The 59,181-nt window shown below is 42.7% G+C and overlaps 2 protein-coding genes and 1 non-coding gene across 3 annotated transcripts; 1 reads left to right on the forward strand and 2 right to left on the reverse strand.

Annotated features, from left to right (window-relative positions):
* Positions 1-5,016: 5,016 nt before the first annotated feature.
* On the reverse strand, positions 5,017-11,697 carry LOC130493059 (GTPase NRas). Its single transcript, XM_056866836.1, has 4 exons — positions 11,572-11,697; positions 6,692-6,870; positions 6,213-6,372; positions 5,017-5,143 (listed from the first exon to the last, which is right to left on the reverse strand). The coding sequence occupies exons 1-4, from the start codon at positions 11,680-11,682 to the stop codon at positions 5,024-5,026; spliced, it is 570 nt and encodes a 189-aa protein (XP_056722814.1). The 5' UTR covers positions 11,683-11,697; the 3' UTR covers positions 5,017-5,023.
* Positions 11,698-12,145: 448 nt separating this feature from the next.
* On the forward strand, positions 12,146-12,217 carry TRNAT-GGU (transfer RNA threonine (anticodon GGU)). Its single transcript has one exon. It is a non-coding gene; the product is annotated as a tRNA-Thr (tRNA).
* Positions 12,218-18,319: 6,102 nt separating this feature from the next.
* Positions 18,320-54,704, reverse strand: LOC130493060 (cold shock domain-containing protein E1). The gene is made up of 22 exons (XM_056866837.1): positions 54,572-54,704; positions 49,624-50,009; positions 48,852-49,011; positions 46,684-46,833; positions 44,592-44,790; positions 43,617-43,726; positions 43,160-43,252; positions 42,646-42,743; positions 41,274-41,355; positions 40,639-40,767; positions 40,382-40,507; positions 39,902-40,114; positions 38,135-38,275; positions 37,889-38,047; positions 36,310-36,417; positions 35,783-35,958; positions 33,773-33,885; positions 29,740-29,859; positions 29,301-29,479; positions 26,784-26,947; positions 22,655-22,787; positions 18,320-19,593 (listed from the first exon to the last, which is right to left on the reverse strand). The coding sequence occupies exons 3-22, from the start codon at positions 48,975-48,977 to the stop codon at positions 19,546-19,548; spliced, it is 2,667 nt and encodes an 888-aa protein (XP_056722815.1). The 5' UTR covers positions 48,978-49,011; positions 49,624-50,009; positions 54,572-54,704; the 3' UTR covers positions 18,320-19,545.
* Positions 54,705-59,181: the final 4,477 nt, after the last annotated feature.

The following is a 59,181-nucleotide window of genomic DNA, read 5'->3' on the forward strand; positions in this document are numbered from 1 at the left end:
AGTCTTAACCAACTGCCTTATATTAGCTGTGGTGTTTTTCAGGGCCTGGAAATCAGTCCACTCCATAACAAGAGCATAACCACAGCAACACTGGGGATGGGGAAAGGGAGAAAAAGAGGAGTGCTAGAATGATATTGAGGTTAGTTGCTGCTTTCCTAACTGAAGGAAACACAGAGACTAGGATCCCCGTAACTCCGGCATGCTGCCTTCTATTAGCTGTCACAGAATTAGACGTCATCATCATCTCAGCCTGGCTGATTTGGAACCAGAAACACAATCTTGCAATTTGCATGTACACACATAAGTTTCACTTCTTGACCAGTGGGCAGAAGAACAGAATGGCAGTGGTTAGTTTCTGCAACATATACATTCAGATGGGTCTAAAAAGACGAGCAGTGCAATGGGGCTTTCCCATGCACAAACAACAACAACACATGCTTAAAATTACATTTAAACATCTCATTATACATTTAAACATTCATTAGCCACTCTCAATACATATGCTGGAGCTTCCCCCTCCCCCCACTGAAGCATTCAACCTCATATGCAACCACTGACCTAGGCCTGGGGGAATGCAATTATCAGTAGCTTGCTTCACACTCGATATGGTTTAACAAACAAGAGCACCATATTGTTGTCTTCTGGTCAGCTAAGCCTCTTGTGGCAGAGCAGACAATATGTTAAGAGTAGTCAGTACACAAGGCACTTGCAACCGTATTACTGGTACAGTCTTACTAGTAGTATCAACTCAGAAATCGCCCCAAATGAAGGCAAAGAGGAAAAATTCATGTATCTGATCACAGCTTCAGCTAAAGGTTTTCTATACGCAGGCCTTGTTAAACCCAATTATGAAAGTAAGAAAGAAGTCAGCAGTTTCCCTAAGGCCATGGTGCCCACTGATGCCTTTTCTGGTGCCCGGCAGCAGGCAGGGCTATGTGGAGCTTTGCCCGGCAGGGCTTCTGAGTGGCCACAGGAGATCTGACTGGCTGCTCAGGTTTTTTAAAACTTGCTTCAGCAGCAGCTGCCCTTACAGCACAAGGATCTTCACTGTATCACTGAAGGTAAGTTGTGTGTATGCAAGAAAATATGTTTAAGGAAGAAGTTCATATTAAAAGACAGAGCAGTTAAAGCAGAGCTTCTGCCTGAAATATTGAAGACTTACTATTAGAGCTATGTAGCCTCGCTCCCTGACATTTTGTGGTTGACTCTGCCTTCTGTGGCACCCATGCTGGGGCTGTGCCCACCACCCCATGTCAGAATGCCAAAGGTGCCCAGAGGCTTGAAAAGGTTGGGGACACCTGTCCTAAGCGACTTCAATATGGGACATCTACAGAATTTTTCAGGGCTGCCTTTGGCATCCAGAACTAGTCCCAAAGACTGTGCTTTAGTATGTTATAGTGCAAGGGTCCTGAGAGAGTACATGGGTTACTGATGGATTGTTTCTTAAGTACAAAAGAGGCATCCTTTGGCTATTATGCTCAAGCACATATTGGCCTGCCAGGACAGCCATTCTAGCACCCTCCACACCCAACTAAATGCCACGATTCTAGAAGCAAAAATATATATATATCAACAAGATTTCTCCTCCTGTGTTCTCCAGACTCCACAAGGCCCAGCATGGATATGCAAATCCATAGTCAAGCCTTCTGAGATCATGTTTACTATGCTGCAGCACATAGGGGCTTTGAAGACTTGGTTTCATCTGTACAACAGTTATGCAGAGGAAAAGAAGCATCTTCTGTTTAAGACAAACCCTAGATGTCACACCGGCTAATATTTTAATGTGGGCTTCTCAAATGTGTTAGCACTTGCTAACATGCAGAAACCACAGCCAAATATGAGATTTAATCTTCAGGCTCCTGAAGTCACCGCCTTTGAAAACAGCAAGTGCAAGCTAGGGGAGAAGATGTCCTATGCCTGCAGGTGTCTTTTAAATCCGGCGTTTTAATGTGGTGCCACCAGAATTCCCCAGCAGAACTCCTGTGCCTTGAATAGCTGCATGGGAGCCTGAACGTTATCACACCTTTCCTCATTAAGGCATCTGCTGGATTAGCCTGCCATGTTGCTGTTCTAGACACAACAGCCCTGACCCAGGGAGGTGTGGGGAGCAATGAAACACTACTGTCCTTTCTCACGCAGGCTGGGAAAAATTCATGAGCAGGAGCTTTAGCCAATTCATGCAATTTAGCTGCTCAGAAACAGCCACCTCTCAATAAAAACCCCAAACCCTGTGCGGGGCCTTAAGCCTGAATTGTAATGGTTTAAGGCATAATTATAATGGTTTAAGCCACATGTAAGGCATGTACATAAACTGCCATAAAACTACATTTTTTCACATAATGCAGTTTGGAAGCGGACGTTCAGGCACAGATTTGTTAGAAATGATGTATCACTGCCACATTAGACACCAGCAAAGCTATTTTTAGAAAACACTTGTCCAACATCATTCGAGGTTTATGATTACACAGTTGCTTGCTCCTACGTCTTCACTCTTATGCAGTAAAATGACCATGTAACAGAATCAGCAGGGAAAGGTTTACTATCTGGAACTTGTTTCCACTGCAGTACAACCCCAGACTTTGTGCATATCTATTGGAGCCACCCGAAACAACTTGCATGCAGGAAACAGCCATCACAGGTTCATGCTCCACAGAGCTGTCATGGTACCTCTCATCATCACAATACAGTATTTTTCAACACCCTACTTTAAGTTCAGCGATGAGAGAGTGGCGTCCAGACATGAGAAATTCACATTCTCAAATCTTACATATTTCAGACAAATAGGGGTTATCTATTCAGTCTGCAGTGCAGGAAGAAAAGGCTACAGTTCTTGCACAGTTCTTGGCCTGCTGGCACACAGGCTAGTAAAGCATCCAGCTCCTAGTTTTGAATGTGCAACAAACAGCAAGTTAACTTCTTGCTCCAAGCAACATTAAGGGGACCAGTGACCATTAAATCCATTTTATTCCCTGCTCTGCCCAAGCTCTTTTGAGTTACTGCACAGCAGTGACCTAGAAATGGCTCTCAAAAGCATATTAACATTAACCAAATGTTCCCCAGATACATTAACAAGTGAGGTATTAGAGAGGCCATTCTGGACAAAGTGTCAACTAATGAGGAAAAACCTAATTAAAACTAGAAGTGCACACACAGCTAGGGCACCTCACTCCTCGATACATGGTCCACATGATTGGCACTGAAGTAGGTCCAAGCTGTAGTAGCATCCACAGCTGTTAGTTGCCCTTGGTGGGAAGCACCAATGGCTTCAAACACAGTAGAAAAGCTAATTGGAATGTAGTTAACACCAGAGAAGGGCAGCCAGCTCTGCTAGACACTCCCACTGGTTCTTTCAGATCAAAGTGCCTTTGTTAATGGTGCAGAGAAGTCCTACAGCATGACTTATGACTGGGTAGATAGAGGCCATAGTGCATACAGAAAGAGTCCACCTTTCACCCTCCACTAGTCCAGTTAAAAAGACCTCAGTGCCGCTGGGAAGAGGACCTCGGCCGAGCCCCTAGAGAGAGACTGTTAATCACAGCAGATAGATGACCACTTGCCTCTGGGTAAGCAGCTTCTATGTTCGGGATGGTCCAGCCAAAAACCAACACTGCAACCTGTCAAGGTAAGATCCAGCTCTGACCTGCCTTTCCAAATAGGCACTTGGTTAGCAAAGATCTCTCACTATTTTTTTAATTACATAAAAGCAAAAGACTGAAGAGGCCAGACTAGGTGCAATAAGTAGATGTGGTGTAGAAACATTTATGTAACTCAACGTTGAGCAAGTTGCAAGTACTTCCCTCTTTGAAAATGGTGCATAGGAAGGAGAAGAGTTACATGCAGCATTGCCAACAATACCATGTTAAGTAATGGCTTTTCAGAACACAGCCTGATAAGTCTCTCTGGAAGGAAAGAAAACCGGAGAGAAAGATTATTTTTCATAGTATTTTGTCTCTACTATTTCACACATAACCAGTTGCTCCAGTTGAACCTACCCGAGAAAAAGAGAGGGGGAAAATCCCACAATCTTAACAGAGGAGCCTTTCTTTTCTTGCTCAGCTGAGCAAAGAGGTAGATGGTCAGAGACATTCTCTTCAGGTGATAACAGAAACATTTAACCCTGGGCAACGGGCACCAGGATACTGGCTGAATGTCATCACAGAATGCAACATAGTGGAATGAAAAGTTCAACCTCCAGAGCTGTGTTTTTGCCAGACAGCTGAAATAAATAGACATATGTTAGTTTTCCTTCTTATGCAATGCTGAGTACTTCATTACCCCACCTTTTTCCTCAATGGAGACCCAATTCAGTATCAACTCCCAGTGCCATAGAATCTGAACAGACTATAGGGCTCACTGTGGATCAATCAGCCAGGAAACAGGGAATTCTAGGAGCCCAACAAGCTGAAGGCATTTTATAATATCCCTATAAGCCTAGGCTAGCCCAATCACGCCAGATCTTGGAACATAAGCAAGGTGTGCCTTGGTTAATACTTGGATGGGACACCACCAAGGAAGTCTAGGGTTGCTATGCAGAGGCAGGCAATGGCAAACCACCTCTGTTTGTCTCTTGCCTTGAAAGCCCTGTGGGATCACCATAGGAAAAGGCTAGAGAGCTGGTATCCATTTCACAGTGTTCAGTTAAGTTATGAAACAACATGCATCACCCACTATGGCAGAGGTCCTCATAAACTGTTGCCAAGCTCTTTCAAGTATTTACCTCTGACTTTGCAGGTGAATTCCCACAATAACAAGGCACTCTCCCCATGCAGACAATCTACTGAAACCCCCCACCTTCCTTTTCTGTACTGCAGCATCCTACCACTCTTATCTTGGCCAGATTCAGCATTTGCTCCAGACTGTCTAGAGCTTCCAGACCACTCACGGCTTCTTATACCTATTTTGCAAGACTCATTCTCTCAGGAACTAAGAACCAGCCCTCAGAGAATGCTGCCTTCAAAAAAGAGATTTTAAAAGGCACTGGCCAAACAAAGGTTAGCAATGAAATGAGTCCTGTCCCACCTGATCACATCACAAGGCACGATAGCCCCATGCAGCCTTGACTCCCATCTTCGCTGCTGCTCAACCTTTTCATCCGATACTGGCGAATTTCCCTAACCAGCGTGTAAAAGGCATCTTCTACACCCTAGATAAGGAGGATACTGAGGTCAGAGGAATGCTCTCTTGGATTCTTCACACATCCTTCTTATCTAATATTATGAAGTGCTTTACTTTCCCCCACCACATAGAAAAATGATTAATGAGAAATAGAGACATGGGGGTTGGACTTGATGGCCCTGGTGGTCCCTTCCAACTCTGATTCTGTGATTCTAAGTATCCTCATTGCAGTGGAAAAGACAACCCAGCAGCTGTGAGGCAAAGCCTTGCAACTCAGGCTTTTGCCCAGTTGGCAAAATTGCCATCACGCTCCATAACAAAGTAAAAAAGGGCTTAAACTATTTTCTTCAATAGCGTATTACCTCGCTTCCAAATCCAACCACTGCCGTTTGCAACTAACACAACTGTGAACTCAGGAGTAGGCACTGATAAATCCCTCTAGCAGTACCGTAGACTTTCCCAAGCAAACAAGCAAGAGATTTCAGCATTACCTAGAGGAATCCCCAAGAAGAAAAATATTTCCTTTCACCCTCCTTAAAAAGAGGAAATTTTCCTGCCCCCCCCCCCCAGTTTCCACACACAAGGAAGTGTTTGAGCAATTTTCTGGTGCTGGCATGGAACCCTGGCAGTGTGAGAGAAGAGTGCAGGTGCAAGCCTTTGCCCTGTGGCTATTGAATTTAAACACAGGACTGGGAAATTCTCCTGAACTGCCTCAAGAGAGGCACATAAATCCCATAGGCACACAAAGCCCAAGTGGAGATTGCCAAGTAGGAAGCCTTCACAAGCCTACTTGGGGCTCAGTGCAGGGTGAGGGAGCTTCAGGAGAGGAAACGGCTGATTTAGCAATCCATATTGCAGGGGAACAAGCAACACTGGAAGCCCACAGTCCCTCCTCACGTTGCAAGAAATCTGCTTGATCTTGCTTGATAGCATGTGAGCTTGCCGAAAGTAATTTAAGCAATAGTCCACAGGTCTTATCAGCAGGTTCCAACAACTGTCCACATGGTGATGACTTTTTGATCAATTTGTCAATGTTCTTGAGTTATGCCAGCAGTTCCCCTGAGAAAGTGCAGAACAGTAGTACAGAGATCTTTTACCTGTCTTGTTTTGGCAGATGTCTCAATGAAGGGAATTCCGTAGCTCTTGGCTATTTCTTGAGCTTGTTTGGTATCTACCGTCCGTGTTGGTAAGTCGCATTTGTTTCCCACTAATACCATTGGTACATCTTCTGAATCTTTCACTCTCTTAATCTGCTCTCTGGAGGAAGAGATCATTGAGAGTAAAAAAAAAAAAAAATTCCTTCATGCTTCAATCTGGCATGGTACTATACAAACCCGACATGCAGAGTACAAAGTTTCAACAAGTAAGTCCCTCTCCAATCCTTGCCTTGGTATCTACTACTACAGCATTCTTCCTACTTCTATAGCTCCCTTCTGCAGATTTTGATTGTGTGTTTACACATAAATTAATCTTGAATAAAACAATCTAAAAGTCTGAGGGCCATGGCAAATGGTACGTGGCACTTATACGTGACTGTGTCTTTCCCACTATGTTGTCTCCTCTGAGCAGAGATTACCTGTAAAGATTGATGTCTGCAAATGATTTGCTGTTGTTAATTGCAAAAACACAAAGAAAGCCTTCACCAGTTCTCATATACTGGTCCCTCATGGCACTATATTCTTCCTGCCCAGCTGTGTCCAGGATGTCCAGCAAAAAGGTCTCCCCATCGATAACTACCTGCTTCCGATAGGAGTCCTATAGGAAACACAAGGGTAATTTCAAAACTAAGCAGAATCCCGCTCACAAAACATTTCACTGACACCCTGAGTGTATGCACTATTTCAAGAACTGGCAGCATCTCAAATCCATATTGTATTTTCTAGTGTTCTCTGAACAATGAATATTTCCTGGCAGCAGATCCCACATACTTTCCTACAGCCTGCCCAGATATCAGTCCATCAACTGGAAGAACTGCGTAACATCTTGCCAAACAAGGAAGGAGATTCAGTACAAATCATCCACTGTAGGAACAAATAAGGCTTGCACTGCAAGTATTTGGGGGTTGGCAATGTGTCATAGAATCATAGAGTTGGAAGGGACCACCAGGGCCATCAAGTCCAACACCCTGCACAATGCAGGAAATTCACAACTACCTCCCCCCTCCACACCCCTAGTGACCAGAAGATGGCCAAGATGCCCTCCCTCTCATCATCTGCCTAAGGTCACAGAATCAGCATTGCTGACAGATGGCCATCTAGCCTCTTCTTGAAAACCTCCAGGGAAGGAGAGCTTACCACCTCCCTAGGAAGCCTGTTCCACTGAGGAACCGCTCTGTTAGAAAATTCTTCCTAATGTCTTGATGGAAACTCTTTTGATTTAATTTCAACCCGTTGGTTCTGGTCCGACCTTCTTGAGCAACAGAAAACAACTCGGCACCCTCCTCTATATGACAGCCCTTCAAGTACTTGAACATGGTTATCAAATCCCCTCTCAGTCTTCTCCTCTTCAGGCTAAACATACCCAGCTCCTTCAACCTTTCCTCATAGGACTTGGTCACCATCTTTGTTGCCCTTCTCTGGACACGTTCCAGCTTGTCTACATCTTTCTTAAATTGTGGTGCCCAAAACTGAACACAGTACTCTAGTTGAGGTCTAACCAGAGCGGAGTAAAGCGTGATCTGGTACTATACTTCTGTTGATGCAGCCCAAGACTGCATTTGCTTTTTTAGTTACAGCATCACACTGCTGACTCATGTTCAGTGTTTTGTCTACTAAGACCCCAAGATCCTTTTCACACACACTACTGCTCAAACAAATCTCACCCATCCTATAATTATGCATTTGATTTTTCCTACCTAAATGCAGAACTTTACATTTGTCTTTGTTGAAGTGCATTTTATTAGTTCTAGCCCACTTCTCCTGCCTGTCAAGATCATCCTGCATCTTGGCTCTGTCTTCTACCGTATTTGCTACCCCTCCCAATTTAGTATCATCTGCAAATTTAATAAGCATCCCCTCTATTCCTTCATCCAAATCATTTATAAAGATGTTGAACAACACAGGGCCCAGCACAGATCCCTGAAGAACTCGTCACTTCTCTCCAAGTGGACGAGGAACCACTAACTAGCACTCTTTGGGTACGATCTGTCAACCAGTTGCAGATCCATCTAACAATAATAGGATCTAAACCACATTTTCCCAATTTGTCAACTAGAATACTATGTGGAACCTTATCAAAAGCCTTACTGAAATCTAGATAAACTATGTCTACAGCATTCCCCTGATCCAGCAAGGTAGTAACTTTCTCAAAAAAGGAGATAAGATTAGTCTGACATGACTTATTCTTGAGAAACCCATGCTGGCTCTTAGTGATCAGATCCATCCTTTCTAAATGCTCAAGGACGGACTGTTTGATGATTTGTTCGAACACTTTTCCTGGTATAGAAGTCAAGCTGATGGGTCGGTAGTTACCTGGATCCTCCTTTTTCACCTTCTTGAAGATGGGGACAACATTTGCCTGCCTCCAATCTTCTGGCACCTCACCTGTTTGCCAAGACTTTTCAAAAATAATGGACAGAGGTTCCGAAATTACATCTGCAAGTTCTTTGAGTACCCTTGGGTGCAATTCATCTGGCCCAGAGGATTTTGTTTCATTTAAAGAAGCCAGATGTTTGTGCACTACCCCAATGCCAATTCTAGGCTACAAATCCCTTCCCTCATCACATGTTCTGTCCTAATCTGTTCTATGAAGCACAACAGACAGGTAGGCTGATACATAATGCAAGAAGCATATGATTCTGGGTAATCATAAATGTACTGGAACAGATATATAGCTCTTGCAACAAAACTTTCACTCTAAGTACCTTTTCCTAGTTCCTTTGGTTACAGAAAAAAGTTTGAAAACAGAAGTGTTTGATACGATTTCAAAAACTAAAAGTAGAATTAAAGTAAAGTATCAAGTGTTCCAGCTTTGCAAGCTCCATATCCCTCATCCATTTTTCCTACAGCATCCTCTGCCCTAGGCCTCCCCCCTCCAAAGAAGTTTTCAATCCAAGCATTATAAAAATACATCAACAAACATATTTGTCTGCCAGGTGTGAAACCTTAACACATACACGACCCTGCCTTCATTCTAGATTTGCTACTTAGCTACCCTTAATGATGCTACATGCTAGCATTTCAGAGAAGTGGAAGCCATACAATCAAGATCAGAGGTTGCTTTAACAGCAGACAGCAACCAGGGCAACACTAAGGACAAATTCCATCAGCGGATCAAGGGGTAAAGCTGTTCCTGGACAACATTGCTTCATGGTGTAGGTGTACACTGCTGCTACATGTGTGAATGAATGGTCCCAGGGCTGCAGAAAACCACCACCCTGGCACACTGTGAAGTCAGTCTAATCTGAACCAGCTTCCTGCACCAGCTAATTACTCAAATGCAGAGAGGTCTTCAACCTATGTAGAACATTAAACCTGATCTGGAATAGCCCAGGCTAGCCCGACCTCATTAGATCCCGGAAGCTAAGCAGGGTCAGTTCTGGTCAGTATTTGGATGGGAGACCACCAAGGAATACCATGGTTGCTATGCAGAGGAAGGCAATGGCAAACCACCTCTGAATGTCTCTTGCTTTGAAAACCCTACAAGGTCACCACAAGCTGGATGCAACTTGATGGCCAAAAAAGAAAAGAAAAAGAAAAGAAAGGACAAGAAAAGGAAAGGGAAAGAGAAAGGGTAAAAAAAGAACAGTAAAACCAGCAATCCTCAATGCTATCTGCAGCAGTATAACCCTCAAATGCTTCGCCACATACCGTATATACCCATGTATAAGCCGACCCGCGTATAAGCCGAGGTGCCTAATTTCTCCCCAAAAATGGGGAAAAATTAGGCACCCGCGTATAAGCCGAGGGTCGGCTTATAACCCCTCCCCCCCCGCAGGCTTACCTGACAGGGCTCCCGGCGAAGGCGGTGGTGGTGGCGGCGGGCCCCCCACAGGAGGCTTCCAGGGCGGGGGGAGGCAGGAGCGCCCGGCTGCCGGCTTCCCCTGGCCCTTCCAGGGCGGGGGGAGGCAGGAGCGCCCGGCTGCCGGCTTCCCCTGGCCCTTCCAGGGCGGGGGGAGGCAGGAGCGCCCGGCTGCCGGCTTCCCCTGGCCCTTCCAGGGCGGGGGGAGGCAGGAGCGCCCGGCTGCCGGCTTCCCCTGGCCCTTCCAGGGCGGGGGGAGGCAGGAGCGCCCGGCTGCCGGCTTCCCCTGGCCCTTCCAGGGCGGGGGGAGGCAGGAGCGCCCAGCTGCTGGCTTTCCCTGGCCCTTCCAGGGCGGGGGGAGGCAGGCGCGCTCGGCTGCTGGCTTCCCTGGCCCTTCAAGGGCGGGGGGAGGCAGGAGCGCCCGGCAGCCGGCTTCCCCTGGCCCTTCAAGGGCGGGGGGAGGCAGGAGCGCCCGGCTGCCGGCTTCCCCTGGCCCTTCCAGGGCGGGGGGAGGCAGGAGCGCCCGGCTGCCGGCTTCCCCTGGCCCTTCCAGGGCGGGGGGAGGCAGGAGCGCCCGGCTGCCGGCTTCCCCTGGCCCTCCCAGGGCGGGGGGAGGCAGGAGCGCCCGGCTGCCGGCTTCCCCTGGCCCTTCCAGGGCGGGGGGAGGCAGGAGCGCCCGGCTGCTGGCTTCCCCTGGCCCTTCCAGGGCGGAGGGAGCCAGGCGCGCCCGGCAGCCGGCTTCCCCTGGCCCTTCCAGGGCGGGGGGAGGCAGGAGCGCCCGGCAGCCGGCTTCCCCTGGCCCTTCCAGGGCGGGGGGAGGCAGGAGCGCCCGGCAGCCGGCTTCCCCTGGCCCTTCCAGGGCGGGGGGAGGCAGGAGCGCCCGGCTGCCGGCTTCCCCTGGCCCTTCCAGGGCGGGGGGAGGCAGGAGCGCCCGGCAGCCGGCTTCCCCTGGCCCTTCCAGGGCGGGGGGAGGCAGGTGCGCCTGGCGGCGGCGGCCGCAGGAGGCCCTCACAGGGCGCTCCTGGCCGGGGGAAGCCGCATGGGCCCGGCAGCGATGGCGGCGGCGGTAAGTTGCCCCCTCCCTCCTCCCCTCCCCTACCGTATTGACCCGGTATAAGCCGAGGCCGGCTTTTTCAGCCCTTTTTTTGGGGCTGAAAAACTCTGCTTATACGCGAGTATATACGGTAAATGTATAAGCTACCCCACTGTTTTCTTACTCCTTTTAACAAATGCATAAGGCTCAAGCCATTGTGGCATTGGAAAAATCAGGTAAAAGGTTAAAACTCTCTGAAGAAGATCCTTCTGATGCTACAAAGATCCATGGATTTGCCAGTTTTTGGACCACTTCTCTAACCTTTATTTGTGAAATCTAGAACTACAGCAACTTCATAACATGCTCTATCTAGCTGACAGCAGCAAAACAAACACAAAAGAAATGCTTCACACACACACATACTCAATGCGTCACTGAGGAGGAAAGTGTCTGCAGGTGCTCACCTCAATGGTTGGATCATATTCATCCACAAAGTGATTTTGGATAAGCTGGATGGTCAGGGCACTTTTTCCAACGCCACCAGCTCCCACCACCACCAGCTTGTACTCGGTCATTGCCCTCCTCAGGGACCTGATGGAAACACAGATTGGCAGAAGCAAGAGCTACAAAACTACCTTAAACACACAAAAAGCTTCAAACCATGACTAGAGAAAAAACATCATTGCTAACAACAATACATAAAAGCCCTGTTCACATGTTACAGTGAACACATGCACAGACTGCCTGTATGTGTGTACATCTGTTAGTAAGAAAGAGCCAATATGAGTTCATTTTACAAATGAAACCAGGGACCATAATCGTGCACAAACACAATTTGTATCATATGTTCAGCTGTACATACACTGAGAGTAACAGAGAATTACTCAACACTTACATAGGGAACAACAGTGCACAGAGATTGTATACATTCACTGAAAGTTGTGAACAGGGCTCCATCTGTGACATCAGGAGGGAAAGAAAACATCTCAATAACCTCATCATAGGCTAAATAGAAAGCTACATATTAAGTAAAGGGGAGGGGCTGTGGCTCAGTGGTAGAGCATCTGCTTGGTATGCAGAGGGTCCCAGGTTCAATCCCTGGTATCTCCAGTTCAAGGGACTAGGCAAGAAGGTGATGCGAAAGACCTCTGCCTGAGACCCTGGAGAGCCGCTGCCAGTCAGAGTAGACAGTACTGACTTTGATGGACCAAGAGGCTAATTCTGTATAAATCAGCTTCAGTGGCTCAGTGGTAGAGCATCTGCTTGGCATGCACAAGGTCCCAAGTTCAATCCTCGGTATCTCCAGTTAAAGGGACTAGGCAAGTAGGTGACATGAAAGACCTCTGCCTGAGACCCTGGAGAGCCGCTGCCAGTCTGAGTAGACAGTACTTATTTTATTCCCAGGTTCAATCCCCAGCATCTCCAGTTCAAGGGACTAGGCAAGTAGGTGATGTGAAAGACCCCTGCTTGAGACCCTGGAGAGCTGCTGCCGGTCTGAGTAGACAAAACTGACTTTGATGGACCTAGGGTCTGGTTCAGAATAAGGCAGGTCAACCAGCAGATTCATGGACGGTCAAGAATCTGGGCTCTGTTCTCTCCAGTAGCTGCTCAACAATGCAGAGTATGTTTTGACTTGAGGAGACTCAGGTTCAAATCCCTGCCATTAAACTTACCAGGTGGTCTTGGCAAGTCACTTCCCGGCGCCTAAATGAGTTCATAGGAATGGTGTGAGAATAATATGAAACAGTCTCACTTAAACTAACTGCAACTCTTATAAAGATAATAGACATTGTAGCTCAGCATTAATATAACATTTGCCTTCAAAATACTGATGCTACAAGAAGAACTGGTTGGGCAAGTCTGGCGAGAACCCAGTACTTATCTACTGTGCAGCTTTACTGTGTGTGTAAAGTGCCGTCAAGTTGCAGCCGACTTATGGCGACCCCTTATGGGGTTATCAAGGCAAGAGACTAACAGAGGTGGTTTGCCAGTGCCTTCCTCTGTATAGCAACCCTGGACTTCCTTGGTGGTCTCCCATCCAAATACTAACCAGGGCCGACCTTGCTTAGCTTCTGAGATCTGACGAGATCAGGCTAGCCTAGGCCACCCAGGTCAGGGCGCAGCTTTACCAGGAAAAGTAAAAAAAAAAAAAAAAAAAAGGCATTTTTAAACGACCTCACAACCAAGGCAGATTCAAAAGATTCAAGGCAGACAACAAAAATAGGCAAACAACAAGCAAGATAACGGCCTGGACAAGTGATACAAGTTTTTATAACGAGGGAGCACGCCTACAGGGGATCAAAGGCACGTACCTGGGCACCGGCACCACAGGAAGCCCTCACGCCGCCAACCTGAAAGGAAGAGATCTCCTGCGGGTTGGTAGGAAGCAGCTGCCCCAGGGCCGCGGGGAGCACCCCGTAGGGAAACGGAGGCTGCCCGGAAGAGAGCGGGCGGGGCCGACCACCTCACGGCCGCGGCCCCAGTGACTCCATCGCCCATTGCTAGACGATGGCAAGACCGGAGGAGGAGGAGGAGGAGGAGGAGCGCCGCGACCCCAGCGCGCCACGAAAGGAGCACCGCGGCTGGACCCCAGCCCTCCCTGCTCTCCGCACCCCGCACGCTAACCAGGAAGGGTCTCTCACCTCCACGGCCGCCGCTCCCGAAAGCGGCCCTTCCGGCCCGCAGTGCTACTGACGTCAACTCCCGGCGCCGGAAGTGGCCGAGCGGCGGCTAGGCGGGTGGCGTTGTCGCAAGCCCGGGCTGGTGCAGTCTTCTGCTGTTGCGTGCTCTCCCCCGGCCCCGTAAAAAATCTCCCCAATCCTTGGTACTCAACTTTGTGATTTTTGCCTCGGGAGTGTAGGAGCAATAAGCGTTCCTGTCACTTATATTGTGCAGTGGGTAGCCGTGTTCGTCTGTCTGCGGTAGTAGAAAAGGGCAAGAGTCCAGTAGCACCTTAAAGACTGACAAAAATATTTTCTGGCAGGGTAGGAGCTTAAATGTTTATGGGAGATAATGTTAAATGCAGTAGTAGAAAAGGGCAAGAGTCCAGGAGCACCTTAAAGACTAACAAAATATTTTCTGTAATCAAGTTGTAGAAAAGGGCAAGAGTCCAGTAGCACCTTAAAGACTAACAAAATATTTTCTGGCAGGGTAGGAGCTTTCTGAAGAAGTGAGCTGCGGCTCACTTCTCAAAACAGTAGTAGAAAAGGGCAAGAGTCCAGTAGCCCCTTAAAGACTTAACAAAAATATTTTCTGGTAGGGTAGGAGCTTTCGTGAGCCACAGCTCACTTCTTTAGATACAGCTAGAATGTGTCACCAATGTCAGCCGTACTATCTCAGGTTCATACTCCTGCTCATCTTCTAATGTGATTTATGCCATCACATACCAGCAATGCCCTTCCACCCTCTACATTGGACAAACAGGTCAGTCTCTTAGACAAAGATTAAATGGACATAAAGATTAAATGGACATAAATCTGACATCAGAAACCCCAATATTCAAAAACCAGTGGGAGAACATTTCAACCTTCCAGGACGTTCTGTTGCAGATTTAAGAGTAGCAGTTCTCTTACAAAGGAATTTCAAAGGGAGATTGGAAAGAGAAACTGCTGAATTACAGTTGATATTCAAACTAAAGTCAATGCATTTACCTGGGCTGAATAAAGACCTTGCATTCATGGCTCATTACCAACGCTGATTTCTCCACACCCATCTCTCCCCTGGACATCACAGACTCTTCTGCATACCACACCTAATCCCATCACGCCTGCTATTCACATTTACATACTGTTAACATTTACATACTAATGCTTGTCTGGATTCACATTCTAGCTGTCTCTGAAGAAGTGAGCTGTGGCTCATGAAAGCTCATACCCTACCAGAAAATATTTTTGTTAGTCTTTAAGGTGCTACTGGACTCTTGCCCTTTTCTACTACTTATATTGTGGTAGACTTTACTTAACTATCTACACAGAAGGCCTCTTAGGAGATAGGTTTCATTGATTATACATCATTGGGTCCATCTTGCCCTCTACTGTCCACTCCCTTTGGATCGGCTGGCTCCAACTCTCTTTAAGATGCTTATTTTCGAGGATCTTGGGCATTTTCCCCTGAAGCCCCGCTGCTGAACTCGGTTTTTAAGATGGGAAATACTGGAGGATAGAAACAGTGAACTGTATGTAGGGTTGTCAGTCTTCAGATGGTGGCTGGAGATCTCCCGCTATTACAACTGACCTCCAGCTGACACAGATCAGTTCACCTGGAGAAAACAGCCACTTGGAGGACTATATGGTATTATACCCTATTGAACCCCCTCCCCTCTTCAAACCCTCCCCTCCTCAGGCTCTACACTCAAAATCGCCAGGTATTTCCCAACCTGGAGCTGCCCACCCTATCTGGATGTCAGGCACATCATTTACACTATGGAAACTTTACAGCTACTTTAGATGGATTGACTCTACAAATGAAGCCACAGTCCCAAGTTTGCAAGACTTGTGGAAGGCTATTAACAATAGGACATTTTGGAAGACACTGATTCATAGGATCGCCACGAGTTGGAAGCAACTTGACAGCACACAAACACAATCTGGAGACAACTTTATTAGCCCAGTAGGGCAATTAATAAGGCTGTCAACTTCCAGGTACTAGCTGGAGATCTCCTATTACAACTGAGAGAAATCAGTTCACTGGGAGGTCAAGTGTAGATGAGAGGGGAAGGCAATGGCAAATCACCCTGTAAACATAGTCTGCCTAGTAAACATGATGTGACATCACCCTTTGGGTCAGTAATAACCTGGCGCTTGCATAGGGGACTACCTTTACCTAGAGGACATTATGCTTATGCAATAGCCTTTCCACAAAGCTTTGCTGTTTAAATTGGGGTGCTTATTGAGTATAAATCCAATAGCCTGTAGGTAGGGCATTTTTGAGTAAAGTCTCATATTTTGCAATGGCCTTTGCTTTTAGTAAATACATTAATAGGATGAGAACTCTGCCCTAGTAAAAACAAAGGTAAGCCCAACCCAAGGATCTTTCACAATAGTCTTCCTAAGCTGTTCCCCTGCTGTTAGCTAGCAGAACAGAACTGTTTAATGGCTTCTTGAAACATTGTGTAAAGGTCTGAATGTAAATCAGCTGGGCTGGGAGACAGAAGCAGAGCTGCTGGCAGGGTGAGGTGAGTGCTGATTTTTGCCTATCCTAAAGCTGCTGGGGAGCCTTAACTGAGGTTCCTGTGAGAGGAGTGTTTGAGGGACAGTGGGTGCTTGTAGCCTAATTGGAGCCTGATTGTAGCTTTCTAAAGAGGGTTTTTTTTATTGGTGCTTGGTGGAGCGTGTACGTGAGAGGCGGGGGCTGTGAGCATTTAAATTGCAAATATTCCTCTTTGCCAGAGCTGAAGGGCAAGGGCACAAGGGCTCTTGCCCTGTGGCTCTTAGTCTGGGGACCCCATAGGGTTGGGAAAGAATCCTGTTAATGGGGCAGAGTAGATCTGTGTGCCCTCCAGGAGTACTAAGCAAGTTAAACATCGGTGTGAATTAGCAGCAGGGCAAGGAAGCCAGGGCACTAGGTCCTTTCAGTACAGGAAGGGCACAGGGTATATAGTGCAGGACACTTTCATTTCCAGGGTTAAAACACCAAAAATAAATAATTAAAATACCAGTTATGAAGTTAGAAAGCCAGCAGGGGTCTGGGTGCTCTCCAGTGTGCTGCATGGAGTGTCACATGTATGACTATCTGCCTGCTGAACAGAAGTCATGGGTGTGTGCTCGGTGCTGGGAGCTCCTGGCTCACAAGTAGCGAGTTCTCTTCCTTGAGACCAAGGTAGCTCAACTAGAGGAGCTGAGACAGGCAGTTCTTGTTATGTGACTTATGGTACTGTAACCTTATATTCCAAATAAGACAGATCATACATTGAAGCAAGTTAACATATACAAGAGAATCACTGACAATTTTTTTAAAAATTCCTCATATCAAATCAGGGCACACATAGCCATAACTAGAAAAGTTGGTTTTTATATGCTGACTTTTTCTACCTTTTAAGGAGAATCAAACTGGCTTACAATCACCTTCCCTTCCTCTCCCAACAGACACCTTGTGAGGTAGGTGGAGCTGAGAGAGTTCGGAGAGAACTGTGACTAGCCCAAGGTCACCCAGCTAGCTGCATGTGGAGGAGTGTGGAAACCAACCCAGTTCACCAGATTAGAGTCCACCGCTCATAACCACTATATAACTAAGACGTTATAGACTTATTTACTATTATTTAGTTTTTGCTATAGGTGAGGAATAAGTCCCCTGCTCTGTCACCTGTCCAGGGCTCTTTTCAAGAGCTGCCCTTCTGTACTGTTTACATCTTTCCAAGTAGGTTAACAAAGCTACAATCTAGAAAGTTATATACACATGCACATGGGACAACTCTACTTCCAACAAGCAGTTTTGAAAGTTTCTAATGCTACTTGAATGGTTGGGAAATGGTCTGCTTATTTAAATATGCAAGCGTTTTCAGAAAAGCCTTCAAAAATATTGTCTGGGTGTACAGAGAGGCCTGTATCCAACTCTGCCATTCCAAAGACTTAAGGGCATTTCTTTTTTGAAGATTTTTGCCGATTTCCTCCTCCCAGTGCAGATCCCCGTTTTACTCCCTATGCAACTTTGACGGTCTCCAGAGCACATTTCAGTGGGCAACACTGTGGCAAGTCATATAGGAACAAGTGCACTTGAGTCTCTGGAACTGGTTGGATACAGGCCAGTATTACTGTAGTCCAACTCTTTAAGGACCATCAACTAGCAGCTCTGATCAGACCCTCACATCTTACCTGTTCCCAATGACCCAACCAAATTTAAATGAAGGTTTGGTATAAACGCATAGTTACATTTTTTAAAAAGGAAATGATTCTAATTGCATCCCTTTAAATATTGCCTTTCTTTCCAAGGAGCACCACTGCTATTTTACTTCTTGGGTAGAGAACAGATTTTTCCTCAGCACTCACCCCCAACTTTGAACTTCACACCATTTAAGACATGTGCTCCCTTTACTGCTACTGATTACTTTATTAAATTTATTTGAGGCTGATTACCTTAAGAGTGTGGTGAATTCTAGCCCTGAGATCAGTGCCTGGAGAATAGAGTAGTTTCTGAGAATAATGAAATTGGCTAGCCCTATGAAGCTATTTTTTGACTAGGAATTGCTTAATAAAGACTTACAAAAAATCAAGGCAATTTTTCAAAATCAGTAAAACTTTATTCTATTTCCATTCTTTGCCATTAACAGAAAAATTGGAGAAAGCAATGTTTGTTTTACAAAGATAATGCATCTCCCAGAGAAGAAAAACCCTAAATTGAGAATAGAGGTAACATGGGGGAGAAAAAAAAAACACAGTACTGCCCTCTATTCAAAGAAAATAACTCCTGATCTTTTTGGTTAAAGTAATACTTAGACCAATCATTCAGTTTGCTTGCTTGATAAAGTGTGGCGGGGGGGGGGGGGAGAAAGGGCCTGGAGGGAGAAAAAAAAAAGCACACAGACATCAACTATTTCACCTTGATGAAAGTCTCAATACAGCTATGGAAAGCCTAAGTATTCTTTTACAGTACACTGGGTGCTGGCTGCAAAAAAAAAAAAAAGTATTCACTTCAGGCACAACTTTTTAATTCTTTTAATCAGTAAAATAAACTGGGTTTAGAAGCTGCAGTGTTCTAAGCAGCAGCAAATTTGTGCATTGTTTTAAATATTAAGTTACCACACTGATGGCACACCTCATCCTTATGAAATTCTGCACTATATATACTAATTGCAGATAACAAAAACTATGTCTACTCTGGAAGATACTTTCAGTGAGATCTAGAAGAAATTTGCTTGCTATATGGACTCAAGTTTAAATGAGACATAAAAAAACATTTTAACATTTGGCCATCAACTTAAGGAACTTGTTTGAGTGCTCATACAGGATTTTATATAAAGAGTTACTATATTCATCCTCATATGGTCCTCAAAACTGGAGAAGAATGAACAGGAAATTATCCTCCCCTATCTTGGAGAAGGTAAAGCAACTGAGACCTAAGGCATAAGACCTTGGCAGAAGTAAATTAAGGAAAAAACATAATATCTTTTCAGTGCAGAATTTCATAAGGTCTACCAGAGTAGAACTTTCAATAATGTTTACTTAAAGAGGCAAAGTAGAGTTGCAGTTACCAGTTGCGTTAAATGCACCATTCAAAAAGCTTCTAAAATGTGATACTATAAGGCGCCACCTTAGGTTCTCCAGGATGCAACTGTGCATATTTTAAAACTGTTTCATAAATTTATTTTTAAACATAACATGAGGAAGGTGTTAAAACTGGTGTAATAGCTCCTTCCTATTTGGAAGGGATGAATACAGGGATATTCAATACCCTTCACCAGACCCCACCACTTGCTCATATGTAGTTATTTGCTCTGTAACCAGTTAGTCGATAACACCAGCTTGACGAATCTTTCTCTCTGCAACAAATCCCTGTAAACAGGAAACAATTTTGTAAGTGTAAATTGGAACCAAAAATTACAAATAAGACTTCATAGTGGAGATATGGATGCAAAACCACAATATTATCTTGCTACGGAGTACATTTTATGAGAAACAAAAAAAGCTTTAGCAAATTTAACTATTTTGAACTTGAACACTCAACTGTATTGTTGAATGCTGCCACATGCAACCTGATCCCATTCCCTTCAAATACAGACTCCCCTGCTATCTGTATCCTACTCGTGGCTCCTTCCTTATTGTGCATAAACAGGACATTATCTCCCCTATTCTACAAAATCCCTTGCCTTTACCAATTTTTAGCAAAATTTTGGCAAGTCACTTTCCCCCTCCAAACTCCTAAAGCACACCATTCACTCCCATCATACCAATTGTATCTCCCAACTCCTTGATGTGGAGTAACAGTGCATCTTCCACCCACGTTTCACTGAAACTGCCCTCAATAAAAATCACATATTTCACTGCCAAATCTAAAGTCTCACCTGTGTGTTCACTTCCTTGAGCATCCTACTGCTCTTAAGACAGGCAGTTGACTATCATCTCTCTAATCCAATGGTACCCACTCAGCAGTTTGCAAAGAGCCACATTCACAGAAAAAAGCCACATTTATTTATTTCCTGGCATTAGGTCTGCAGCTCAGAATGGCTTGTGGCTTACCCGTTCCTACAATACTCACTGTTTGAAGATGGGAACCAGCCGCCAACCACAAACCCCACCAGGCAAGTATCTTGCCCACTTTCCTGAATATGAGGCAAATGCCACATTGGGGAACAGAGCTCAGACGAACCAGACGGGGCGTCCCAGCCACTGAGTAGCACTGCTAATCCAACATTTGGGGGGGGGGGCTTCTCAGCTAGGTTCCCCCATCAGAATCTGGTTCTTGACTGTTTTCTTTTCACTCACTCATAGGATTACATAAAATCACATGGTTTACAGTACCACGTGCTGACACCAAGCTATACCTATATTCCATGTCTCTCCCCACCTCATATCTTCACTTGCCTCTCCAATACATCCATTTTTGTCATACTGCAATCTCAAACTCACTAATCTTTTCTTTCAGTCTTTCCTCAATTGAATTAGTCTCTATATCAGTCAAGATCACCCAATATTTATCCTGTTAACTGGGGATGCTGTCTTGGCCTTCTCCTTTGCTCCCAGCATTCAAGCCTGCTGTCAAATTGTGCTGCTTCTCAATGCAGTTTCTAAAAACCCACCATTTCCTTCTGATAAAGCACTGCCCTAGTAATCAACTACTGTAATCTCCTGCCATCTGTCCTTCCTCTTTCATACCTTCTCCCATAAATCTATTTACATGACACCCCTCCATCAACCCCTTCAACTGGCTCCCCATTGCCTTCTGCACCCAGCACAGACTCCTTGCCCTTAAGGCTATGGATTTATTCTGACTTATCTTTCTGTTTTTGATTCTCATTTATATCCATTCCTATGACTTTACTCGTTACTCTATCATGTTCAGCTGCCTCAAGGTCTTTTTTTCTTAAACACAATTCTGCCTAACCTTTTACTGACCTCTATGTATGAAACTCCCTGCTTTGAACCCATACTGTGCAAACTGTCTTTCAAAACCCTTAACTTCTTAATCCCCATTTTGGTCTATAACTAGGTTTGTTTATGGGTATTGGTTTACATTAATCTCTTCCTATTTTTGTTTCACCTTTTTCCTTATGAGCTTTGCTATTATTGTATTTACTCAAAGATGACTTCTTTTACCTTTTTGGACTTCCTCAAAAGGGAGGTGGTCATCTTCTACTTGTGTACAGATCCAGTGATGTGAAAGGTGTTTCACTCCGCATGTGGGGAGAACTTTGGACAAAGTGTGCCAACTCATGAACTAGCAGAGAAATGTAGCAGCGAACATGATGCTGGGTCCACAAAGGGATTCACTGGCAAGTTTAAGAAACCACAGCTCCTTGCCTGGCACATGGTAAGAAGCAGTAGGAACCGTGGGGATTAATTTGCACTGCTAGGATCCATGTTTCTGTCTCAGAATAGTACTCCACTCCAGCTTTTGCGTCTTCCCGTGTTTCAGACCAGAGCTGCCTAGTAATTCAACTTTTTTCCCCAGGAGAAACTCAAAAAGCTGACTGGTTTACAGCAATTTAATGCATTAGCTATGGTTGTTATGAGCTTGTGGACATTTTAGACAGGGAAGTATAAGGCAAGTAGCTAATTTTAAACGGCCTACTGGATTGGAGATATAACATTGAGAAATGGGGGCAGAGACAGAGACCAGTGCATTCTTAAAGAGAGTTACACCCTTCTAAATTCATTTATTTTAATGGATTTAGAAGTGTTAATTTTAGTTACAATTGAATGGCAGGTAATCTTATCTGAGCCTTTAACTAGCAGATCAACCGGGGTTGTTTTTTTTTTAAGCCAGTCTCTTGCCTTTTTATATTTGAAACAGCACAATCCAATTCACCTTGTGAACAGTGAAAGGAATTATTTTCTTCTGTAGCCTATGTTATAGGGATTACTATATAATTAAAAGCTTCTTTTTTTTACAAGGGGGTCATTTTAAATTCAGTGCCATCCATGTTTACATGTAACCTCCTTTTTTTTTCTAGGGGGCCATCTTGCATTCAGCATTGTCTTTCTTTGGAGTAAATACAGTATACATTTTAGATTTCAAATCCCTAGTTTATAGCAAAGCCTATAAAAATCCCGTATAGAAGGTAATAGTGCTATACAAATAACTATGTCTTCCATCTTGCTTCCAGCTTATCTTTTGGCACATTTTATCTTTTAGAATCTATGCACATTCATGTCCAGTTCACAACTACACTTATCTTCAAGAAGGCAACTGCCTCTGGGGAAATACAAGTTTCTACAGTTCTTTGGGATCTTTCTCTCAGATCCCATTTCTGAAGGCCAGTTGGCTAACATTCACTAGAGTTCTCAGGAAGCAGCAGGCTTCTGATTAAGTGTGCCACAGAAGCTAAACTCAGTGTTTAATAAACATGTCACTCAAATGACATGCCACAAACTGGGCACAGCTCTTGTAACATACCTTTGAATTATCCGGTCCCCTTGGCTGACGAAGAACAGTTAGACGAGGAGCACTGGCATCATCCAAATTAATGCTCTTTAAACGATTAACAAGTCTATCAGGACGTGGAGCTGCTACAGCCTTAGCGCCTTCGCTGTTAACAAAAAATGATCAGATTATTGGGAGAACCAGTAAACACACATAACTCAAAATAACATTTAAATGTGAGATAACTACCTATGATAGAAAAAATCGTGGTGGCATTTTAACACGCTCCACCAGAACCCACATGAGTAAATTTGACTTTTAATGTACCAGAGCACAGGATATATTGAAATCCTACTACGATAAGGGTACTAAAAAGTCAAACAAGCACAGAATGAGTTATGTGCAGATTACAAAGTTACTATGTAGTTGAGAAAGTGGTATTTTAACTCTTAACATCTATCCTATTTACTTCAAAATACTGTTCATCCCCCATCACTGAGTTCAGTGACACCTGCTTCCTAGTAAGTACATCAGATTTCAGTTTAAATGCATTTCTGCTGGTAACTGTGCTGGTTTCACAAAAAGAAAAGGTGTAACAAGTGACTGCAACTATTAAAATGCTGCAAGCAAAGTTTTTAATAACAAGCTCTATAACTTCAAAGAGTAGAAAATACTTAATTCTAAATTTCTTTCCAAAATATAGTAAACACTTGCCATTCAGCAAGACTATTCAGACAATTTATTTTTCTTTTTTTGTATCGTGCATGAGGATGTAGAGTTCCAAAATGGGCTGGGGGGGGGGCAATCTTCCCACCCCAAGTATGCAAGGAAGTGCTGGCTTTAAAAAGAACTGAAGAGTTCCACATCTTCCCATAACATACAACAGGCTGTTCAAGGAAAGTAACCATGGGCAATGCTCAAAGAGAAGGAATCTAGCCGGTAAGGAAAGGCATAGTACATCAAACAGAATGCAAGCAATTTTCTGTGATATATTTAAATGTATATTCAAAATGAGTATTATGTTACTTGAAATTTTGCTGAAATCTCTGAGTTAGGAAAGAACTGGTATAGAATGGCTTAAATGGGCAAGCCTGCAACCAGCCCCCTTTTAGAATTTAGGGGAAGGTAACTGTTTAAAAAGTGACAGCTGAAAAACAGCAGCTTGGGATATGACAGCAGTACACTGGCTAAAACTCAGGACTACAGAGTGGTTTAATCTAGGGAATTAGAGAAAGCTTGTACTAGTGTTGGACGAGAGAAGTTAAGGATATGTTAGAGGTCCGAGACAGGATACAATTAATCTAAATGGTTGTGATGTATGTATGAAGCAGCATCAGGGTAGTCTGAATCAATGCACTCATTCAGAATACTACAACAATTTAGAATACTCAAAACAGTATCATTCTTAAACAATTAATAAACATTTCTGGTCAATAATAAAAGAGAAGGAAGGAAGATATGTCTTGAGAAAACCAAGAGCATACATGACTCCATTTCGTATGTCTGAAATGGTAGTAAAAAAAAGTAAAGCTAAAGGTCCCCTGTGCAAGCACCGGGTCATTCCTGACGTCGCATCCCGACGTTTCCTAGGCAGACTTTGTTTGCGGGGTGGTTTGCCAGTGCCTTCCCCAGTCATCTTCCCTTTACCCCCATCAAGCTGGGTACTCATTTTACCAAGCTCGGAAGGATGGAAGGCTGAGTCAACCTTGAGCCGGCTATCTGAAACCGACTTCCGTCAGGATCGAACTCAGGTCATAAGCAGAGCTTGGACTGCAGTACTGCAGCTTACCACTCTGCGCCATGGGGCTCCTCTGAAATGGTAGTAGTGAGAAGTAAAAGGATGCAAAATGATATATTGTTCAATGTGGTGAAAGATTCCTCCTGGTTTTTTTATAAAAGCATACAGTACAGCTAGGAAAAGTTGAGGGCAGCAGGAAAAGAGGAAGACCCAACAAGAGATGGATTGACTCAATAAAGGAAGCCACGGCCTCCAATTTGCAGGATCTGAGCAGGGCTGTCAAAGATAGGACATTTTGGAGAACTTTCATTCATAGGGTCGCCATGAGTCAGAAGCAACTTGACGGCACTTAACACACACACACACACACACACACACAGTACAGCTAAAAAATACAATGCAACCTATTCAGTGTTGAAAATGACTGAGAACGCTGCACTTGAAAAACCAGTACACTGAAATATGCTTCATTAGAATCAACTGAACTTTTTTCAAAGTAATTGTGCTTAGGTTGCCAGTATAAACATTTAAATTAAGTTATGGGAAAGTTGCAAAAATGTTTTTAAAAGGTTTAGGCACAAATGTCGGCAGAAAATGGGATGGAGTAGGAATACTATTATTGGTACAGCACAATCCTGACAAATGATCTGCTTTAAAGTCGAAAATACACTGTTTCACAAGACATAAGATTGTAGATTGGATTGAAAGATCCTTCAACCATTTAGAAATAGTTCCACTTGCTAAATGTGGATGTCACAATCTCCCTGTCCCTTGCCATACCACTAATTCCCTAACAGAGGGTACAAAATCCTGTAACTCAGGTGCAGGCAGTGTTTCTACTTGCAAAAACAGATCTTTGAATCCAAGCCAATATTTGCCAAGGCTGATGTTTGAATGAAGAATTAATTTACGCACAACATCCAAGCTACCTCCTTAAGCAGGCTATTGTCTTCAGCAATCCAAAATACTGGACCTACTCTTCATTTTCTACCACAACATTTGGAGAACACACACAAAAACCATTGCTATTCCACTTTTATATCACAGCAGTACGTACCAGTGTCAATTTCAGGTGTGGCACGCAGACAATTATTACAGTACTAAAGGTGATCTATATTAGTAATTTAAAGAATTCAATGCTTTCTTATGTCCTACATGTGTAATACTTAACTGGAACACACAGAAATTTCCATCTTAGTTCCAGAGAAAAAGCTACACTGTAAGAGTATACAAAGTGTCAGGGATGGCCAAGACTGCCATCCTCATCTTATTCCACTCTTTGGCAAACAGCATGTGAAATGTCTTGTTTTTGGCCAGCCATGTTTGCACAGCCCTCTGCCTACATGAACACAGCCCAAGGCACACTAACTTCCAACTCCTCCCCAGAACAAGATTCACTGAAAACATACAAAATTTGGCAGGCCAGATGTTGTTGCTGTATAGACTTCCACGTTTACACAGAACTCAAGTCATTCAATGTAACATGACACATTTTACTGCCCCTGTATAAACATATATTCAACCGTAATCTCATAATCACAGAACAAAGCTGCAACATATGCCATTTAATCCTAAATGTGCATGAAGTAGGTGAGGTTTATTTTTGAGTAAGCATACAAGGACTGGGCTGTAAATCAGATCTGCAGCAACCATTCTCTCGCAACAGAATCTTCCCTGCATTAGAAGTCACATTTGTATACCAACTAAGAGTGTGCAATGCGATACTGCTGAATGATAAGATGCCCAATATTTCGCGATCAACCACATTCAATATTGTGAAATGCACTCCCAATATTTCCCAATTCTGATATTTCACCCCCAATAAATATAAAAATATCTCTAATTGGGAAGGGGGCCTTTAAACCTTAAAGGGCCACTGTTTGAATGGGTGACAGGAAAGTTTAAATGCCCCACGTAACACAGACCAGTTGGGGTGTACTACTTCCTCCTTCCCTGCTGCTGCTTGCTGCCTGCAAGCTCTTTAAAAATCATTTAATCTAATTTCGTAATCCTGGAAAGGGCAACATTCAGGTTTTCTCCCCTCTACATACAACTTTCCAATTCAATATCAGTACTCCCCATATTTAATGAAAACAATAATCATGCCCTTCCTAGCATGGAATAAAAACAATTTTTGAAGTGGACACCCCTACCACCAATCCCCTTACAGCCATTATACCCTTATCAATCAGTGCCATAACCAAAGAGCAGCATACAAAAAAAAAAAAAGGTTTCCATGAAGGAGTGCCCAGTTCAGAAAATAGCTGAACTAGTTTTGACAGATTTTCAAGACTGTTGTCTCTTTCCCAATAATGGGTACAAAGACCTTGTGTCAGATTTCAGTTATGGCTGCTCAAAGTAACCCTGCAAGTTGCTCCATAGGAGAATAAAAGCAAACAATTAAAAGTAATACCAATTTCTTACCTAACACGCCACACGTTACAGGCACTGCATTTTCCTGTGCGTTGATTGAGGATGACTGAAAACTCAACTTCATCACCAGCCTGCAGTTCCACACCATCCTGAACTTCTTTCACATGAAAAAAGAGCTTTTTGCTGTCGCCTACTTCATAGTTTATGAAACCAAACTGCAAGAACAATGGGAAATGCCTTATCAAATTAAGATGTACAATTTAAGGCACTAAAGGTTTCCATACGTAGGGCCGAAAGGAACTGTTTATAGCACACAATTTCTTATCAGTAGAACACAGTTTGTAGCCTTCATGATTTTAAAAACACATTAGTTCTTTGTCGTACTGCAACTCAAAGAAATTTGGAACAGGATTCTAGGAGCCTGTGATTGTTTCATTCTTCCACATGCAAGAACTTCAACACCTTTACACCCCAAAGGTACAAGTTCTGTGGACCCCTAAATAAACACAAACTCACACCATACATAATGTTCTATGGATACATAGCTAATGCCCTTATATCTACAAACATATAAATTGTGGAATGACAACATTCAGCCTTACTGGAAGTTAATTTTCTTCCTTAAGAGGTCAGGTACATGGAATGAAACCAAGCTAGGCTTCTACCTGTACAGAAGCACCTTAATACCAATGCTGTGTGTGTTATATGCCATCAAGTTGCTTCTGACTTACAGTGACCCTATGAATTAGTGTCCTTCAAAATGTCCTATCCTTTACAGCCTTGCTCAGGTCTTGCAGAATGAGGGCTGCGGCTTCCTCTATTGAGTCAATCCACCTCCTGTTGGGTCATCCTCTTTTCCTACTGCCTTCAACTTTTCCTAGCATTATTGTCTTTGTCTTCTCATTATGTGACCAAAGTACAATAGCCTCAGTTTAGCCATTTAGCTTCTAGGTACAATTCAAGCTTGATTTGATCTAGAACCCACTTAGTTGTCTTTTTGGTGGTCTATGGTATCCATATCCTGACCTGGATAGCCCAGGCTAGCCCAATCTCATCAGATCTCGGATACTAAGCAGGGTTGGCCTTGGTCAGGATTTGGATGGAACCACCAAGGAATACCAGGATTGCTATGCAGAGGCAGGCAATGGCAAACCACCTCTAAACATCTCCTGCTTTGAAAACCCTACAGTGTTGCCATAAGTCAGCTGCAACTTGATGACTAAAAAAAAAAAAGACCTGTAAAACTTTCTTCTAAGGCCATATTTCAAATTAACCATTTTTATTCTTGCCAGCTTCCTTCATTGTACAGCTTTTACATCTGTACATAGTAATGGGGAATACCACAGTACGAATTATCTTGATCTTGGTCTTTCAGCAATACATCCTTACACTTAAGGATCTTTTCTAGTTCCTTCATGGCTGCCCTTCTAAGTCTCATTCTCCTTCTGATTTCTTGGTTGCAGTCTCCCTTTTGGTTGATGACTGAGCCAGAGAACAGAAAATCTATAACAATTTCTTCACTGTCAACCTTAAAATGGCGTAATTCCTCAGTAGTCACTAGTAGTACCAATACTACATAATGTTATATTTAATTTATGGCACTTCCTGTTACACAATACCAGGTACCAGACACTGGGAGAAAAGCTGTTGCCAGCCAGAGTTTGCAATGCTAAAGCTAGATGGTATGACTATATTAGCTTAATGTCTACACTGAAGGTAGCCTTAAGGCAGAAACAGTGAAGCCCATAACCATAAAGACATATCTAAAACAAATCAATACAGAAAGAAAGTGAAAGGCATGGAAGTATTAGGATTTCCCCATAATTACAAGGCAAGCAATATACGAAGATTATTTTCCTTGCCCAAGAGACACAGCGTTAGAGACTTTAGGGAGATTTAGTACAGCGACATTAACTGAAACTACACTGAAGGACAGAATTACTTGCAGTCCAGCTAAATTACCTGTTTACCATTATTTTCCATCTCTCCATGAACTTTTACAGTGTTGATCAGAAAATACAAATTAGTGGTGTTGGACAAAGTAAAATAGCTTTTCATAGTTCATTATGTTTGTTCCTTACATATCTTAGGCTCGTAACACATCAGAATTGTTTCCATGCTACTTGCCCCCACAATGTTATCCTGCTAACATTTTAAAAATTTTTGCATACAATACCTGCTCTTCCTATCTGGGAATCTGAATGATCATGCATGTGGATCTAAGGCAGTGGACTTGGTAATGCTTTCCAGAATTAAACAGAAAGCTTTCCTTCTACAGCCAGCTCCAATTCATTCTGATATGCAGAATAACTGGCCATTAAAAGAGACTGATGGCAACAAAACCCTTAGAGTGAAGCCTTCATCAATATTTGGTCTCCTTACTTTTTTAATTTTGCATTTCGAAACACTGCCCAGGAGCCTAATCTGACACTGGAAAAAATGCTTGGTCACACTACTTTGAACCTGGCATTCTGAAAATCCTTTATTCTTTCAGGTATAAAGTTTAAATTCCACCGGCAGAGCATTAATGCAGTAAATATGAAGTGTCTTAAGGAGCCAACTACTGACCTGATCTTTCACACATTCCACCGTGGCCCTGCGGAAAGGTGTAATGTTGCAAGCCATTGTTTGTGCATTCTGACCAAGGACACAAAGTTGGAACTTTACAGTCTCTCCTTTTTGCAGACAGTCACTTTTGTTTGCCATACCAACAATTCCAAAGGGATAGACATCAGTTTTCATTTCCCCTAGAGAAGGGAGCACAAGGGAAAGATGTGTTGTCATTAAGAGTTCAGAATTAACAGCTTTTGTATACATTTTGTACTTTCTGCCCTAACAGGACAGAAAAGCAGGATATAAATATTAAGTATATTAAGTATCAGCTTACTGGTTTATCAAAATGCAAGGCTCATTTCAGCCAATATTTCTAGGCAGGAAAATCAGTAAGGTACCAAACCACTTAATTAAATGGACCAATAAACTACTAAAAAAACTAAACATCATTCACCTTCTTCCATGACTTCAATCATTCCCTGGTATTCAGTCTGAGTGGGATCTACACTCCTGAGAGGGCGAATTACTTTACCCGTGTAAACAGTCGGATCAGCTTCATCTGTGATGCCATTCACTACAAAATGAAGTAACACACATTACAAACTTTCATCAGGAAACTTGCATATAGAAGTTAGAGTATTACTCTAACAGGTTGGATCACATAGAACCAGACAAAGCAAATATGTGGAAAGATTTTGTCATCTCCCCTATTCCATTCAAAAGGAATGTTGTGGAACGCTAGATGGGAAGAAAGGATGAATTCCCTACAAACCACAAGTTATCTTCATGAGAGGGGGAAGTGGTATAGAAAGAAAGGAAAAGTGGAGTATGCAGTACTCAACTTACATGGCAAACAGCAGCCATTTCCATATTTCCATGATTCTTTTTTTGAAGATCATTCAATAGCAACTTTTGTCAGCAACTCTTTTCCTACCCCCTCACCCAGACCTCATATTTCTAACTTCCATTCAAATGTTGCTATAGTGGCTGATTTATTGTGAAGTAATAGCATAATTCGTTCAACATGTTAAGAACTTGTGGTTAAGGTTTTGATAAAGTAATTGTTCACTCTGAAAACCTATGCATTCCATCTGATTCCCAAATTACAAAGCTACCTCAGATTCCCTGGACTGAAAATGATGGGGAACTATCTGATCCTGGATTTAGCCCAAAGTAGCTGAAGTTAAGAGGAAATCAACTCATACAAATGTGAAACTTCGCCCTATTTATAATAAAGATTTGTAATGGAAAAGTGACAAGGGCAGTTTAGATGAGGCCATAAAAGACAGGCCTGTGTGCTCTGAAGGAGCTGGATATCTGCCCACATAGTATTTTTATTCTACCAAGCAACCATTGTGTTGGATGCAACATTTGCACAGGATTCATAGTTTTTCATCCCATGATAATTCCAGGGAAGAACTGTGAGGATCAGGCCTCTGCACACTGGCTTTCACATATATACAGCCTATGCAAACATTATATCAACCTTACAGGTTGCCAGAGTAGCCTGAGGTAGGACATGCAAACTCGACGAACAAGGACAATTCTTCTGCCCCACTATACATAGGTTCTACCCAGCTAGAAGTCTGCTTGACTAATACTACAGAAGATAGTTCTAAACTATGGGGTATTCTTCACGGTGGATTTTGCTTCCGTTTCGAATCGGAGCAAATAATAAACTGATTTAAATAGCTTTTTCATGGCAGTGCAGATTCTCCCCACATCCCAATTTTTCACGGGAGAAACAGCGCACTTCTCTGCGCTGCTTACGTCTGCTGCCGCTCATGACTCACCGCTCCAAATCCGCCTAATCCCGCCCACTCTTCCCATGATCCTGTGTGTGTGTGTTTGGGGGGGGGGCGTCCCGAGAGCAGCAAATCCAAGCCAAAACTCCCGTCACCCTTCTGAAGAGGGGCAGCCAGTCTGCTCTGGGTCTCCCTCCAGCCGGTGTGATCCTATGTGTGTGTGTGGGGGGGAGACCATGAGAGCAGCAAATCCAAGCCAAAACTCCCGTCACCCTTCTGAAGAGAGGCAGCCAGTCTGCTCTGGGTCTCCCTCCAGCCGGTGCGATCCTATGTGTGTGTGTGTTGGGGAGGGGCATCCTGAGAGCGGCAAATCCAAGCCAAAACCCCCATCACCCTTCTGAAGAGGGGCAGCCAGTCTGCTTTGGGTCTCCCTCCTGTCGGTGCGATCCTATGTGTGTGTGTGTGTGTGTTGGGGAGGGGCATCCTGAGAGCGGCAAATCCAAGCCAAAACCCCCATCACCCTTCTGAAGAGGGGCAGCCAGTCTGCTTTGGGTCTCCCTCCTGCCGGTGCGATCCTATGTGTGTGTGTGTGTTGGGGAGGGGCATCCTGAGAGCGGGAAATCCAAGCCAAAATCCCCATCACCCTTCTGAAGAGGGGCAGCCAGTCTGCTCTGGGTCTCCCTCCAGACGGTGCGATCCTATGTGTGTGTGTGTTGGGGGGGCATCCTAAAAGCGGCAAATCCAAGCCAAAACCCCCATCACCCTTCTGAAGAGGGGCAGCCAGTCTGCTTTGGGTCTCCCTCCTGCCGGTGCGATGCTGTTAGAGTGGCAACTCCCCCAGCCAATCACCGTTCTTGGGGGAGGAGAAAGGAGACGTCCCGGGGAGCGAAGCAAACATTTCTTCATGGGCATCCGAGCAACAAAATGCTCTTTTACTGGAAAGTACGGCTCAGAAGTGGTTTGGATTGCCTCTCTTTTAAACCGGCTTATTTTGCTCAGTGGGGGAAAACACGGCTCTGCAGTGAATAACCAAAATTTGCCTCCGACGCAAAACAGCGTCGAAACAGCACCAAATCTCCATGAAGAATACCCCTATGTGAAAGTCCACTCACTGGGGGAGAAGAGTCTAATTCCCCAATAATTGTACTACAAGGTAAAAGTAACACTACAGTTTTTTATTTCTTCTGGAGAGTAAATATCACTGTATGTCCAGATAAACATACGTGTTTGCATTTTTTTGCACTCGTGTAGATCCCCCCCTCAAAATGGTGAGAATTTAAGCATATCAAGAGTTCTGATTGAGGAGCTCCTTGCAATCTGGGTAATATTTATCCCTTCTTTCTTAGACAAAAAAGAGCTTCAACACAGAATTTGTCCCAGCAATAACCACATCTGCCTTACTTGTTTTGTACTTTGAGTCTGATCTCATGGCAACAGTTAAATTCCAAAAGGCACAAAAATAAGCAGACAGCTAATATGAATGCCTAATATCATGTGACCAGAAAACTCTACAGTATCTTATTCCATTAAATGGCTTCTTTAATTTAAGAGTGCTTAGACTGTTAAAATTCCATTGGTTTGTCAGAGGACTTTTAAAAAAAAATAATGGATTAAATTCCTTTCTTGAATTAACATTGTTACAATGTCTGGTAAAATCTGTTTAGTGCAGCTGTCAATATTGAAACACTATCCTAAACTGAAGCCTCTGACCCAAAGATGCCATGATTTAGTGATACGTATTGTTACATGTGTGGCTGGATATTGCTGACCTGCTAACATGCCTGGTATTGGAGGCATTAGATTGGATCAGTGATAACCAACACCACTGCTTTCTTCACAACTCCCAAATCCAGCACCACCAAACACAATAACACTGGATTTGAGAACCCTATCGGGAAGACAGGAACAACAGGGGAGGAGCTTTACAGTTTTCTAACCAGTTTTGAGAAATTTTCTATTTCATTCAGTTATGCTTAGGTATGTGTGTTTGCCTAGCAATTGGTGTGTACTTTATGAAATACAAATCTGTAATAAATGAAATAAAGGATAATTGCTTCAGTTTGAATGATAGCTACAGTAAGAGGTGACATTAAAGACATTAATCTCTGCAATACCAATGCTAACAGAATTTTACTCCCCTTCAGAAGCATTTTCCCTGAAAATGTCAATGTAATCTATTAAACATACACTTTCTAAATGGAATTCCTTCAACTTGTTATTTGTAATCCAAATAAATACATCTGTGTTACGTGTAAAAAGATTTGCATTTGTAACCTCAACTTTTATTTTAGCCAATAAAGTTACACTGTCCTCCCTTGAAACACTTGCTTAAATAGAAACCAAACATGTATTTTTTTGGACAAAACCTGTTCTTGCACACCTTCCGTTCCCAGCTCACTACATAACAATTGTAGCACTGTAAAGACAAAATCAAATATGCTGTCAACAGCCACCACTTTTGTTTGTACTACAACTAAGGCAGCATTATTCATACGACATGCTGAACTGAAATGTTTTGTTTGAACCTATCTGGAGATGATCCTTTTATACTATTTCAAAAGGCACTTCTAGTCTCTTCCTGGAAGTTATAATTTCCTTTCAGACTAATTATTTTGGGTAAGAAATTATCACTTTCCTAGTACATTATACAGTTTAAGCCATAAACCAACATCCACTCAATTGTTATCACTATCGCATTCCCTGAAGATTACTTCTGGGCTTAAAAGAAAAGCTTGACTTTACCTGTATGAGTCTTGTTCACTTTCTCTGCACTGACTTTGTTTCCTTTGCCTTTTGATAAACTGTATTCAACCATATCTCCAAGTTCCAGGCTATCGATATCACCACAAAATTCACTGCACACAGAGAAAAAAATCTTCAGGATACATGAATGTGACTGAATGATTTCCCTTCAGCAATAGGAACCATTAAGACATTAACACTTCAACAAGCAAATTGCTAATATAAACAGAATGATCTTGACAAATCTTTTTTCAAAGGTTCAAAACAGAGTACAGAAGGCCATTGTAAGCAACCAGCTTTATTTTGTGATTTACAAAACCAGTTTAACCATCATATGAAGCAGCCCCACATCCACAGTGCCCCGCAAATGCATTTTCTGTGAGAACCCTTTTCCTACGTTAGATGGTTAACAGGAACAGATCATTTGTATTAACTATTTGCACAAATTAGGGCCAGGTCAGTGTTAAGAGGATGATGCTCAAGGAACTGTATGTTTAAATAAAAATGCCTAAATGCCATATTTAATTCATTAATCAAATTCACCTGAGTTCTTCATCTAGATGTATTATATATTTGTCACTATTAAGGTGTACACTGGAGCAATATTGTTGCATACAATACTGCTGTTCCAACTACGAAGTGCTTCCACATAAGTATCGTTGCCTCAGAAAGCCAGTCTGCTTGTAATGCTGCAAACATACCCAATTATGACTTCTACTATTAACATCAGAAGTCTACATAAAAGCATGGTATCAAATTCTAAACTGGGCCCTTTAAAGTGAGTTAAAAAAATATCTACACAATGGACCAGAGGGGATTTCTCTCCACCTATTAGAGGGAAGCCCAGTTTTATAGAAAAAACTGAAATCTTTTAAAATGATTTGGGTTAAAAATCCCAAAATAACCAAAGCAGCATTTGTAGCTTTAAAAGATTAATGTCCACTGAGATCTTGCAAGACTCCATTCTGAGATCTCAGTGTGCAAGACAACCACAGTATTGCCAAGCTTTTAAAATCTGTTCTTCTGTCAGTCAAAACATGGGGAGGGGGACTGAAAAAGGGAGTTAGATGAATGGGAGAGAAGAAAAGGGCTGTGAGAAGGAGAGAAAACAAGACTGAGTGGGTAGATAAAGGAAAATTTGTTGATGAGAAGGCAGCAGGTAAAGGGAACAGCTATGGGGCTGCTCATGTAAGAAAAAGAAAATAGCGTGGAGAGGAGGATACATGGGGAAACAATTCTTTGTGGGTCCCTTTTATTTTTATTATAATCCTAAATAAGCATTTTGTAAGAAAAAGCTCTTAAGTTCTCTCTTGTTAAGGCTTAAGGGCAACCTTATATCAGCAAAGTCATACCAGTTAGCATCAAGATCTAAATTTATTTTACCTTCTTCCCCACCCAATCAATCTGTTCCACAGCAGAAAGTGCAAAAAAAATTGCATACAACAATCTAGATGCTGGGACACTAACCCAACACTAACATTAGAAAGGGGACCCCTCTAAAACCCACACACAGAGAAATGCCATTAGATTAGAACATGGAAAGAGCTTTTCCTGCATCAGGCTGTGATGGTGGGCAACTGGAGGAGCAGCCATACCCACAAATACTATGGGAATTCAATTAGGACTCTGTAAAAGAGAGGAATAAGCTAACAAGGGTAGCAAGGCTCCACTTTTCTCAGGATACTATCCAATCTCCCCTTGGAATTTTGTAACCTTCCAGATATTTCAGACAACTCGGGAAGGGAGGTTCATGCCACAGTTTTGAGTTCACACTTGAACCAAAGTACTGAGGCTCTATGTAATGACTGCTTCACACCACATGTAGAGCGGCTCACCACTTAGATCTCCTTCCACTGTAAAGAAGGATCTTCAAGACTGCCAGTAGTCACTGGGAGCCTCAAACAGTAGCGCAGGGATTCCAGTGACCAGCAAAGTACATAGAAACTGTTTCAACTGATCTCGTTATGGCTGGTGCAGTGTGCAGAGCAGCTCTTAAATGCAGTCACTTGCCTGTAATGGAAGAAGATCTCCTTATCGTGATTGGCTGTTTCAATAAATCCAAAGTTATCCTTTAAAGTTGCCACATATCCCAAAAGCCTTTTTGAGCTGTAGTTCCTACCAAGCATTCTGACAGATGTGGCTGTCTGTAACCCAGTTCTCTTCACTTCACAGACAGTGAACTCAACCTGCATGGGAAGAATACATGTTAGAACAGCTGAACTAGGGAACCTTTTAGCAGGGTTAGAGATTACATACAGCTTTGGAAGTAGTTTAACTATATTGTTCACTCACTGAAGTTACCATAACTTTGACAGAACTGAATCTCTTCTGAATGCCCCTTATTTGTCACCCTACCCCCTACCTTCTTACGCCAATAAGTTCCTATACATTGTGCTGAAAAATTTAGAAGGCAATAATGCAGACATAGTAAATCGTAATTTAGTAGAGATCGCATTTTTCTACTAAGTAGGTCCTATTACTATGAGAATACTTCTAAAAAGCTGCAATATGCCAGATATTATGAATAGTTGTATTGCCTTATCTCCTATTTGTGGAGAAGTAGATCCTTCCACATCCTTGGCCTGATAGGGAACGGTCAGCTTCACACCACAGTCATCATAAGCAATTATTCCCTCTTCAGCTTCCTAAAAGAAACATAAGAAGTGACGCTAATCAACATCCAACCGATGTTGGTCTGGTGGTTAATACAACTATGGCACAGTAGCTGGAACTGCAAATACAGCTTATTCATTAGCAAGAAAATACAGCTTATTCATTAGCAAGAAAATTATCCTAGCCTTTTCAGTTTGTGGATTCCACCTGTTTACGCACAGTGTATCATATACCGTAAGAGTCCCTGCAACAATTTTACAATATAAGTGCTTCAAACAAACATACTGTACTTTTTCAGCTTACGATAATACAGGAAGTTGATCGACTCCTAATAACTTATGACCCATTTGCAAGTATGAATTACCTAGCACCCCATGTACAGTGACACTGCTAGCGTTGGGGCTTTTCATTAATCCTAATTAAAAGAAGATTTCAAGTGGGTTTTCTGAAACAGGTATTCCCTTATTTCAAGTATCTAACTGAAGTATCTTTTAAAAAGGTATTTTAAATGGTTCACTAGCTTTTGAAATTCCATTACCATGCAGGAAAAGAGTAAGAGACTCTTGACCAGTCTTTACTTGGTGCTTCGGAGTGACTTATAAACAAGGGCTCCCTGGTAAGGACTTTGATTGCTCATTTAATGCAAAATCTGTACACACACACCACCAACACTTGACACACTGCATATGGCATATACTTGTTGAAATCCACTATTTTCAGATTTGCCTGTCTAAAAGGAATGTTTGAGCATATTGACAAAGGATGCTCCTAGTTCCATCCCAGGAATTATAATGAGCATTCATAAGCAGCCTCCCTTCAGTCTGATGCATGCATGTGGTTTGGTATTAAGGTATTGTGCTTCACCCTTCTACCAATTTATTTTCATGCAGCTTCTAGAGGTGCAACCAAAGTGAACATCCTTTAAAAGCCACTAAGAACACAGTCACCCAAGCCTCGTTAGATGCTGATGGTTTAGTTTACTTTGACATGAGGGGTATTTGAACAATATTTTAGGGCTTTAAATTTAAACTCAGTGCATCATCATGCACCCAGTTGCCAAGTATCTACAACTAGTTGTGTGTACTCTCGACAAACTTGCCTGAGGTGAGACTACATGAATCAGCTATCAAGCACCCCAGTTTTTTCTTGCTCAACACTAGTGTCAATATTTTCGTAAGTAAGATGCAACAGACTATCCAGAATATGCTTTTGGGGGAGGGGGGAAAGCTAATTGTTCCAACCCTGGAATTCTGTGCCTACAAGATGCAAATCAAGATGTATCACGTGCTGAACCTCGTCCTCCAACAAGCAATATATTTATTTAGAGCATTTACACGCCGCCAAAGTGGCAAACAAGGCATGAAAACATTAGAAGCATTTAAAATATAAAATATTTAATAAGAATAAAAACATACAAACGCAACCAAATGGGTTGGTTGTCTGATACTTCAAGAAAATTACTATTTGCCCTGAGGAGGCGAAAAGCCCCAAAGCAATTATTACCTTCTCTTTGCCTTTGTTTGGACTAGTAGATTTGGCAGAAGTGGCTTCCTTTTCTATAGTGCCCACAAAACGATGATCTGATTGGGTATGAAATGAAACAGTACCCTTGGGAAGTTTTTTAATTCTTATAGCATGATTTCTTTGAGCAGACAGCATGTCCTGGAAGAAAAAAGGCCAAGAAAATGTTACACAAAGTACCATAAAAATGGGGCCCCAAACTCTGGAAAAAATCGAAGTTTTGCTTACAGGAACCACTGTGAACTCTACTTCATCTGAAATGTGGAGCTGATTGCCATCTAGAATTTCACTGAAGTGAAAGAACATGCGGGCATCTCTATCAACACATTTAATGAAACCAAAGCCATCTCTCATTGCTGCAATCACACCCTGTGGACATAAGACATGGGTTATTTCAGTTAGTGAAGCATTTGTAGAAAATCTCTCTCTCTCTCTCTCTCTCTCTCTCTCTCTCTCTATATATATATATATATATATACACACACACACACACACACACACACACACAGTAATTACTGTTGGCTACCAAGCAAGTCTCCCTTGATTCAGAAGACAATTTCATTAGATTCTCAGAATTTAGTCCTCCCAACTTCTGAGGAACTAAGAAGGTTAGTCAGCTCCCTATACAGTGAATCAATGCATCAACACAACATTCTTCAGATCAGGCCAGGATTGCCATCTACTTAGATTAGCTCAGCCTTGCAAATTAAGCCCACAAAAAATTACAGGTCCACATTTTTTTTAAACAAGTCCAACTGTCTACAAATTACTGTGGTAGCCATTGTCACCCAAAAGTAAAAAAGAACCACCACAAACCATTACAAATTTCCAGAATGCTCCCATATAAATCATCAGATCAGAAGCTGCCTTTAACACCTACAGTAATCTGGTACTTGGGATATTTGTATAATGCAACTGCATGATGAACAAGGCTACAACTTATTTCTTTAAGAATTAACTTGCTACATCTTCTGCTGAATATGCATCCACTCTATTCATGTTAACAGCCCATAAGCCATACACCAAGAAAAAATTTAAGAAATGGAAATGGCAAAGAAAAAATTTGCCACAGCAACTGTAAAGGTAAAGGTCCCCTGTGTAAGCACCGGGTCATTCCTGACCCATGGGGTGATGTCACATCCCGACGTTTCCAAGGCAGACTTTTGTTTACGGGGTGGTTTGCCAGTGCCTTCCCCAGTCATCTTTCCCTTTACCCCCAGCAAGCCGGGTACTCATTTTACCGACCTCGGAAGGATGGAAGGCTGAGTCAACCTTGAGCCGGCTACCTGAAACCAACTTCCGTTGGGATTGAACTCAGGTCGTGAGCAGAGCTTTTGACTGCAGTACTGTAGCTTACTACTCTGTGCCACAGGGCTCTTGTACAACTGTACATGCTTTTAAAAACTGTACAGCAACTGTAAATGCTTTTAAAAAGCCACTCAGAAACAATGGGTATCAGAAGTGGCTGAATATTTTAACAGCCATTTTGCAAAAAACTTTTCCCTGGCAACAGTGTGTTTGGAACAATAAAAGAAAACATGCAATAATGAAATAACTACTGACAAGGAGCAATCACAAAAACATTGTTCTGCAGCAATCCCAGCAAGATACCATCTTAATTTAGGATATCATCAGCATATACATTTAGGATGAGAATTCAAAGTATTTGATTCCCAGATGGATTGGGGAAAATGTTCGTCTGGCATCTTGGATTAATAGGCTCCAGTCTTAATAATTAAGAAGTGTTTTTACACAATACTCTTTCCTGCTGAAAATGCATCACTGCTTCATGGCAGTACAATTATTCTCAAAGCCAAGGGAACTGCAGTGTGCTGAACATTCAAAATAATTCCCACTACCTCATTCATCGCTACAGGAATCTGACACCCTAGGCTTAGCTGCAGTCCAAGCAAAGCAAAAAATATGTGACTATAATACCACGCATAGAAGTCATATTCCACTCCCATCTCTCTACAGAGAACGCTTAATGCTTACCATTTCTCTAGCCTCACTAGTAAACTGGAAAGTATTGGGAAGAACTTCAATATTAGTGGCTCGTTCCAACTTGTCACGCCGATCCGTTGAAATGTTGAATCTCACGTGGTCACCTTCTAGCAGTGTCACCTTTGATTTTGTATCTTTATCTCCAAAGGGAAGTTCTTTAGGAATCACAAAGTCAACTTTTATACGCCCAGGCAGTGGGTCATTCTGATCACAGGATTTTTAAAAAAGAGAGAGAGAGTTGAAATTAGAACAAGGTGAGAACCAAAGAAACAACACAGTGCTGCAGAGGACTGCACCCACAATGGAAAAGGCCACAGAGCGAATGGAAGAAAAGCTTAGGATTGAAGGCATTACCTTGCCCATGTGAATAGTTTCTCCAAATTTTCTTTACTCAGTACCATTTGTCACAATGTTTAAAATCAAACCACACTAGGTGTAAAAAGCCAAAAATTGAATAAGCTGCACAATTACCTGATTTTTGTTGGGTACTTTTGGAATTACTTTGGTTACTGTTCCCTCAAAATGTTCAATGCTGATATCTTCAAAAATAACAGTTCCTTGAGGCAAAAGTCTTACTTCGGTTGCAACTTCTTTACCCTATAAGACAAGGCAGGTATTCAGCTATGTGGAAGCTGTATGTCACGTACAGTCAAAAAACTAATAAGATATTTAAGGCTGCTTCCAAAGCCATTAACCTAGAATTTAGATTTTAAAGAATTTGGCCTTACATTTCTGTCTCTGATTGTGAACTCCACATCATCACCAGGCTGTAAGGCTTCTAGGTCACCTTTAAATTCGCTATAGTGAAAGAATATCTCCTTTACAACATCACCCCTTTCAATGAATCCAAAGGCTTCCTAAGAGAAGGACACAAATATTTAGCAAGACATTATCTTGGCACAGCACACCTAACAGATCTTAGCTAAAATGAATGTTTTAGGAGACTAGCAGTCTCCGACCTGGATTGCCAAGGCTATCTCATCAGATCTCAGCTAAGCAGGGTCAACCCTGGCTAGTATTTTGATGGGAGACCATGAAGAAATACCAAGGTTATGACTCGGAGGTAGGCAAGGGTAAGCTACCTCCAAAGAAAACCCTATGGAGTCTCCATAAGTCAGCTGTGACTTGACAGCAAAAAAAGCAGTCAAAGAGGGGGGAAAAACCCTCAGTGTTTTAAAGAAGTTCAGCAGTTTAAACCGTTCTAAGTATTTCAGGATTGGTAGAAAGAACATTGTTATCCATAATAAATGCTCACATTTTTCTGCAGGCTTTGTGCACTTTTCCCTTCTAAACCAATAAAAGGGTAATCATCAGGGGACCCTGTTACTTCACACTTAAGTGAAAGTTGCAAAGTGTTAGTTACCTTCATGGCACAAACTACTCCTTGACACCGAGCTTGTTTCTTTTTCAAAAGCATAATGTTACGAGCACTTACAGCACCAGTACTAGAAAGGGGGAAAAAAAGACAAACTTACTCCACAAGATTTCTCTCAATACCTTTGTTACAGACAACATTTTTTGAAGGGTACATATTTGGTATATACAAATCTCCTCCTGTTAAGTGATTCGTTATTTCAGAAAGGCAATGTCAGCTTATATACTTGAAAAAAAAACATCTGAAATTGCCGTGGCGTCTTTCAAATTCCCAAATAAAGAGCTAGACTGAGATTCACTATTCATCAGTCTGACGTGCTTCCCTTGCGGCCCTCCCTCAACGACTGGTCCACTGCGTCTTACAGCCCCGGCGGGCGTCAGCTTCCCAGGCTTCAGAATTGGAGCTTAGAAGTGAGGACGCTCTCCAAACCGTCTTCTCCCGGCACAGGGTGTTTTGGCTGCCGCCTAGCACACCCAAATGCCTCCTTCCTCCTCCGCTTCTGCTTTTATGGGCTTTCCTCCCCATAAACTCCCATGAGGCCCGCCCTCCGTGGGCCGTTGGGCTCAGTCCTCCCGTTCCCGCATTCGCGCTGCCGCGCCCGACCGCCCCAACCTTCCAGGGGGCGACCACTCCCTGTCCCGGCGTGGAGTCGCTCCGCTCTCGCTTGGGCTCCGTCGGCTCCCATTCTTCCCCTTCCCAGTGCTCCCGTCTTCTCCCCATTCCCCTCTTTCTCCGACGGCTCCTCCTGGGAGCCGCCTCCACCCGCGGTGGATTCCCCCTCCCCTGCTGGAATGCAGGGCCGAGTTCCAGCCTCTGCCGGGTCCCCCGGTCTCAGGGTGCCCACTGCCCGGGAAGGGGGTGTCCCTGCCTCTCCCCCAGGGCCGGTGCCGTCTGCATTGGGCCGGCACACTCCCCCCTGGGGCGCAAGGTTGGCGTTCTTGCCTCCTTCCGTTTCCCCTGCCGGCTCTGTCTCCTGCCGTGCCGCTGGCGGGCCCGCCCGCCCCCGTCCCTCCCTCCCGCCTGGTAAGTGGGGTTGCCTCCCCAGGGGTTGGGGTTCTCCCAGAGGGCCGGGTGTGGCGGTGGGGTCGAGGCGCAGTCCCGAGGGCCCGCCCCAGGCCGCGGACCTGGGGCAGTTTTGAAGAAGCATACAAATGAACTATGAACTTTAATAACTGTTCCAAACCACAGCACTTTTAGCAAGACTACTATGATTGAGAAGACAGTGAATGTTGAACAGCAAGTTTCACCTTAAAGTAGAAACACCAGTTTCTGGTAACTCTAGTTTCAGGAAAGTTTTAGTACTGAAAAGAGCATGAAATTACTACACAGTAAGTTACTTCATAATAAACGATCAACTTACTGTTTATTTGTATCAATAATAAAGTTTATTTTATCTCCAGTTTCCAGCTGAACATTTCCTTCAACATCTTCTGGGGTATAAGTTAAGTAGAAGACTTCCTGCAGGAAAAAATTGATTTAGGATTAATATTTTGCTAGCTCAAGAGAAATGATAAGATTATTTTGACTGCTGAGGTTTCGAGCTCTAGAAAGTACTGGGTATTTGTAGTATTGCGTACAGTTTTATGAAACTAAAAAAAATCAGCAATCACATTAGTGAACTTTAAACTTTTCTACTTCAACATTTTAATTAATTTAGCTCTAGTCTGAAGTCCTGAAAATATTTCAGAATTATATATTCAAGACACATCAGATTTCTTCTAATGAACTTTTGTTTAAAGATTACAAGATTAACAATTTACATTTAAACTTTTCAAAATTCAGGTACAGTTTTAGCTACCTACTCTAACAAGTATTTTAGCGTAAGTTACATGGGAGGATCAATCAAAAGTTTTAAGTAAATACATAAGTTTTACCCCATTACGTTCGTAGCATACACTCCCTGTTGGACTCTGACCCGGGGCAGCTGGAGACTTACTCTCTAAGTTGTGAGGAACAGCACACACAACCTACCAGTCAAAAAAAAATCCATTGCTAATTATTTCCAGAGGCAGCATTACGCATCACAGACTGTTAGTTATCTTCTATTATACACTCAGGGATGCAGTTTACAGGTAACCCACAACAGTACGCCATGCTGCAAAGGTTAAATCTTACAGAACTTATGTGAACTGTAAGAGTTGCTCTTGGTTAGGTAAAACCCCAATTTTATGTACTGCCAAAAACAAGAAAAAATTAAATTTGATTTGAGAAAAATGTGTATGTAACTAAGGAGAGGCATGCTACACTCAACTCTGCCCTTGTCTGTTTGACCACAGCAGATGCAAATGGCATGCATGGAAGAAAAAAAATAAAAACATCACATCCACTAACTTGTCCATTTATTCGCTCTTCAGGTAATGTTTCGGTTTTTATCTTCACCAGTTTAATAGCAATAGGTTTTCCAGTTCGCCGATCAGAAGAGACTTCAAATTCAACATCATCTGTAAAACAATTAGAGCCACAATAATTTTTACAGATTTCAGTTATACATAAACAGAATAGGCACTGACACACAAACATAACTTTTTTCCTTTACTTAGGCAGCACTGCTGATGACCACAACAAATAGCCTAGTTTCAAAAGTGCTTGTAAGGTGCTATTATGCCTATAAACAAACTACAGCTATTGAAAAAGGGTTCTTTGGATCTCAACCAAGAACAGACTTTGATCATGCATCAAAATGAATAGCCATGTGAAACAAGTCCATTCAGGGTGTTTCATGCTCACCTCAGCTCCTTCTGTACAGCATTTATATCCCACTCTTTCTACCATTAAGGAGCATTTTCCACACTGATGTGTCTGCTAAGGAAGTAGAAGAGTTGGTTTTTATATGCCAACTTTTTCTACCACTTAAGGATCAAACCAGCTTTCAATCACCTTTCCTTCCCCACAACAGACACCCTGTGAGGTAGGTGGGACTGAAAGAGTTGTGACTAGCCCAAGGTCAACCAGCTGGCTTCATGCGTTGGAGTGGGGAAACCAACCCAGTTCACCTGCAGCTGTACACTATGTACCATTTTTGATCTCTGTTGCAAACTAGTCTACCATCAATGAACTTACAAGGAAGCTTGTCTGATATCTCATCTCAAAGAGGAACCCCCCCAAAACACCCAAGGAACATAGCCTGAAAACTATTTTAGTACACTCCCCCAAGGCAGCACCTCAGGAACAGCACTACAGCAAGGTAACAGTTTTACGGACTACAGGTGGATGACTCTGTAGCAGGAAGAGGTGTTAAGCTTTGTAACACAAGTTAAGATAGTTCTCAGTTATAAACTCTGAGAATTCTACCGGTCCTTTAATTACCTCCTACTTTAAGTTCCTGTAGGTTGCCATTATACTGTGAACAGTGGAAGAACAGTCTTGCTTGCCGTTCTGAACACTGAATGAATCCATAGGAGGTCAGCAGTTTTTCAATAACCCCAGTTTCACGCAGTCCTGCAGAAGTACCATTGGGGTACCCGTTGTGTCCATTGTTATGGAGAAGGTTTGGATCAAAGCTCATCTGAAATCAAAAGGAAACTTGTTAACTCTTCCAAGAGCAATCCCCATTCCTTTATTAGTCTTACTCAATATAATACAGTAGAAAAGAGCAAGAGTCCAGTAGCACCTTAAAGTCATACTAGCTAGTCATTCTAGCTGTATCTGAAGAAGTGAGCTGTGGCTCACGAAAGCTCATACCCTGCCAGAAATTTTGTTGGTCTTTAAGATGCTACTGGACTCTTGCTCTTTTCTACTGCTACTGACAGACTAACACAGCTACCCATCATGATCTATCAATATAATACAGAACAAGTACTGAATGAATGCCAACAATCAAAGACTATCAAACAAGAAAGTTGGCAACTAACAGCTAATGAGACATAGGGTTTATGAGATACCTGCCAACAGCTGTAGAACTCAGCTTTAACTAACTACACATGGGTAATTCAACTTACTGTATACACGCCATAAACTCAATACAGCACTCAAGATCAGCCTAATACAGCCTGCATTTGACAACAGATGTCATCAATAAAGCAAAGCCAAAACATTATGAACAAACTTCGTCTCAAAATGACTTCCATAATTGCTTTAGTCCCAACATCACCCTTAAAATTTTACAAAATATTGGGACTACCAGGTGTCATCACTTGCCATAGTAATTGATCTTAAATGTTCCTGCAGCATCTGAAATGGATCTGTTAACTCCATTAAAAGGAGTGGAAATATTAGAGGTAAATGGCTAATGTTCAATATTCCATAGCTTTTCTATAAATAGGTAAAATAAATCAGTCTTCAAGTCTTTAATCATATGGGACTTTTACAACAATTTGGCTAACAAATAAAATCCAGCACAGTTATTATTAGGGCACCCCTCGTAATGTGTTAAAGGAACCAGTGAAAACACCATGCAAGTTCAAAACAAGGCAATGGCAAAACCATGCATTCTGAAACTATATTACACACATGCTGCAGTTTCCTGTGTATCTGTTTAAGAAAAGCAATTTTCTGCTACTCTGAACAACCACAGGGGTACAAAAATCCCAAACATAAGACACGTTAGAAACTGCCAAGTTGTATGACTTAACAGATCACCTGCCAAACTGAACTGAAATCTGATAATAAAAGCAGTCTGTATCATCAGCCACAGTAAGTTCTTGACCTACCATTCAAGAACAATGTTGCATATGAAGTTCACAGGCAGTTTGAAGACAAAAACTGCAATATTAAACTCACTAACCATGGAGTAACTCCAGATGAGCTCAACAAGAAAAGCAAGTATGCATGTATAAGTATGGACTGGAAAAGTCTTTAGAGGCTTTTTAATCAACTGGGACTTGTAAGAAGGTGATAATATAACATATTAGAAAAGTGGGAACTTTTTATCTCCAAAGTAAATCACTCCCCCTCCCCAAACCCTAAACCACCCAAAATAAACATATTACAAAGGTGGCAACATTAGAGATGCAACAATCCCTCTGGAGAGGATGCCTACAACGTTTAAGCTGGTTTGTCACAGATCATGTCATATTGCAAGTGTGTCAAGGCAAGCTTCTCTCTTAGATCGGCACTATGATTTTTTCCAAATTTAAATTTAGTTTTGCTTGTTTACACCTGTAAGCAGACAAAATAAATTCAACCAACATTTCATAAGACATAAAATTAAGTTGCAATCCCCACCCACCAGACACCACACACAAACACTGAGACATTAAGTTTCTGAAACAGATACAGGAATGCACAATCTGAGAATCCAGCAAAATTTCCAGCTGGTTCAGGTGGCATTTTAATCAGTTAACCTGTTGAGGAGATTTAATATCAGTGACATTAGAAGGGAGAACAAAAACACATAAGAGTTAACAGCTAAGATCACCATGCTGTGATGACATATCTGTTAACTGACATCCTGACTTACAGATCTTTGATAAAGGGGGGTCCTCTTCTGTTTTTTAGACCCAGATGAAGTAGAAGATGAAGAGAAAGGTAAAGGATGAGAAGGAAGGGGAGCTGCAGGAGGGGGGAGAGGATCTGATGACACAGTATAATGGTTCTCCATCTCATACAGCTGTGATAACATAGTACACAGTATAACTAGTCAATAGTTAGCACATCTTTAAAATACATCCAAGTAACTATCAAATTCCATGTCTCAAGAGACTTAGCTGGAAGTCAAAAGTAGTCAATCCAAATTTTGCATTTCATATGATTACAGCATCAATTGTATGAGAAAGCTCTATTTCTAGGACAGTAATTCCTCGCCAACAATGCTTGAAGTAGCTCACTACCAAGATCCTTGTACAAGAGTAATCATAAGGAGAGATGTCACTGGAGAAAAATACACACAGTAGACAAAGCCAATGGTTGTCATGTTATTCATGTTCTTGCACTACAACAAGAACTTGCCCAAATAAGACAGTATTAGATTTCTCTCCTTTCCCACTTTAAAGGGAGAACCTTAAGTCTGAAGAGAGTAATAGGTACTTTATTAAGAGCCAGAAAAACTGCTTCTTGTTACACAGGTTCTGTTTTTTGTAGCTGAGGCTTTGAGTAAGAGGCTCAAGGATCTATGCCCATGGCATATCCAACAAACCCTCTAGAAAGCACATTCACATACTGAGGTTTCACGAGCTCGATTTTAGGACAGCTAACCTATCTTTTGCAATACTGTAAGTCTTTGAAAGATAGCCAATCCTACCTTCGCCTTCTCATGACTTGGAGAACACAGCATACCACCTGAATTTAATGCATGATCAGTTCAAAATTTGGTCCTCAATTCAATTTAGCATCGCTTCAGCAACAGTGGCAGCAAGTTTACAGAAGGCATCAGCTCGACCACAGCTTTATTAAATACATTATGCAAACACTATTGCACAGAGTAGAACTCAACAGAAAATATGCTGCAGACTATTTATTTAAGGCGTAAATTCTATTGAATGTATTATGTCACTCTTATATTTGCAGACAGTTGCTAGTTAACTGTTGCCCCATGCCAAAACTATAATGGAGGAAAAATATCCCGTTAATGGGTAACTTTCAGTTCTTTAAGGCAAGAAGATTTTAAAGTCTTATACCCTGGAATGTTCCTGGTTTTAAATGTATGACAGTGCCTTAACTAGTGGTTCATTTAAGCCAGTGTTTACTTAGACTGACAGTGGCTTTCCAAGGTTCAGAGACAAAACTCTTGCTACCTAGCATCTTTAATTGGATATGCTGGGAATTAGACCTGGGAACCTGTACATGTAGAGTATATGCTCTACAAGAAAGGGACAGCTCCATCCCATGCTAGACTGAAAGCTCCATTTTAGACATCCTCAACTATTTTCAAACTTGACTTTGAGAAACCTGACTCAAGTTTTAGATGGTCATGACTACTGTAGCCATTTGTTTTTTATTTAGACAAGACTTCAGAATGTTTTAAGTTAACCCATACTTAAATATGCCAAACATGAGAACAGCCACCCTATTAAAGTGAAAGAACACTGTATCAGTTTAACCTGTTGAAAAATTAATCGAATAGTTATTTTCTAAACTCACTGTACCACTTTTTTGCTAATTTAGAACAGTGGTGGTAAAGTCTCAATTAAATAGTTATTAACTATAAGTCCCAGCTAAAGGTAGAGTTCCTACACACAGAACAGGAGATTCTGTTAAATACTCCCAAAGGCAGAAAACTCAGATTTTTAGAGTATGGACACCTTATGTTTTCCACAGAAGTGACAGCAGAATTTCAAAATTCTGTATGGATTGGGTTTTATTTTTAGGAACAGCTGGAGAGGTAACCAATTGCCCTGCTATAGGAACTAGGCCTGGTACAATGACCAATGAAGAGAATGATTGGGAATGAGGGGGAAGAGTGTGAAATGACTTTCAAACTGAAACTATCAAATTAGAGAGTTTTAGTCTGCTCACCGCACTCTGGTAAAGTTACAAGTTGATAAGAGGCCCCCAATTGAGCAGGTATTTCTGCTAGTAATTGGCAAACTGGCCACATATTTCTTGCTCAAAGGAGGTTGTTGCATCACACCATCTGAGCTAGCTTGGCTTTACCTTTAAGAATATTGCTAGTATGGCAAAAGAACTTACTGATTGGCCATAAGGTGATAAATTCAGTCCGACTGGAGATGCATTGCCCAGGTTGGCACTAACGTATGCAGTAGGGGGAGAAGACGGCATGGAAAATTCAACAAATTCTTTCCAGGTGCTTGCCATATTTTTACGCCTGTTTCAACTTAATTTTATAATGCTGCATATAACAAAATCAAACAAGACAACCTTGTCAATGTAAATCTGCCACTTATCCAGCGTCATCAAAAAAAGCTGCCATTTTGGCAGCCTCCTAACATTTTAGACAAGAAGGGGTTGATGTGCTAGTTAAGGAAGCATTTATTAGCTTTATTTACTTCAGAGGGGTTCTGAAATGGAGAAAGAAGCTGGCTGCTAACTGAACCCATGGTTACTATCAATTTTGCTATCCTTACAACAGCAGATAATTCACATTTAACCTACCAGCTTATGAAATGGAGACTCACTGACGGATACCAGTACTTGGGAAAAGGATATGAAGAAAGTTTGAGACCAGATTCACAATATTAGAGTAAACTGATTTTGAAAGTGAGAAACTGGAAAATAGTAGCAGAAAGCTTTGAAGAACAGCTACAAGACTGCATCCTGTTAACTCAACAAGTATAACCAACGGTAATGCTGAGATGCCGGAATAATTTAAGAGGAGTGCCATATCTACTTTGACATTCTGACCAACAGCAGTAGTACAGATTTAAACAAAACAATTTAACTGTTTTATCAAACAGTAACATTAAAACTATATGGTGCTATTAAACAGAGTACATGCACCAACCTCGCAGTGATATTCTAATATTGCACTTTCAGTAGTATTCGCCGATTCTTCGTTTCAGCACACGTTTCAAAGTTTGAAGATTGCTATTGTTAAAAAAAGAGATAGCAAGAGAAAAGTGATCTATCAAGCTAATAAGGAATAACTGGTGCTGGGCAGTTTCAGCACAGCACTGAAGAAAACAAAGACTACTAGCAGCGTTGGGACGTGCTCTTTTGAAGCTGTTGAGTAGGCACAAACTTCTTGTTTCAGATCAAGTGTTGTGTCTTCAGTGTAAAGTTTACTCTTCTTTGGTCTTGTTTTGTTGTTACGATGTGGTATGTTCCTTTCCTGATCTGAACTTGAAGCAGCAGTTTCAGGTGGTAAATTCTGTTCTGTTACACTTCATACTGGAGAAAGAGACAAACAAGGTAAGTTTAATAGGCCACAGGTTTACAGATGTACTATGGACATTTGACAGAAGAGAACCTCACCCCAATTCTGAGCAGAAGAGTTAACCTCTCACCTTAGGCTCTAGAAATGTTATTAATGCTTTAAAAATCATTTCTAGCTGTTCATGGACTATACACCAGTTAGAAGCAGTACATTCTACAGCAGTGAACAAACCTCAGTGTTCAATCTCAACTGCTGCAAATTTAGTTATTACACTAACTGTTCAATCCTGAAGAGGAGGGGAAGCTCCATAGGAGCCAGTGTGACCCTGCACTGGCATCCGTGCCACTTTACCATGGCACAAAGTGGCATGGACTCCAGTGCAGGGGCAAATATGCTAGTGCCAGGGAGTTGTGTTGGACTCCGCTGCCATGGAAAATCTGGAAGGGAAAGCCAGCATGGGGGGGGGGGGCAGCGCGGATGTCAGTCAGCTTCCAGACCCCTTTTGCCCTGGGAATGGCCCCTTCTCATTGCGACGTTGCTATGCCAGCAAAATAGCTGCCATAGCCTCGCTAACCACAATGGAGATTTTCAGGGATTTCCTAGTTTCTTTATTTTTATTCACTTCTTTTGTGGCCACGAAGCATCTGAGGAGGAGGCAGCTGCACCAATCCTGATGATGGTACATGCACCACCACCCCGCCAGGAATGGGCTGCCCATGTAAAATCTAGCCAACTTATCAAAACCACCTGTGATGGTTAAATAATAGCCAGGGGTCTGCCCAGTTTCAAATGGTTCATGTACATGTTCCAAGTACAATATTCAAAAGCATATTTATTCTACCCCAAAGGGAATTTCCTCAGTGTGACGTTTTCCTGAAAAGCAGCTGACCTCAACATTTTGATACTGACAAGCTGTAATTCAGTTTGTCTAAAATGCAGCAGCTAGGTTATTGTCGGGCAGGATATAGGGACAGTGTCACACCAGCACTGAAAGATCTGCACTGGTTACCCACTTGTTTCCAGGCACATTTCAAAGTGCTGGTTCTTATTTTTAAAGCCTAAAATGGCTTGCGGTTGTTGTACTTGAAAGACCCCCTCCAGCCCACCTGCCTCACAAGCCCTATTCTCTGTGCCCTCATCTTCACAGTTAGGCAAGCAGCAACCAGACACAGGGCTTTTTCAGCAGTGGCACCATACTTGTGGAATGCCCTTTCCCTTGATGCGTATCTGAGTTGCTTTCTTTTAGGTGTCAGCCAAAACATTTCTGTTCACCCAGACTTTTAATTGAGGGGTTGATTTTTAACATGATTTTAGTCTGAAAACTGTTATTTTAATTTGCCTGTGAACTGTCTTTATGACCTACGTTATTATACTGGATTTTATATTACTGGAATTTAATTAATATATTTTGTTGTTTGTGGAGAGGGAACATAAAAATGTTCTAAAGAAATAAATAAAACGACACTGCATAATATGAATAATCAACATAGTTACACAGGATACACAAGGCAACTACTAGGCCACAATTGGCCTCTCCATGCCAATCCCTACAATTCGCAGGCTAAAATCATATATCTCCACTCCAAGATTTAAGAGCTGAAAATATAACCATTTTTGTTTCCATCCATTTTCCAACCTAAAACTGTAGGACAAGGCCCGAGTGAAATTCATGACTTACATGTACTTTTTATATTTGATTTTTCCTCTCAGACTCTACGTACTCCAGAACTTCAAAAAGCTGTATATTCTATAGTTCAAGGGGTTGAATTAGGGTTTTCAATAGCATCATATTTATTGCTTTTCTTTCCATTTGCTCATTAATTAAGGGTTGCATACATTTTTTTATGCATACAAGGTTAGAATGTAATAAAGGACAGAGGATCCTCACTCCAAGAGGAGTTCTCTCAGCATCCAATTCTCAGTACAGAATGGACTGTGTTAAGTTACAAGGAAAGGAGGGCACATTAAGGCTGTAATGAAGAGGAAGGACTGATCAGGACAAAGATCTAGGAAACAGAACTGAATGAGGGAGAATTATTTTAGTTTTTATAGGATTACTGTTATATTATTGAACTCTTCCCAAAGCTCTAACTTCTTCAGAGGTCCTTTTTTGAGAAAAGGTAATAGGGCACAGTAGAAAGTGCTTCTTTATATTATTGGTGGCAAAAATTGCACAATAAAGTTAAATGCTTTAAAAACATCCAAACTAGTGTGTTCATGAAAAAAATGGAGGCTACCCAAACTTTTCTTCTAGCCAATAAAATATTACTGTAAGAACACACCCTAGCAGCTTGATCAAAAGACTTGTGTTTTAAATACATTTATTCTGTGATCATAGAAACGTTTGCTTAAAATATACTTGAAACATGTCATTTTTCAACAAGGTTCCTGCTCTAGTGAATCCAACAGGGACTAATGACTCAATCCTAGGCATGTTTACTTATTTTTATTTACTTGTTTTATACCTCGACGTTCTCCCAAATGGGGACCCAAAGTAGCATACATTGTTCTCCTCTCCTCTGTTTTATCCTCACAACCCTCTGGGGTAGGTTAGGCTGGGAGTATGTGACTGGTCCAAGATCACCCAGCAAACACGCATGACAGAGTAGGGGCCTCTAAGATCCTAGTCAAACACTAACGACTAGAGCAAACTAAGTGTGTAATGTTGAACAAGTTCAAATATTCCTAAGAAAACTGTGCATAGGATTGTGGCCTAAATCAGCTGAAATCTAAATATTTTATATATTTTTATTGTGGAAAGTCATTTGCTTTACCAGCAGAGGTCTTGGCCTGAGCCTCAATGAAATCACTGTGTATGTCTGTGCTTTAAATTCCTTACTTTTCAGCTCAGCTGCTATAAATACTCCTCCCAATAGTAAACACCCAGTGCAGCTGCCAAACCTTCAATGCAGCAGTCGCTGCTATAACACATGCATTCACAAAGGATTATCTCAAGTCAACGTCAGTAAGGAGAAAGTTAACAGCTGTCCTTATTTTTTCCTATTTTCTTCTCAGACGCATAAGTAATTTTGTTTTTTATATGTCTGCAAAGCTGATGTCATACACAGAAGCCATATTATGCATTGTAACTTTAACAAGATTTTTGGCTACTGTGTTTCCAGAGACCCCTACAAAAAAAATTCTCAACAACTCTGCTAGGGCATTTAAGAAATGCACTTCCACACATGGTATTTGGTAACATGTAAACTTAATATTCTGAATTATAAGAATCTACATGCAACCACAAAACAATATTTATAAATACCACACTATGGAAGTGAGAATGGTAGCACAATACCTAAATTTTGGTTTGAAAAATATAGCATCACCATCCTTAGCAAACCAGTGAATGAGTCCACAATCGTTTTCAATCAAATAAAACAGAAGAGGGAAGAGTGCTTTATTCTTATAACTATTTAGGGTCCAGACATTATTCCCTGCCGTAACAAAGCAGCGCTTTACTAAAATGGTCTGCTTAAAGGCGGTTTTTCCACAACCAAAACATTTGCGCTACACTCTGAAGGTATGATTACAATTATTTTAAACTTCCAGATCTCAATAAGTGATTGCGACAGCCCTATTGTAAAGTTAGCTATCAGATTCGTGCGAGAGAATAAACGCCGCTATCCTTTTCATCAACACGTAAGAGAAAGGAAACATGGCTGGCTGTCCCACCCCATACCGCAGCATCAGACTCAAGACAGCAGACAGCACATGGTCCCTAGGCTGCAAGATGGTGGCTCTTGCTACCGAGGGGCGATAAGTCTAAGGGTCTGCATCTTTACAGCAAAGGATGCGGAAACCCCGCTCCAAGCCCTAAAGCTGCTGACGGAAGCAAAGGCATCCAGCACTGGGCGTCCCTAACTGCCGGTTACGCCAACGGGGAGTTATCACCCTCCGGCGCCTGGGGCGTGTCCACTGTTTGCCCCTCTCCCCAGACTGAGGAGGAGGAGGGGGGGGGAGAAGAGAAGCAGGAAAATGGCGGCTGCTCCCCCTCACACAAAGGAAGACTGACCTACTCTTCCCCTCCCCACACCCTCACGCTGCATGCTGGGAGAGGTAGTTACATCACAGCCTTTGCTCCACGCCGTATGAGACATCGAAACTCCATCCCCCAGAAGGCCCAGGGGCCCAACCTCTTACAGGCGGCACACTGGGAACTGTAGTGCTTCCCGTCTCCGCTATCGTCGAAAGCGCCGCGCCCCTACACTCAATCCCCCGGCGGCCCCCGCGAAACGGCAACTGACGGAGTGCATCTCGGGAAACGTAGTGCGGCCGGGGTTCGGGCCCACCAGAGCGCTTTTTTCGCACTGACTTCAGGCAACCGGGAGGTAAAGAACAGGACAACCGACATGGCCTCCCGGATTCAGCATCGTTTTCTCTCTCTCTTTTACGCCCGTCTGCCAAGAGAGCAGACGCGGCGGGTGGGGGAGGGGTCCTACCCACTTAAGACCGTTGGCCACCAGGCCACGGAGAGCAGGCATCCCAAGCCACTCCCGCCCTATTATCTACCGCCCTCAGAGCCGCACGGGGCGGACACGGGAGACTGCGGTCTTCCCTCAGGGATCCGACTTACCCCAACAGCTCAGCGTCCCCGCTCCAGCGCCGCCATGAGCAGCACGGCACAGCACGTAGGAATAAATCCCGGCTTCTCGCGAGATTCGCGGGCAGAGGAGTGGGGCGGAGGTGGATTGACGCGTGCGCAGAAAGGCCACACCGCAAGGCTGGGACGGGGACAATAAGCGCTTAAGGATGTTCGGCTAAGCATGTGCGCTTTGCGCATGCGCGCTTTTCTCGGTTCGTAAGGAGCCGTGGAATCGTTTTGAGTGTTGTCCCGTTTCTCGGGTGTAAAACTCCCTCATAAACTGTCCTGGTCTAGAATGGCTACCTTTTTTTTTTTTTTGCATGTACCTTTCAATTAGAAGCACAACAAGCAGGAAGTTATTTAACAGGGAAACTTGACCCATCTTTACCTGTTGAGTAGCCGCCACACAAGGGACTGGAGCCTGGTAGGAAGGAAAGCCCTAACCTCAGTTCATTTAATTTTACCCTCCTATTAACCGACTCTATGATGTAAATATTAATTTTCTGATTAATTCTCTCCACCTGCAAAGCCTTAACTTTTGCAAGTACACCCCCACCCCCTCATGCTGGAACATTTGATGGGGTGCAAAAAGCAGTATTGAAAGCTACATGCCATTGGCTGCTAAAATTCAGTTTGTTATGTTGATATCTGAACTGTGAATGACAAACCTCACACCACCTTTTATTTCAAAAGGGGGAGCATTTGAGAATGGCTAAAGGTATATTTGGAGGGGGAAAGAGCAGTCCAGCAAGTGACTCTGAGAGATAACTGAGCCCATTGTAAGTCTCAACACAATGGTGGTGGTTCTCTAAACCTGGCAAAATAACAGGACAGTTTGGTGTGAGAATCAGTTGCACAACCATGCTTGGGCCTTATTTTCAGTCTGTGCTGCCAAAATATGCTGTCTTTTTTCTCTAGCTGTTAAGGTTTTCCCTTTGGATTCAGGTTCTATTTCTTTAAGCCAGAGGTTCCCAAATTGTGCTCCGAGGAGCACTTGGTGCTCCGTGAAACACCCCCTAGTGCTCCATGAAGAGATTGGAAAGAAAAATACTACTGTCATTCGGTTTAGTATATAGGTGCTAGGTGAAAATTAGTTCCCCTTGGCAAATTTCTCTCCTGAAAAGTGCTCCATGCCTCAAAAAGTTTGGGAAACTCTGCTTTAAGCCATTGATACATAACACAGTGCATGGAAGTGGGTATAATACTGGACTAACAGTCGGCCAGGAAGATTCTGCTTCCAATCTTACCTTAGCCATGAATTTACTAGATGGCTTTGGCAAGCCACTATCCTTTTATTTATTAAATGTATATTGTGTCCTTCTTCTGAGGAGCTCAGTGCAGCTCCCATGGCCTCCTCCTCCTTGGTTACCCCACAACTCTGTGACGTAGATTGGGCTAAGAGAGTAACCGGCCCAAAATCACCCCGTGAACTTCCTAGTTGTGGCAGAATTTGAATGCAGGTCTCTCCAGTCCTAGTCCAACAGCTACACCACTATTTCCTTATCTCAGTCCTCTTTTCTGCACTATAGAGACAAAACAGTGACTTAACCTGCAGTATTCTTATAAAGATTACTGAAATAATGTAATATATGTGAAACTACACTTGTATTATCATTTCCCTTCTCTGCCCTCCAAACAGTAAAACTACAGTAACGGAATGACACAGAGGACAGTTTACCCTATTCAAGAAGTGCACCTTCATAGAGAACATATATAGTTGCAAACGTCATACCTTCATCTGTGCACTAGGCCTAAAAGACCTCTAAGCATGCAACCCTTGCAAGCTTCAAGAGCTCCATTGGCTATCAAACTATTTCAGAGCACAATTCAAACTGCCTTTAAAACCCTATATGGCAAGAAAACAAGATAACTGAAAAACTGTTTGCCCTAGCGTTGCTAGCCTCCAGGTGGGGCCTTAGGATCTCCCAGAATTCCAACTGATTTCCAGACTACATAGATCTGTTCCCCTGGAGAAAATGGCTGCTATGAAGGGTTGGACTGTATGGTATTATACCCCACTATGTTAATTCCCCTCTCTAAACACCACCTTCCCCAGGTTCCACTGCCAAATCTTCAGGAATTTCTCGGTCCAGAGTTGGCAGCTCTACCATGCCCTCATAAAACCTGCCATGGTTTTCAGAGGCCTTGCTGTGTATGCATTCCTTTTGGCGGCGAGGGAAATGTCTATTTGGGACATGCGTTTAATTTGTGGGACATGCCATTTACCTCGTGCTTACTTTACTGTGATTTAGTGGCAGGTGAAAACTGGTTTACCCAGATTTTTGGTAGCACATAGGCCTGTTTTTTTCCATTGCTCTCTATGGGTTGGATCCAGACTAACATTTCCACGGGCACAAGCATTTCTGCTCACAGAGCGGAATCCTGTACCTAAGGTTAGGGGACACCAGGGAACAGGATTTCAGGGGGCATTTCGGACTGCTGCAGGAGAGGAGAGGAAATTGCAGTCCATGAGGTGAAATGCTTATGTCCACAGAAATGCAAAGGCTGGATCCAAACCTGTGTGATTCAGTCTGATATTGGTTTTTTTAGCTATTTACCTCTTTTATACTATATATATGTGTGTGTGTGTGTGTGTGTAAGTATATATGTGTATACATATATATTTAATTGCTGTTAGCTGCCTCTAGAACTCTAGAGCAGAGAAACAGGCACAGCAACACTATTTACAGTACTGTTCCGCACTCCCCACAGAAATTCCTCCTTACCTTTGTGACAGGAAAAACTTCCATCTGTTGGATTCCCACCTGCTATTTCATTATTGTATTTTCAGACTGAATAGCTATGTAGCAAAGTGTTCCACCACATCCAGATCCCAATGTATAGTACCAGTTTAAATGTTTGTGATACTTGACATCTGTACTGTGAAATACTCAGTTTACCAATGTACTATATGTTCTTTCAACCCAGCTTCCCCTCCCCCCGGGTCATCTCAAGCTGGAAAGCAAGTTCACCAGGCAATCCTGTGACTTGCCCATAAACTGTCTTAAAATACTTGCTTAATGGTAGCAGTGTCACTCATGCAGACCTGACTCACAAAGTAGAGGGCCCACTGCTCAGGAATATAGCATGCTGTGAAAGCATTAATAGGTTCAGTTCCCAACATTTCCAATTAACAAACAAAACAAAACCTTATTTGCTTGAGAACGTGGAAGGCCGTGCCAGCCCAGACTGTATGGGGCCAGTGGTGTGACTCCATATGAAACATGTTCATGTATAGTCTCCAAAATCATGAGTCTAGATTCTAATTAAACTAAATATGCTACAGTACAGGAAGAAAAACTCAGCTGCAGCTACTTTTTTTGAGGGTCTTGTTCATGTGAAACTCATCACAGCACTGGGAGTATGGAATACCAAGGACGAATCAGGGATTAGACCATAAACCTAATATAAGCCTGTTTTCCATAACCATGGCTCAGTCCTTGTACATGTAAAACAAGAACGACTTGAGCCCAGCCAGCCAGTGACTTACTGGAGGATGCAGTTTGTTTTATAATGTTCAAAACATGTAACCAGTTGGAGAGTCTCACAACATCCAAATGTTTGGAAATAGAAGACACAATTGAAGGGTATAGGGATGTCAACAATGCCTTCAAGTAGGACACAGAAGACACAGGGTGGATGGAAGAAGGGGAAAGAGGAGAAAGGAGAGGTGATGTTTGCTCAGCATTAATAGTCCTCAAATATTTTCAAACCCACCTTGTTCACCACCTTACAGGAAACTGTTGAAATACCAAGGAGCAGTGGTTCTCACTCTGTAGCTTCCGGAGAGCCATTACCATCAACCAAAACAGCCGCATAACTATTGTTTGCCCTGTGCATTACCCCAAACACACCCATACAAGGATATAAAGTTATACATATTGCATTTATAACTATATCAGTAGCCTGTTAAATTATCAGAGTACCTCTGAGCATGTAGGGCTGACTCTTCCCGCCACTTACACCTCAGCCAACCCCTGTATATCAGGGGCAGGGGGGTCTTGCAAGTCAGACTTACGACAAAAAGCAGTATACAAGCTTTCAAGTCCTCCACAACTCTTCCCTATGTTAAAAATTTCCTTCACATTGAACTCTTAGTACTGCAGGAAACAAGTTGATTAGAACTTCTGTCCGCAATAAGTTTTCTGTTTGCAAGGAGATTTGTTTTATGGGCTAGCATTCAACAGGGATATGCCCTGCTGCATACGTTGACCCAGCCTCATACACAGAAGCGCTACACCTCCACAACCTTGACATAATGATACACAGACAAGTTGTGTTGCGCTTTAAAAAGAAAACTTTGTTTTCTCTTGAGCCCATATTGATGAAATCATCCCAGTTTCTAAAGAGCTTCCATCCCTAGAGTGGGTCCTGCAGCTCAGGAAGGCTTGCAGCGTGCTTGTCCTGTCCCTCAGGGGTTGCCTGTTTCAAAGTAAGAACCACATGCCAACCACAGGAGCCCCCAGGCAGTGGCCTCGTCTACTTTCCTGGAATTTAGGGCAGGTGCCACACTGGGGAGCTTTGCTCAGAAGAAACGCAGGTGGCGTGTCAAAGAACTACATGTGGCTCCTAAGTCACTGAGTGGGTACCACTGACCTAGA

Source organism: Euleptes europaea, unplaced genomic scaffold (assembly GCF_029931775.1).
Source record: "Euleptes europaea isolate rEulEur1 unplaced genomic scaffold, rEulEur1.hap1 scaffold_114, whole genome shotgun sequence".
NCBI classification, from domain to species: domain Eukaryota; kingdom Metazoa; phylum Chordata; class Lepidosauria; order Squamata; family Sphaerodactylidae; genus Euleptes; species Euleptes europaea.

Bases quoted from the DNA above. Each gene is read 5' to 3' on its own strand.
- LOC130493059 (XM_056866836.1), bottom strand. From the start codon at position 11,682: ATGACCGAGTACAAGCTGGTGGTGGTGGGAGCTGGTGGCGTTGGAAAA. The intron at 6,373-6,691 runs GTAATCTCTGCT...CTCTTCCTCCAG, and splicing joins GCAGACATCAATCTTTACAG to AGAGCAGATTAAGAGAGTGA. The intron at 5,144-6,212 runs GTAAAAGATCTC...CTCCTTATCTAG, and splicing joins CATCTGCCAAAACAAGACAG to GGTGTAGAAGATGCCTTTTA.
- LOC130493060 (XM_056866837.1), bottom strand. From the start codon at position 48,977: ATGGCAAGCACCTGGAAAGAATTTGTTGAATTTTCCATGCCGTCTTCT. The intron at 38,276-39,901 runs GTAAGCATTAAG...TTATGTCCACAG, and splicing joins CTAGTGAGGCTAGAGAAATG to GGTGTGATTGCAGCAATGAG. The intron at 33,886-35,782 runs GCAAGTGACTGC...CTCTGTGTGCAG, and splicing joins GAGATCTTCTTCCATTACAG to TGAATTTTGTGGTGATATCG.